General features: G+C 32.5%; 2 protein-coding genes and 1 non-coding gene across 4 annotated transcripts; all 3 read left to right on the top strand.

The window, feature by feature from the left end:
- The first annotated feature begins 40,161 nt into the window (after positions 1–40,161).
- LOC18043658 (DEAD-box ATP-dependent RNA helicase 5) lies at positions 40,162–49,618 on the top strand. Of its 2 annotated transcripts, none has more exons than XR_002905980.1 (7): positions 40,162–40,473; positions 41,037–41,693; positions 42,388–42,476; positions 43,072–43,171; positions 44,259–44,504; positions 48,646–48,891; positions 49,169–49,259. XR_002905980.1 is itself a non-coding variant. In XM_024185813.1 (7 exons), exons 1-7 carry the CDS (start codon positions 40,318–40,320, stop codon positions 49,467–49,469), a joined length of 1,722 nt encoding a protein of 573 aa, XP_024041581.1. In that variant the 5' UTR covers positions 40,162–40,317; the 3' UTR covers positions 49,470–49,618. The 2 variants fall into 2 exon arrangements, 1 of the variants encoding a protein (XP_024041581.1); XM_024185813.1 differs by having other exon boundaries at positions 48,646–48,818; positions 49,169–49,618.
- LOC112099411 lies at positions 43,618–43,764 on the top strand. The gene has a single exon (XR_002906215.1). It is a non-coding gene; the product is annotated as a small nucleolar RNA snoR135 (small nucleolar RNA).
- A 6,146-nt stretch (positions 49,619–55,764) lies between the features above and the next one.
- LOC18043656 (glucomannan 4-beta-mannosyltransferase 9) lies at positions 55,765–59,792 on the top strand. Its single transcript, XM_006436623.2, has 9 exons — positions 55,765–56,415; positions 56,517–56,615; positions 56,717–56,969; positions 58,083–58,193; positions 58,291–58,427; positions 58,666–58,779; positions 58,876–59,075; positions 59,158–59,349; positions 59,435–59,792. Exons 1-9 carry the CDS (start codon positions 56,104–56,106, stop codon positions 59,595–59,597), a joined length of 1,581 nt encoding a protein of 526 aa, XP_006436686.2. The 5' UTR covers positions 55,765–56,103; the 3' UTR covers positions 59,598–59,792.
- The last annotated feature ends 12,297 nt before the right edge of the window (positions 59,793–72,089 follow it).

Genomic DNA, 72,089 nt, shown 5'->3' with positions numbered 1-72,089 from the left:
TAGACCCAGTAGGAAGCGAATTCAACCAAGCTTTCACTTTGTCTTTTAATGAGAAAGGGAACATACAAAGCCTAATTGACTCATCATTAAAATTTTGAAAACGGAATGTAGAGCATATGTCAAGAAATTCCTTAATGTGCAAATATGGATCCTCTCTCTCTAACCCATGGAAAGATGGTAAAAGTTGAATGACTGAGGGCTTAAGCTCAAAGTGTGTTGTTGTAGTTTGTGGCAACACAATACAAGATGGTTGGTTAGCTGCAAGTGGTGAAAAGTATTCTCTAAGGGTTTTCTCTACTTGCACTGGTGGTAGTATTGACAATAATCTATTTGGGTCATCCATGACTTGAGAAGAACTAGCTTAACTACTATCAATTTTCGACTCTCTTTTAACCAAACGATTTGTTGAATCACGTTCCCAAACACTCATAAACTAACTAGACAAGGAAAGAAAGAAAAATAAAATAAAATAAACCAAAAAATGAGAATAAACGAAATTTAAAAATAAAAGAAATCAAACAACCAAACAATGAATTTAAAGACAAATAAAAGTTTTTTTAATTAAAAAATAAAAGACAACCTAAATTATAACTAGTGGAAGAATCAAATCAACCTAGATTAAACTGACTTTCTAGCACAATCCCCGGCAACGGCGCCAAAAACTTGTTGTGAAAATTTTAATATACTCGCAAGCGCACGAATCTAGAAATAGAATAATGGTAACCAGGTCGATCCCACATGGATTGTTATAAATTGAAAAGTCTAATTTAAATCCAAAATTAATATTAATCCTAACCTAGTTGACCAAATTGAGTTTTAAGAGAAATCAAACTAATTAAACTAAGGAAGCAATTAAAATAAAGGAGAATTCGATAAGATAAGAATTACCAAGGTTTCAGAATCCACCACTATGCAAATAGTAATTATCTAATTATTAATTAATCCCCAATTTTAGAGTGACAACTCGAAATCAATCTATGTCATCTCATAAATATAACAATTAAGCCCAAGTAATTAAATCTAATGTAGGTTCTTTTTCTACTTAATAGTATGACATCTAAGCATCCCATATAAACATATTGAATAACAAAGAGTCAAAATTTTCTTAAGCACTCTAAGTAAACAATTTAATGAAAGACATAAAATCAAAGATAATCATGTATAAACTTTATAGATCCAAGCATATATTTAATCGAATATTAATCCTAACAATCAATAATGCATGACAGAATTGATGAAAAGATTTTACTAACATCCAATTAATCATGTGAAATAAAAATCATAATCATCAAAGAACATATATAGGGAATTAAATAAATAAAAAGATAATTATTTCATTGAATAGAGTTTCATCATTAACCTCAGTATAAGAAAATTAGCTAGACATACTTGAATTGGGAGCAACAAAATAAATAAATTCAGCCATGGGAAGCCGAAATATTGCTGCTCTCGCTACTCTTCTTCTGTGCCGAATCCTTGCGTCTGCAGCTCTCTTTTTCCTCTCGCGGCTCCCCTTCTCCAAAAGCCAAAAGCTTACTTTTATAATCTTTGAAATGGGCCCCACCTCTTAAATCCTAAAGCCAAAAGGCTTGCCCTTTTATTTGCTTTAGCTCTCACACGTGATCACCAATTAAGCTTGCACTAGGATTCCTTTTTCCAATTGTAAAAGCCAAGTGTGGGCCCCTTTAAGTTGCTTTCCATGCATTATAATGCCATGCACGTCCAGGTCACTTGAATAATTGAAATTCTTTTTAAGTGCAAATTACTCTTGGTTTCATATGTTATAAACTTTTAATTGTGTCACGGCTTTGATTGATGCTTTCCCAAACTTGTTATTCTTTATGCACTTTTTATTTCCCAATCTCCAATTAATTCCCTATGCAATAAAATAATTCAATTAATTAAAAATAACTAATAATTATATAATTAAAGGTAAAATACGTATATAAATTATGCTCATCATCGATCATACCAACTTGATTATGAAGTAATTTTAGTTATCAACTAGACTGAGAGGTGATTCTTTTAACCTCGAGCAAATCTCCTCAACACGTGAGTTACTTACTTGTTACAACTGCTAGTATTATCATTTTGAAGGTCAGATTGAATGAAAGTTTTGCCCATGTCTTACAGCTATTTAAGAGGTTGTTATCAGCGGGAACTTTCTGGGTTTTGTAACAAACTCATAACCATACTTGAGCTGGCGGTTGGGGGTGAATTCTAGATGATTCTTTCTATGTATAAAAGCTCTCAAGCTTCGTTTTTAGGCTCATGTTGTTCAATTACATTTTGTTCAATCTTGTATTTTGAATATTCAAATAATAGTGAAATCTCTATTTGGTCTTCACAGTGGATGTAGACTACTCAAAGTCAAACCACTATAATTCCTTGTGTTCTTTCTTTGATTCTAATTGCTCTCTTGTGCTTAATTCTTGTTGGGTTTGTGACAGAAGCTAGACACTTTGACAAAATAATTAGATACTTAATTTAAGGATGTTAAGCTTGAGATTGGATCTTGGGGGTGACTCTTGAAGTCAGCACTTTGTTGGTTCAACCATAACAAATTGGTATCGGAGCTTCTTTATTAAGTTTTGCATTATTAAGACGTCAATTTCAAATTAAAAGTGGATAAGTTTACAAGGAAAATGACTTTTATCTCTGGAGGCTCAAGATGGTCCACTTTTAGTACATCAAGGACTGGCAGAGGCTCTTAGAGAATCATCTAGATCCAAGAAAAATAAGAAAAGTATTTGATGATAATCTACCTAATATTCATGATATATAGGGCACATAGTGCCATTATTTTGAGTCTTGGTGATAATGTTTTGAGAGAAGTTGGTGGAGAAAGAAAGCAGTTGGGTGTGTTAACATGAATATGTTAATAATATTGATTTTGATGATAACAAACTTTAAATGGTTTTTGATAAAAATGTTGGAGCTATTCCTTAATAAACGAAAAAGATTCATAAAAGATGGACTTTCATATTAGAAAAAGTTTCTTTGCAAAAACTGGTTTAAAATGTGATTCTGGAAATAAACGGTAAACCGTTTTCCTCTAAACGGTTAACCGATTAACATCCAGAGAGCAACATAATGCCTAAAGCTCTAACCGTTTATGAAAAACGGAAAACACAAAAGATGGGAAGGCCACTGGAACTTAACGGTAAACCGTTTATCTAAACGGTTAACCGATAACATCCAGAATCACTGATTAACAAAACTGGTTAAGGCTGAATTGTTTTGCAGGTTACTGGAGACAAACGGTTAACCGTTTATTACAAACGGTTAACCGATAACATCCAGAGAAGTCACTTCTTACAAATCCTTAACCGTTTAGTGTAAACGGATAACTGATGTTCATCTTGCAGATCCCTGGAAATTAACGACGAAAGATTAATCCTAAACAACAAACCATTTATTTGAAATTTGGCCCAACGGTAACTTTTGACCAGCGTAAATAGTTAACCGTTAATGGTTAACGGCGAACCGTTTTCGGACTGACAGTTTGTAACGGCTAATTTTTAAGCTCCAACTATAAATAAGCTCATTCAAATTCAAACAAGGTTGATCACAACACGACCATTGAGCTAATATTCGAGAATACAATCTTCATAGAGCTTAGAACACATTCTTGCTTCATCTATTCACATATTAAGCATCATTGTGTAATCTTATATATTGTGAGAGGCAAAATAGTTTGTAATCTTTTACTTTGAGTGATTGTAAGTGTTGGGATACACTTAGGTTAAGAGATTAGGGATAATCTCTTGTTGTAAAGGTTTATTGACACCTTGGAAGTCAAGTGTAAGCATTTGAAGCCTTGGAGGCTTGCTTAGTGGAATCCTCAAGCCCGGAAAGCTTTGAGGCGTGGACGTAGGCGAGGTTGGCCGAACCACGTAAAAAACTCTGTGTTTGAATCTCTCTTCCCTTATCTTTTTATATTGTGATCAACTTAATTGTTATTGCTTTGAATTTGGATTATATTTGCATTAAGTTTTTCTTTATAAATTGAATAATTTTTTTAGAATCCCAATTCATTCCCCCCCCCCCCTCTTGGGTTGCATACTTGTATTTCAGGGTGGTGGAAGAAACTTGAAGACACATAAACCAACAAATCATGACAAAGAGGCTTGAGACCAAGAAAAAAACTATATACTCTACAAATGGAGGAAGATCATCAATTTCAGATCATATTGATGCCTTTAACAAGATCATCCTAGATCTTAAAGACATAAATGTAAAATTGTTGATGAAGATAAAGTCATGATTATGTTGTGCTCTCTACCGAGCTCATATGAGCATCTGGTCGATACATTGATGTATGGAAGACAAACACTCGCAATGGCAAATGTAAAAGAGACTATGAATTCAAAGCAAGTCATACAAAAAGAAGTGAAAGAACCAGAGAGTCCGGTTGCAAGGAGAAGATTAGAAAAAAAAAAAAAAGTTCAACAAGTAAGAAAAAAAAGGTCTAAATCAAAGCCAAAGAACTTGAAATATTCCCAATGCCATAAAGGACAATTTAAGAAAGACTGCCCTGAGAGGAAATTCAAGAATAAAGATTGAAAAGGGTGAAGTTGTGATGTTGCTGTTTGATTAACTCTAGAAAGTATACATTCAATAAAGGTTAAAATTTTTATTTTTTCACTTATAGTGTTTATTAATGCACTCATAACCTATAAATTAGCTTAATACTTCCCTAATATAATTTTATGTTAAATTAAATTGCATTACGTTAATTTTACCTCATTTCTATATTATAGATATATTTCAAGAATAAAGGAGGAATTAAAACCAAATGCAGGAGACAAAGAGGTTGGATTGTATTAATTTAAAAAAATAATAATAAAATTTTAAAAAAAAATGTGGAGCCACTTTGCCAAAATCAGTAGTAGCAGCCACCTGCCACTTGCTTATCTTTTGCAATGTTAAAAAATAAAAAAATTAAATAATAATAAAATAAAAAGGAGGATGAGTCTTTCTTTTCCTATAAAAGGAAATGGGAGCGATGAGGCCAGGACACTAGAAACAAATAAGAAAAAAAAAAGTTAGGAAAGGAGAGGAGAATTAAAGGAAGGTGCGGGAGGTAGTATGCACTAGAGGGGTGAGAAACGGAAGACTTAGTTTCCAAAAAAAAATTTCTTTTCGTCTGTATTTAATTTTCTTATAATTTATTTTAGAAGTTTGAATTTTAATTCATGAATAAATGTTAGAGTGCAATTTATGCACTAGTTTTGCATTGTTTACTTCCCTTAATATCGATGTTTTGCACTTAATAATAGTGATTTACTTGTGTTTTACTTTTGTAGGTGCAATTATATTGATTGGTGATAAATTTGAGCTACAAGATGATTTTTAAGGATGATAGTTCTCTTGGAGAAATTATGAGCGTCAGAAAAACTTTGTTGATAAGGCGTGGGCGCGTGCTGTCAACTACGGACTTGCAGTTTTTAGTTTAACGTGTTTTGTATTTTTTTTTATTTTTGTAATTACGAATTTAATAGTTAGGAAAGGAGAGGAGAATTAAAGGAAGGTGCGGGAGGTAGTATGCACTAGAGGGGTGAGAAACGGAAGACTTAGTTTCTAAAAAATTTTTCTTTTCGTTTGTATTTAATTTTCTTATAATTTATTTTAGAAGTTTGAATTTTAATTCATGAATAAATTTGGTGTTATTTTTAATTTTAGTTATTTTAATTTTAATTATGTGTAATTTAATTTCAACAATTATTTTTATTTCAATTATAACCCTTAGTACAAAAAAATGATTTAATCAAATTCCATTTTAATTCTATAAATTAAATTAATCATCAGCCTTAGGAAAATGATAGTTGCCCTGGGTCAAACCCCGAAAACTCAAAACGCACCGTTTCAAAACTAAAGCCAAAAATGGCGCATTTTGCTTGCCAAATATTTCCCTTCACTTCTTCGTTTCTCGTCTTTCCCTTTCCCCTTTCATGTCTCCTTTTCTTTGACTGCTTAAGAAGAAACAACGAATTTGCTCACATCAAGCTCAAATCATCATCTTCTTCAAAGATGCCAAGATCATTTGCTTCTCTTTTCTCTCGCAAGAAATCGCAAACACTTGCCTTCAAAGATTACTACACAAACAGGTGCAACACTCTACAAAAAACCTCCTCCCTCTCTCTCATTCACAAATCTGTTTCTTCATCGCAAACCCTCCTCTACTCTCACGTCAACCTCCTCATTAGCCATTTTCTTTCCTATTACTACGCATTAGACAATGTGGCCACCCAAGAAAACTACTCGAGCTTCTCTTCCCGTCTTGGCGCAATAGTCTTGAAATCTCATTCCTCTTTCATGGCATGGAGTAATGTGTCCAAGAATTTAATGCCACGAATTAAGCAAATTGAAGGTGGGTTAAGGTTGATGGTGCCAGCATTGATTGGTAGAATCAAGACGGTGCAAAGTAAGGATAGCAGAGGATTGGGTGGCTTTTGAGGGAAAGAGTGATGAGGGATTCAAAGGGGTTATTGGGGAGGCAATGAAAGAGGAGATGGATGATATGGTGAAGAGTGTGATTGCTGAAATTTTTGGTGCCTTGAGTGTTCATTCAAGCGGCTTTGTTTCTTGAAGGCTTAGCCTAATTTCTTGTTGGCTTAAGTGACCGGGAAGTACTTGGCGAATTAAATTGATGCAAGATTCCGATTAGTTGATGGTTCTTGGGTTAATTTTAGTCCATTTCATTTGGTTGTCCTGGTATCTTTGATTGTTGACTAGGCGTTATCTTCTAGGCAGGGCACTAATAGGTTCATTATCTTGGCGTAATTGTTTGGAAAGGCTTGTGCGAACTTCTTCTATGTTCTTAAAGTAGATTTTCCTCTCAAATTGTAGAATCTGATATGCACGGAATTGGTATCTTGGTGAATGCGAAATCGATTTCAGTTTCCAAGACTTGTGTGAAATAAATGATACAGAGATGAGAAACACAGCAAACGGCATAGTTTTGATGCCGATTAAAACAAAAAATAAATAAATTCATGAAACAGCGTCGTTTGCATTAGTTTCGCGGTTTGACCCAGGGTAAACATCAGTGATGATAGCCTTAACTAATTTATTTTTATAGTTTTACTTAATTTAAATAGCATTTATTTAAATTTTATTTTTAGTTCTTAGATAATTTAAAAGAAATTACAAATTAAATATTTTCCCCGTGTATCGATTCTGAACTCACTGGATTGTATTATAACAAGAAACTTTTATACCTAAGAATAATTAATACTTTTAAGTCATATCAAGTTTTTGGTACTATTGCTGAAAAGGTGTATTTATTTAAGTTTTTGACGTTGTTGCCGGAAACAGGTTTATTTGTTATTTTCTTTTCTCATTTATTATTTTTTCTTTTTATTTCTCCTTTTTTCATCTCTTAGTTTAGATCTCATAATTTTATTTTATTTTATTTCGTAAAATTTTAGTTAGCCCTTCGTTTGCTTGAAATTTCGTTCTACGCATGGAACTTATTTTATTTGACGTTGTAAATGGTTCCAATCACAAAATAGCCAATAGTTAAGGCTACGAGTTCTGGGCGTGAGGGAAGAACCAATCACAGACTTGCGCTCTCGTACTTGGATTGTTAATTGCAGGTTTAGCTGAACCAAATTTCCAAGACAGTGAAATAAATAAATAGATAATAAAGAAAAGTCCCACACCAACTTATGAGGTACGAGCTTTCAGGCTTTGCCGTTTCAGGAGAATTCAACATTCCAAATCATATTGAATTTCAATTAAATAATGTTTATTTATTTTTTCAATTACAGCTGTGAATAGTGATCTCATTCCCAAAATTAAATTGTATTATACTAATTAATTAAATGTAATACAAATATCTTGAAATTTTATGAGGTCTCATAAAATATATTAACAATAATCATTAATATGTGTGCACACCTAACAGAATCCCACTGCATTAATTTGACAATTTTGGGATACCAATACGAGACGCTCATCTGTAATTAAAGGATAAAATTGTGGTGCAACTGTGGTACCGTACCATAGTTGCACCCAACTATTAGATTCCCACTTATTCAAGTGGACCCCACTCATTTGAGTGGATCTAACGGCTGGTGTAATTGTGGCACGGTACCACAGTTGTACTGTAGCCTGACCCGTAATTAAATAGCTCAAGTTCTCTTTGTCCCTCTTGTGTCATTCTCCTTACTCCTCTCCCTCGAAAATATACTAGATCTCTCCAACATCAAGATGGTTCGTTATTTCTTTTTGCCTTCTTGTTTCTTAATTTTTTTTTTTTTGTTACAAAAAATAACTACAACATCCTCTAGTTTGAAATTTCGTTGTTTTCATAAATGGTTACACTGACCTCTCTTTTGAATAGGGATGGCAAACAGCGGGCTTGAGCCGGGTTTTTTCAAGCCCAGATTCAGGTCCACTGTCAGTTAAGCGTGCGGGCCTGGGTCGGACTTGGACTTTATTTATTTATTTTAAATTTTTTAAATTATTATAAATTTAAAATAAATTAATGATCAACGAGTTATTACAATCATAGATAAATTAAAGAAAATGAATATTTCAGATTAAAATAATAAATAAATTAAATAAAAGCTCATAACTTTAATTATCTTTAATACTGAATTTTCTAATTTAAATGCTATCTTAATTAATTGACACAAAAGAGAGAATTTAGTATCATAATTTTAGCTTTTTTGAATCATAATTGATTTATAAGTTAAGAATTTAAGTTTTCTTTTTTATTTTTAAATTACTTTTCAATTTTAATTATATTATTCTAATTTATAAAATTATTTTTTAAAAAACATAGTGGGCCTGGGCTTTTTCCGAGCTTTTTTTTCTTGGGCCCTTGTCCAGGCACTCATGTGTGAGGGCCAGGCCTAAGCCCGCAGGCCTGGGCTGGGCTTTTTTGACACCCCTACTTTTGAACAAAATATTTGAGTGTATGTGATCATTTTTTAATAGAAAAAATAACCTATGTATTTATGAAAGGATCCGTATAACCTTTTTAAAAAATAAACAGAATTTAGTGATCTTTTTGTCATACTATAAGAACTCCGGCTTTTTTGGTTATTTTTATAATTAATAAAATTGTATTTTTTAATCATGTTTTCATGCAGCGAATCTATCAATGGCAGATTGGCTCCAATTTCTTCTACAAGAAAAATTCTACAACTTTTGCCGAAGACATGAAAGTCTCCAAACAAACATATATTGTTTGCATTGTCGCAACAATGTATGCAAAAAATATTGCTTGCCCCTTGACAAATTTCATAAACATCGACACTTGTAGGCATGGGCGGACCCAATTAAGACCCAGGAGGGGCTTCACCCCCTTCTGGATCATTAATTGTTTTTTAAATGTACCTCAAGCTCATTCTGAAAATGTTACATAAAAAAAATTGGATACATTTTTCATATATTAAAAGACTTGTAGTTCAATAGTAAGAGTGTTATTTGATGGTTTTAAAGTTTTGGTTCAAAGCTCACTAGCCACATTATTCTTTTTTTTTAATTATTTTGTGGGAACTACTTCGAAAAATGATATTTTCACGTAGTTAAAATAAATAATTTATTACCATTATTATTTAGAATTTAAAATAAAGTAATAAAATTTGAGTTTATAAGACTTAAAACGTATTCAAGTGAACATTAAAAATAAAACCCTAAGTTAAATAAAAATTTTTGAACTAAGCCCCCCTTAATTTTAGTTTCTGGGTCCGTCACTGCTTGCAAGTTTTTATAAATAAAAACTAATTTAAATTACATCATTCAATTTCTAAAACCATCTACATCTCTCTCTCTCTCTCTCTCTCTCTCTCTCTTTCCTCTTATCTCTATGATATTATTTTAATATTTTAGATATTTACAAAAGAAAATAAGGATGTTGCAAAGTTGAATGCAGACCTATCCAAGTAAGTCAAATCTTGAATTCATTTTTAATTTATTTCTTCATTCCTATATATATGTAAATAAATATCTTCTATGTTGCTAATGAATTATTATTAACTATTTATTTACTCACTTCCTCCGTATATATTTTAAATCTCTCTCACCAGACACACACAAAATGGAGCAAAAGTGTTATTTATACATCAAAGTCCACAGAAACAAGGGTGTAGCAAATCCACCCCAAACAAATGTAATGGCTGTTCAGAATGGCTGCAAGAAAATATTTTTTTTTTTGCTCACTGTACTGCAACGTTCATTCAATTACCTCCTTACTTCTTATATATACGCACAAAGTCCAAATTTGAACTATGATTAGAGTTGTACAGCACAATAAAATAAATCTACATAGCTATACAACTCTGGTAGTAGCTCAAGTCTATATTTTGTAGTCTAGAAGTTCACACTTGAGCATGACTCTATATAACTTTATTTAGGTCCGAGATCTTAGAGCTTTAATCCAATATTGTTTGCTCCTTAATCCAATGTTGGGCTCATATGTGAATATTTATGCCTTGCGACTGTCATATAAGGTTAAGTCCAATTAAAAGTGATCGAGTAAAGTGTTCAGTAATTTGGGTTTTAATGTATCTGATAGGGCGTGAGCCTTTAATATGTAGAGACTTAAGGAAAATTTCTATTTTTATGATGGCTGAAATAGGAATACCCAAAAACAATAGGAAAAGTTATCTATATAAGTGGTTATGATCTCTAGGTCACGCATATCGTTCTATTCTTTCTGATATCCCATCATTAGAGAGAGAGTAAAAAACAACTTATGGTGTGTTTACTTATTGGGAAAATGAATGGAAATCAAGGAATGAGAATGAATGATGTATTTACTTACTTAAATGAGAAGTGGGCCCCACCTAAAATTGAGAATAATTTCTAGAATTGTCATTCCCATAGGGGAAGGTGGGAATGAAATTCCATTCCCTAAAGTGATCATATTACCCTCACAAATCCTAAAATTTCCATTTTATCCTTTCTTGTATTATTATTATGATGATGATTATGACGACGGTAATTAGTATTAATTATAATGGATAATAATTATAATATTATTGCTATAATAATAATAATAATAATGATAATAATAATAATAATAATAATAACAACAACAATAATAACAATTATTAGAAATAATAATAAGTATTAATTGTAACAACAACAACAATAATAATTTCTAATTATTGTTGTTGTAATTATTATTATTATTACTACTACTACTTTTTTATTAATATTAATTATAATGATTAACAATTATAATAGTATTGCTATAATAACAACAACAACAACAACAACAACAGTAGTAATAAATTATTATTGTTGTTGCTATTAGGAATAATTATAAGTATTAATTACAATATAATAACAATAACAATAATAATTACTATTATTAATATAATGATTAAAAAAAATTATGATGATGATAATGATAATAATAATAATAATTATTATTATTATTATTATTATTGGTGACCTTGATATGGATCACTGTCTCCCGACATGGAAGATTCCGAATCAGAAGATTCGACAAGAAGGGGGGCTAATTTGGAAAAGATCTCTTCATCGAGGATTGATTGCAAAGCTGCATCTTAAGGCGCTTAAGCTGTTGGATGTATATGGAGACTGATACCATCTTAAGGCGCTTACCATTCATCCCAAAAGCTTAAGCTGTTAGGAGAAGGCGCTACTTTATACTTAAGCGCCACCAGGACCACCAGGTAACGTCTCCACGTTATGCCACGACATCGTGGCCCCATCTCGGCCCCACAAGCGCGGGGTAGGTGTATAGGAGTCACAACATTGGTGCGGGCCCCAGTAACAGTGACTGGGATATATATTAAGCCCAAGTATAGTGGGCTTTGAAGAGGTTTAAACAATGGGTGGCATTCGGGGTAAAAATTTGTGGTATTGGGCCAAAAGTATTCCACCAATGATGGAACCAGTTTGGAAGGCTTTGGACGGTTATTTTTGGGTTAAAGAAAAATAACCAAGAATGGGATTTTTTTGGATTTTGGATGAAAAAAGGTGTTATACCAGGCTTGTTGGTAATCCCAATAGGAATAAGTCCGACAATGAGGTAAACGTGTTTGAAAATTTAAAGGGAAAGTTTTAAAATTATGGAGTAGGTCACCCCATTGGTTTGGGCTCAAAACTTTTAAAATAGTAGCCGTGAAATAGGCTGGTTCTGAATAAGATTCACTGAGAAAGAAATATTTGAACTTAACTGAATCAGTGATTTCTAAATGCTTTGATAGTAGGACTGGGGTTTTGTTAAATCCCATGGTTTAAAAAACCAGCCCTTAGGGAAAAACTTTGAAATTGCTTGGAAAGGATCAGCATGGTAAAATCCATCTTCTAAAGAAAGAATATTTTGAAAATGGGTTTTATCAAACCAATCGGAGGTTTTCTTTGAAGGTGATGGTTGGGAAAGCACAATTTGGGAAGAAGAGCTTTCACCAGAGACAATCACATTTTGAGAAGAGGGTTTTGAGATTTCTTTGGAGATAGGGTTTTCTTTTTCTTCTTTTGAGAAAATCTTGCTTTGGGAAAGGTTTTGTAAGGCGAGCATAAGCTCAGGGGACTTTGTAATGGAACTCATCCATTGTTTTACTTGGTCATCAGAAGAAGTGGTTTTGTAATGGGCACCATGTTCTTCAACCATTTCTATCCAAGATTTAATAGGCATGGCTGAGGAAAGTAATTTGTCTTTAGAAGGGGTAGCTTGGGGTTCTTTAGAGGTTGCTCTAGATTTAGAATCTTTAAAAACAGCTTTACCTTTGTCTTTCTTCTTTGGCGGCATTATCTGTTTTGAAGAAATTCCCGAGTTAGAAAATCAGGAATAAAATTTGTATCACCTTTAATATATTCAATATCAAAATTAACTTAAAATGGCTTGCCATCGTGCAAAAATCTGTTTTGATGCAATATTTTGAACATCTTTTTTCAAAACATGTTTTGCAGCTTTGCAATCAATCCTAAGTGTTTTTAAATAATTGTTTAAAATCACTCTTTGGTCAACGGTTTTAGGAATCAATCCTCGATGAAGCCTAAGGTTCCACATCCATTGTCGGACTTATTGCCGGACTTATTCCTACTGGGATTACCAACAAGTCTGGTATAACACCTTTTTTATCCAAAATCCAAAAAAATCTCATTCTTGGTTATTTTTCTTTAACCCAAAAATAACTGTCCAAAGCCTTCCAAACTGGTTCCATCATTGGTGGAATACTTTTGGCCCAATACCACAAATTTTAACCCCGAATGCCACCCATTATTTAAACCTCTTCAAAGCCCACTATACTCCTTCTGATTCCGAGAAAAGGTTTCCCCCCTTTCTCTGTTTCTGTACAAATTTCTTCTATCCATGGGTATGGATGTGGAACCTTAGGCTTCATACCGAATTTCAAATATATTCACATTGGTTTAATCCAAGTAGGAATAAAACCTTTGACCAAAGAAGGCTTGGATACTTCTATCCTTGCTGTCCTTAGAGATGGGCGATTCATCTCTTTTGATGATTCTTTACTAAGTAGTATCGAATCTAGTCTATGTAAAGGTCCCATATCTTTTGATTGTTATCCAAATATAACAATTTCTCTTAAAGACAAAAATATTTTAAAGAGCATGATTTTACAAATCAAAACCCATAATTATCATATGATTAAGGGATCCATCCCAGTTGCATTAATTTTTAAAATTTCTTACAAAGCCATGATTTCTGCATTTAGCACACAGCATAAATACCAGTCGAAAAGAGATGAGACCCTTCTCTTGCAGACTAATTTGTCCAAAGCAAACACGGTCATTCCTAAACCAATCCAATGGAAAGATGTAAATCTTCCAGAGGAATAGATCCCTGAAGGAGCCGCTCCACCAGCGATTCCGAAATAACTTGAGCCCAATACAGAGTTACAAAATGTGACTCAATATTTCGATGGTAAAGTCAAACTGTCATTCAGGAGATCTACCTCATCCAGATTTTCTGATAAAGCATCGTGCTCAAGCAATCCTTCATTAGAAAGGAAATTTACAAAAATACCCTCTGTTATAAATCTCCCTTTTCAGTCCATAAAAAGTCAACCTAGGTTTTCTACTTCGAGATATACCTAGTACCTCCATTCGATCAGTTGATTACACCACTAGTGTTTCTCATCCGATCTACACTAGCAATCAACATGTACAAAGTCAGGAAGAGAATGAACCTTCTCCTCCAACTTCCCCTACGTTTTCTGCTGTTACAGAAAATGTCATTAATGTCATTGAAAAAGAATTTGAATTAGATAAAACTTCTCTGCATAATGATTTTTATTCTGATTTAAACAAAGAAAAAAGACTTTGGTTTTTCAAACACTTTTTAAACCAAAGAAAAGAAATCCAACAAACTTACTATGAATTTGTGAATTTTCATAAAATTCATATATTGTTTTTTGATTGGTTTGAGATATATTCTTCTGATAACAACATCTCTTATCCTTTTAAAGAGTCAAACCCTATTACTATTAGGAAGAAAGTTCCTGAATGGAAACTTCTTGATAGTGATAGAACTATAGAGTCTGAACACCCACCTCTTCGGAGTGTAACCGTTGATCACGGTGAACCTCCTGTCCAAATTCGAGCTTCACCTTACAAAATTCCAAAACCAAATGATTCTGAGGCAAATTTAAGTAGTATTATCCAACAGAATAATTTCTGTAATACTAACTTAAATACAATCGGAAAGCAGTTGACTAGGATAGAAAACCAAATCCAGAAGTCAACTATTACTATTTCTTCAATTTCTCCTACTCCAACAAAATCGGATTCTGACAAAAAGCTTAAGGAACCTATTTTCAAACCCTTTTAGGTTTTGAAAACTAGCCAAAAGTTTGTTCAAGAGTCAAAATCAGATTTTGCTAAAGCCATTAGAGAACAATTAGATAGGATAGAAGCTGCTTCTTCCTCATCTAGCAAAGTTCAGATAGCCCCTGATACTCCTCAATCTAGCAAGATTGGAGTATTAGAACAAGACCAAATGTCTATAGCCTCTTCTGATATAGAAGCCTTCAAAGAAGAACCTTCTACTCCTAAAGCCAACAAAATTCATTGGGAATTAGCCCTTCCCATTGTCAAGACTCCACCGGATCTAGCAATAGATAATAGACCAAGTGCATTAAATCAATCCCGATATAATGCATCTTTAGTCTATGAGTGGAATATTGACGGCATGTCCGAATACAATATCCTAGGATTGTTGCAACAAATGACTATGGCAGCCAATGGCTATAAAACCCAACCAGGAACTTCTGATCGTGCTATATCAGAAATCCTCATTGCCGGTTTTACTGGTCAATTAAAAGGTTGGTGGGATCATCTTCTCACTAATCAGCAACAATTAGACATTCTAAATTCCATTCAAGTCGATGAAAATGGAGTCCCTATTTTTGATGAGTTCAACAATCCAATTCAGGATGCTGTTGCTACTCTAATTTTAACCATTTCCCTCCATTTCATTGGTGACCCTTCACACCTTCGTGATAAAAACGCTGAGTTACTACATAATTTAAGATGTAGGAAACTTAGTGAATTTCAAAGTTACAAAACCTCATTTTTTACCAGACTATTTCTAAGGGATGATGCAAATCATATAACTTGGAAAGAAAAATTTCTCGCTGGATTACCTACTCTTCTAGGTGAAAAGGTAAGAAATTCCATTAAAGCCCTTTATGATAACCGTATTCCTTATGATGAGCTCACCTATGGTGAACTCGTCAGTTTTGTCAATAAAGAAGGATTAAAGATTTGTCAAGATTTGAAATTACAGAAACGACTTAAGTGGGAGCTTAAGAAGTCTAAACAAGAATTAGGCAGTTTCTGTAAACAATTCAATTATGACCCCTTTAAAACTTCTATCTCCAAAGATTGTAATGGCGAGTGTTCTACTAAACCCCGCAGGAGACATTACAAATCAAAAAATTTTAGGAAACCCTTCCGTAATTTTAGAGAACTTCCTTATAAGAAACCTTCGAGGCCTTATAAGAAACCCAAATTCTCTAAAAGAAAAGAGTTTAAAGCCAAACTAAAGACCCCTTTCAATTACAAAGAAGCTATATGTCATAAATGTGGCATGAAAGGTCATACTGCAAATTATTGCAGGATGAACAAAAAACTTCATGAACTTGACCTCGCTGAAGAGATCCTTTCCAAATTAGCCCCCCTTCTTGTCGAATCTTCTAATTCCGAATCTTCCATGTCGGGAGACAGTGATCCATATCAAGTTGATGAGCTCTTTGACTCAGATGACTCTGTATCTAGCAGTAGTGAATCTGAATCTGATTCATATTTAAAGAAAATCAATGTTTTGACTAAAGACCAAGAAACTTTTCTTGAACTTGTAAAGCATATTTCTGATCCAAATCTTCAAAAAGAATATCTTGATAAACTTTTGAAAACTTTGGATTTTAATAAAGCCGAGACTTCTAAAGTCCCAATTGTTAAAAAGAATTCTTATGATCTTACTCAAATTTTGGATAAAAAGAAAACAAAGAAGACGGTTCCTAATATCCAAGATCTTCAGAAAGAGATAAAAGAAATCAAATGTGAAATCAGAGATTTAAAAGAAAAACAAAAAAGTGATTCTGATACTATCCAACTTCTTTTACAAAAACAATTGCAGGATAATTCAGACAATGAATCTAATCCTGATGATGGTGATGACATTAAAGTAGAAAACATTGAGTCAGTACCCAATGATTTCGTATTTGTTTTAAAGCAAATCACCACAAGAAAGTATTTGGTTAAAGTCACTTTAATCTTTTCTGATGATTTTGCAATGGACGCCATTGCCCTTTTTGACACTGGCGCCGATTTAAATTGCATTAGAGAAGACATCATCCCCAAAAGATTTCATGAAAAAACAAGAGAAAGACTTTCTGCCGCTAATAATTCCAAACTGAATGTCAGTTCCAAGGTTGAAGCCTCAATCCATAATAATGGTTTTGATTTTAAAACATCTTTTGTCCTCACAAATGATATTCATCATGCCATCATTTTGGGAACTCCTTTTATAAATCTTATAACTCCATATACTGTCAATTATGATAGTATATCCTTCAAAGTAAAAAATAAGAAACTTGTTTTTCCTTTTATTGAAAAATCTAAAACAAGGAATTTAAACATTGTCAAAGCTTGTTCTGTTTACCAAAACAAAATTAATGCCATTCTTAAGTCCAAACATGATGATTTATTTTGTTTACAAAAAGATTTGAATTTCCAAAGAATTGGAAGTCAATTACAAAATGACTTTATACAAAGAAAAATCTCTGATTTCAAAAGCCTTATTGAAAAAGAAATATGTGCCGATTTACCATCTGCTTTTTGGAATCGAAAACAGCATTTAGTGGATTTGCCTTATGAAAGTTCTTTCGATGAGAAACAGATACCTACTAAAGCCCGTCCAATCCAAATGAATATGGAATTGGAACAACATTGTAAAAAAAATTAAATTGCAGAAATTTAAAGTACATGGAATTGAAATGGCTTTAAATTAAATTGTAAGTGCTTTAATGAAACTAAAAATGGAATGCTTACATTGATTGCTTTTCTTTGTAGAGAAGAAAGGGAAATTATGGGAAATTAATCTGAAGACAGGAGAAATTCCTCTTTGTCTTCGGATTCCAGATTCCTATTCCCAGAGAGAGAGAGAGAGAGAGTTTTAGAGAGAAGGAAGAGAAGTAGAGAGAGAAGCTCTGAAATGAGAAATGAAAAACCTGAGGAGTCTAAGTCTTCCTCTCGGTTTATATACAAAAATCTCTAAACTGTTCACTGTAGCGGGACTTTAAGTGCACAGTAACATCTGGAACTCTGCACTGTTCACTGTAGCGGGACTTTAAGTGCACAGTTATCTTTGGATCGTAGTTTTGAATAGTAGGCTCATTGTACAGATACGAAAATACAAACTGACATACAATACGGGTGAAGAGACATGTGCGCTCTCACTTGTGTCCAGGGGACCACCCGAAAAATAAAAAATACTCTTTTTCTTTTTTTCTTTTTTCTTTTTTTTTTTTAGTAAATAATCAAATAATCATTTACAATGCTTTACTGGAGAGAAAATGCCGAAACAATCATCTTCGTTTTCGTCTCCAAGGGAAATGAATGGCTCTTCGTCTTCATCATTATCTTCATCTTCAAAGGAGTCTGCAACTGAGGATTTTGATCTTGAGGTGAGGAGTTGTTCCATGGCTTTAAAATATTCATCTTCAGTTTTGGCGCTTGCCAATAGAGACTGGGCTTTGGATTTTTGGGTTAGGAAGGTCTGTTGGGCTTTAGAGGCTTCTAGGGTTGGTTGTAGGAGGTTTTTAGAGGAGAGCCAATCTTTGATCATGTTAACAGTCAATTTCGACTGTTCATCAAATTTTGACCACCATTTGACTTTGAAGGATGACTTGGGACTCATGGGTATGAAATCGGAGGTTCCACATCCAAACCCATGGTAGGAAGAAGTTTGTACAGAAACAGAGAAAGGGGGGAAATCTTTTCTCTGAGTCAGAAGGAGTATAATGGGTTTTAAAGAGGTTTAAACAATTTGTGGCATTTGGAGTTAGGATTTGAGGTATTGGTCCGAAGAAGTTCCACCAATGATGAAACCAATTAGGTAGGCTTTGGACGGTTATTTTTGGATTAAAGAAAAATAACCAAGAATGAGATTTTTTAGGGTTTTGGATAAAAAAAGGTGTTATACCATGCTTGTTGGTAATTCCAGTAGGAAAAAGTCCGACAATGTGGTAAACGGGTCTCAAAATTTAAAGGAAAGGTTTTAAAATTGTGGAGTAGATCACCCCACTAGTTTGGGCTCAAAACTTTTAAGATTGTGGCCGTGGAATAAGCCGGCTCAGAATGGGTTTTATCAAGAAAGAAATGCTTGAATTTAACGGATTCAGTTATTTCTAAGATGCTTTGGTAGTAAGACTGGGGTTTTGTCAAATCCCATGGTTTGAAAAACCAGCCTTTGGGAAAAAACTTTGAAATGCTTTGAAAAGGATCAGTATGGTAAAATCCATCTTCCATAGAAAGAATGTTTTGAAAATGGGTTTTATCAAACCAATCGGAGGTTTTCTTTGAAGGTGTTGGCTGGGAAAGCACAATTTGGGAAGATGAGCTTTCAGCAGACACAACAATATTTTGAGAAGAGGGTTTATCAATTTCTTTTTTAGGAGAAGTTTGGCTTTGAGAAAGGTTTTGTAGGGCGAGCATGAGCTCTGGAGATTTTGTAATGGAACTCATCCATTGCTTTACTTGGTCATCGGAAGAAATAGATTTGTATTGGGCTCCATGTTCTTCAACCATTTCTATCCAAGATTTAATGGGCATGGCAGAAGAAAGTAGTTTTTCTTTAGAAGGGGTTGACTGGGGTTCTTTAGAAGGTTCTTGAGAACCAGTAACTTTGAGAACTGCTTTACCCTTATCTTTCTTCTTTGGCGGCATTATCTGTTTTGAAGAAATTCTCTGGTTAGAAAATCAGGAACAGAATTTTTGTCACCTTTAATAAACTCAATATCAAAATCAAAAACAAAGAAGACGGTTCCTAATATCCAAGATCTTCAGAAAGAGATAAAAGAAATCAAATGTGAAATCAGAGATTTAAAAGAAAAACAAAAAAGTGATTCTGATACTATCCAACTTCTTTTACAAAAACAATTGCAGGATAATTCAGACAATGAATCTAATCCTGATGATGGTGATGACATTAAAGTAGAAAACATTGAGTCAGTACCCAATGATTTCCTATTTGTTTTAAAGCAAATCACCACAAGAAAGTATTTGGTTAAAGTCACTTTAATCTTTTCTGATGATTTTGCAATGGACGCCATTGCCCTTTTTGACACTGGCGCCGATTTAAATTGCATTAGAGAAGACATCGTCCCCAAAAGATTTCATGAAAAAACAAGAGAAAGACTTTCTGCCGCTAATAATTCCAAACTGAATGTCAGTTCCAAGGTTGAAGCCTCAATCCATAATAATGGTTTTGATTTTAAAACATCTTTTGTCCTCACAAATGATATTCATCATGCCATCATTTTGGGAACTCCTTTTATAAATCTTATAACTCCATATACTGTCAATTATGATAGTATATCCTTCAAAGTAAAAAACAAGAAACTTGTTTTTCCTTTTATTGAAAAATCTAAAACAAGGAATTTAAACATTGTCAAGCTTGTTCTGTTTACCAAAACAAAATTAATGCCATTCATAAGTCCAAACATGATGATTTATTTTGTTTACAAAAAGATTTGAATTTCCAAAGAATTGGAAGTCAATTACAAAATGACTTTATACAAAGAAAAATCTCCGATTTCAAAAGCCTTATTGAAAAAGAAATATGTGCCGATTTACCATCTGCTTTTTGGAACCGAAAACAGCATTTAGTGGATTTGCCTTATGAAAGTTCTTTTGATGAGAAACAGATACCTACTAAAGCCCGTCCAATCCAAATGAATATGGAATTGGAACAACATTGTAAAAATGAAATAATTGACCTTGAAACTAAAGGACTCATTGTAAAATCCAGATCACCTTGGTCTTGTGCTGCTTTTTACGTAAATAAAAATTCTGAAATTGAAAGAGGCGTACCTAGACTTGTGATAAACTACAAACCTTTGAATAAAGCTTTAAAATGGATTAGGTACCCAATACCTAATAAAAAAGATTTACTCCAAAAACTTTGTTCAGCTTTCATTTTTTCTAAATTTGATATGAAGTCTGGTTTTTGGCAAATACAAATTCACCCTAAAGATCGATATAAAACAGCTTTTACTGTTCCTTTTGGACAATACGAATGGACAGTAATGCCTTTTGGTTTGAAAAATGCACCCTCAGAATTTCAAAGAATCACCTAAACAGTAAAACACTTTCCTCCCCTTGGCTCTGATACCAGAAGGAAATAGGATCGAAGGATGGATGTGTTTTCGTAAAAATTGCCACCACACTTAAGGCGCTTACCACTCGCCCTAAAAGCTTAAGCTGTTAGGAGAAGGCGCTACTTTATACTTAAGCACCACCCGGACCAAACCAGGTAACGTCTCCACATTATGCCACGACATCGTGACCCCACATCGGCCTTACAGGAGTCACCACAAGGGTGCGGGCCCCAGTTCCAGTACTGGGATAATATATTAAGCCCATTCCTCCCCCCCGAGTTTCGAACCCTGGCTGGCTCTGATACCACTTAAGGCGCTTACCACTCGCCCTAAAAGCTTAAGCTGTTAGGAGAATGCGCTACTTTATACTTAAGCACCACCCGGACCAAACCAGGTAACGTCTCCACGTTATGCCACGACATCGTGACCCCACATCGGCCTTACAGGAGTCACCACAAGGGTGCGGGCCCCAGTTCCAGTACTGGGATAATATATTAAGCCCAAAACAGTAAAACACTTTCCTATTTCCTTCTGGTATCAGAGCCAAGGGGAGGAAAGTGTTTTACTGTTTAGAGTTTCGTGTTTAAAATCTTGTGTTTTATTTTGAAGTTTTGTTTTGTGGTGAATTTTTACTGGTTGTAAGTCCCGTTTTAGGATAAGGATTCCGCTGAGGGCTGTAAATCCATACCTGTAGCCATTTTGACCAAACCAAAAATAGACCATAAGGTCTTGACCATGGATCCTCCAATCTGTAGAACATCGTCCTTTTCTAGCTCTTCTTCCGGAAAGACTAGTGAGTCAAAGCATGTTGTGAGTTCAGAAGAATTCATTATTGAGAACTTTGATAAAGCAATTGATTGTTGGGAACTTCCAAAAATTTCCAAAGAAAAGATTTACAAAACAAAAATGCTTGATCTTTTAAAGCATGATTATATTATAAAAACTGAAGAACGTGATATAACTCTTTCAGAGCCTTTTGAAACAATTTATTTGTTTTCAGAAAAATCTTTAAAGAAATTAAAGGAAAAGAATTTCAAATATATTCATATTGGTTTAATCCAAGTAGGAATAAAACCTTTGACCAAAGAAGGCTTGGATACTTCTATCCTTGCTGTCCTTAGAGATGGGCGATTCATCTCTTTTGATGATTCTTTACTAAGTAGTATCGAATCTAGTCTATGTAAAGGTCCCATATCTTTTGATTGTTATCCAAATATAACAATTTCACTTAAAGACAAAAATATTTTAAAAAGCATGATTTTACAAATCAAAACCCATAATTATCATATGATTAAGGGATCCATCCATGTTGCATTAATTTTTAAAATTTCTTACAAAGCCATGATTTCTGCATTTAGCACACAGCATAAATACCAGTCGAAAAGAGATGAGACCCTTCTCTTGCAGACTGATTTGTCCAAAGCAAACACGGTCATTCCTAAACCAATCCAATGGAAAGATGTAAATCTTCCAGAGGAATGGATTCTTGAAGGAGCCGCTCCAACAGCGATTCCGAAACAACTTGAGCCTAATACAGAGTTGCAAAATGTGACTCAGTATTCCGATGGTAAAGTCAAACTGTCATTCAGAAGATCTACCTCATCCAGATTTTCTGATAAAGCATCGTTCTCAAGCATTCCTTCATTAGAAAGGAAATTTACAAAAATACCCTCTGTTATAAATCTCCCTTTTCAGTCCATAAAAAGTCAACCTAGGTTTTCTACTTCAGATATACCTAGTACCTCCATCCGATCAGTTGATTACACAACTAATGTTCCTCATCCGATCTACACTAGTAATCAACATGTACAAAGTCAGGAAGAGAATGAACCTTCTCCTCCAACTTCCCCTACGTTTTCTACTGTTACAGAAAATGTCATTAATGTCATTGAAAAGGAATTTGAATTAGATAAAACTTCTCTGCATAATGATTTTTATTCTGATTTAAACAAAGAAAAAAGACTTTGGTTTTTCAAACATTTTTTAAACCAAAGAAAAGAGATCCAACAAACTTACTATGAATTTGTGAATTTTCATAAAATTCATATATTGTTTTTTGATTGGTTTGAGATTTATTCTTCTGATAGCAACATCTCTTATCCTTTTAAAGAGTCAAACCCTATTACTATTAGGAAGAAAGTTCCTGAATGGAAACTTCTTGATAGTGATAGAACTATAGAGTCTGAACACCCACCTCTTCGGAGTGTAACCGTTGATCACGGTGAACCTCCTGTCCAAATTCGCGCTTCACCTTACAAAATTCCAAAACCAAATGATTCTGAGGCAAATTTAAGTAGTATTATCCAACAGAATAATTTCTCTAATACTAACTTAAATACAATCGAAAAACAGTTGACTAGGATAGAAAACCAAATCCAGAAGTCAACTATTACTGTTCCATCAACTTATCCTATTCCAACAAAATCGGATTCTGACAAAAAGCTTAAGGAACCTATTTTCAAACCCCTTCAGGTTTCGAAAACTAGCCAAAAGCTTGTTCAAGAGTCGAAATCAGATTTTGCTAAAGCCATAAGAGAACAACTAGATAGGATAGAAGCTGCTTCTTCCTCATCTAGCAAAGTTCAGATAGCCCCTGATACTCCTCAATCTAGCAAGATTGGAGTATTAGAACAAGACCAAATGTCTATAGCCTCTTCTGATATAGAAGCCTTCAAAGAAGAACCTTCTACTCCTAAAGCCAACAAAATTCATTGGGAATTAGCCCTTCCCACTGTCAAGACTCCACCGGATCTAGCAATAGATAATAGACCAAGTGCATTAAATCAATCCCGATATAATGCATCTTCAGTCTATGAGTGGAATATTGACGGCATGTCTGAATACAATATCCTAGGATTGTTGCAACAAATGACTATGGCAGCCAATGCCTATAAAACCCAAGCAGGAACTTCTGATCGTGCTATATCAGAAATCCTCATTGCCGGTTTTACTGGTCAATTAAAAGGTTGGTGGGATCATCTTCTCACTAATCAGCAACAATTAGACATTCTAAATTCCATTCAAGCCGATGAAAATGGAGTCCCTATTCTTGATGAGTTCAACAATCCAATTCAGGATGCTGTTGCTACTCTAATTTTAACCATTTCCCTCCATTTCATTGGTGACCCTTCACACCTTCGTGATAAAAACGCTGAGTTACTACATAATTTAAGATGTAGGAAACTTAGTGAATTTCAATGTTACAAAACCTCATTCTTTACCAGACTATTTCTAAGGGATGATGCAAATCATATAACTTGGAAAGAAAAATTTCTCGCTGGATTACCTACTCTTCTAGGTGAAAAGGTAAGAAATTCCATTAAAGCCCTTTATGATAACCGTATTCCTTATGATGAGCTCACCTATGGTGAACTCGTCAGTTTTGTCAATAAAGAAGGATTAAAGATTTGTCAAGATTTGAAATTACAGAAACGACTTAAGTGGGAGCTTAAGAAGTCTAAACAAGAATTAGGCAGTTTCTGTAAACAATTCAATTATGACCCCTTTAAAACTTCTATCTCCAAAGATTGTAATGGCGAGTGTTCTACTAAACCCCGCAGGAGACATTACAAATCAAAAAATTTTAGGAAACCCTTCCGTAATTTTAGAGAACTTCCTTATAAGAAACCTTCGAGGCCTTATAAGAAACCCAAATTCTCTAAAAGAAAAGAGTTTAGAGCCAAACCAAAGACCCCTTTCAATTACAAAGAAGCTATATGTCATAAATGTGGCATGAAAGGTCATACTGCAAATTATTGCAGGATGAACAAAAAGCTTCATGAACTTGACCTCGCTGAAGAGATCCTTTCCAAATTAGCCCCCCTTCTTGTCGAATCTTCTAATTCCGAATCTTCCATGTCGGGAGACAGTGATCCATATCAAGTTGATGAGCTCTTTGACTCAGATGACTCTGTATCTAGCAGTAGTGAATCTGAATCTGATTCATATTTAAAGAAAATCAATGTTTTGACTAAAGACCAAGAAACTTTTCTTGACTTGTAAAGCATATTTCTGATCCAAATCTTCAAAAAGAATATCTTGATAAACTTTTGAAAACTTTGGATTTTAATAAAGCCGAGACTTCTAAAGTCCCAATTGTTAAAAAGAATTCTTATGATCTTACTCAAATTTTGGATAAAAAGAAAACAAAGAAGACGGTTCCTAATATCCAAGATCTTCAGAAAGAGATAAAAGAAATCAAATGTGAAATCAGAGATTTAAAAGAAAAACAAAAAAGTGATTCTGATACTATCCAACTTCTTTTACAAAAACAATTGCAGGATAATTCAGACAATGAATCTAATCCTGATGATGGTGATGACATTAAAGTAGAAAACATTGAGTCAGTACCCAATGATTTCCTATTTGTTTTAAAGCAAATCACCACAAGAAAGTATTTGGTTAAAGTCACTTTAATCTTTTCTGATGATTTTGCAATGGACGCCATTGCCCTTTTTGACACTGGCGCCGATTTAAATTGCATTAGAGAAGACATCGTCCCCAAAAGATTTCATGAAAAAACAAGAGAAAGACTTTCTGCCGCTAATAATTCCAAACTGAATGTCAGTTCCAAGGTTGAAGCCTCAATCCATAATAATGGTTTTGATTTTAAAACATCTTTTGTCCTCACAAATGATATTCATCATGCCATCATTTTGGGAACTCCTTTTATAAATCTTATAACTCCATATACTGTCAATTATGATAGTATATCCTTCAAAGTAAAAAACAAGAAACTTGTTTTTCCTTTTATTGAAAAATCTAAAACAAGGAATTTAAACATTGTCAAAGCTTGTTCTGTTTACCAAAACAAAATTAATGCCATTCATAAGTCCAAACATGATGATTTATTTTGTTTACAAAAAGATTTGAATTTCCAAAGAATTGGAAGTCAATTACAAAATGACTTTATACAAAGAAAAATCTCCGATTTCAAAAGCCTTATTGAAAAAGAAATATGTGCCGATTTACCATCTGCTTTTTGGAACCGAAAACAGCATTTAGTGGATTTGCCTTATGAAAGTTCTTTTGATGAGAAACAGATACCTACTAAAGCCCGTCCAATCCAAATGAATATGGAATTGGAACAACATTGTAAAAATGAAATAATTGACCTTGAAACTAAAGGACTCATTGTAAAATCCAGATCACCTTGGTCTTGTGCTGCTTTTTACGTAAATAAAAATTCTGAAATTGAAAGAGGCGTACCTAGACTTGTGATAAACTACAAACCTTTGAATAAAGCTTTAAAATGGATTAGGTACCCAATACCTAATAAAAAAGATTTACTCCAAAAACTTTGTTCAGCTTTCATTTTTTCTAAATTTGATATGAAGTCTGGTTTTTGGCAAATACAAATTCACCCTAAAGATCGATATAAAACAGCTTTTACTGTTCCTTTTGGACAATACGAATGGACAGTAATGCCTTTTGGTTTGAAAAATGCACCCTCAGAATTTCAAAGAATCACCTAAACAGTAAAACACTTTCCTCCCCTTGGCTCTGATACCAGAAGGAAATAGGATCGAAGGATGGATGTGTTTTCGTAAAAATTGCCACCACACTTAAGGCGCTTACCACTCGCCCTAAAAGCTTAAGCTGTTAGGAGAAGGCGCTACTTTATACTTAAGCACCACCCGGACCAAACCAGGTAACGTCTCCACATTATGCCACGACATCGTGACCCCACATCGGCCTTACAGGAGTCACCACAAGGGTGCGGGCCCCAGTTCCAGTACTGGGATAATATATTAAGCCCATTCCTCCCCCCCGAGTTTCGAACCCTGGCTGGCTCTGATACCACTTAAGGCGCTTACCACTCGCCCTAAAAGCTTAAGCTGTTAGGAGAATGCGCTACTTTATACTTAAGCACCACCCGGACCAAACCAGGTAACGTCTCCACGTTATGCCACGACATCGTGACCCCACATCGGCCTTACAGGAGTCACCACAAGGGTGCGGGCCCCAGTTCCAGTACTGGGATAATATATTAAGCCCAAAACAGTAAAACACTTTCCTATTTCCTTCTGGTATCAGAGCCAAGGGGAGGAAAGTGTTTTACTGTTTAGAGTTTCGTGTTTAAAATCTTGTGTTTTATTTTGAAGTTTTGTTTTGTGGTGAATTTTTACTGGTTGTAAGTCCCGTTTTAGGATAAGGATTCCGCTGAGGGCTGTAAATCCATACCTGTAGCCATTTTGACCAAACCAAAAATAGACCATAAGGTCTTGACCATGGATCCTCCAATCTGTAGAACATCGTCCTTTTCTAGCTCTTCTTCCGGAAAGACTAGTGAGTCAAAGCATGTTGTGAGTTCAGAAGAATTCATTATTGAGAACTTTGATAAAGCAATTGATTGTTGGGAACTTCCAAAAATTTCCAAAGAAAAGATTTACAAAACAAAAATGCTTGATCTTTTAAAGCATGATTATATTATAAAAACTGAAGAACGTGATATAACTCTTTCAGAGCCTTTTGAAACAATTTATTTGTTTTCAGAAAAATCTTTAAAGAAATTAAAGGAAAAGAATTTCAAATATATTCATATTGGTTTAATCCAAGTAGGAATAAAACCTTTGACCAAAGAAGGCTTGGATACTTCTATCCTTGCTGTCCTTAGAGATGGGCGATTCATCTCTTTTGATGATTCTTTACTAAGTAGTATCGAATCTAGTCTATGTAAAGGTCCCATATCTTTTGATTGTTATCCAAATATAACAATTTCACTTAAAGACAAAAATATTTTAAAAAGCATGATTTTACAAATCAAAACCCATAATTATCATATGATTAAGGGATCCATCCATGTTGCATTAATTTTTAAAATTTCTTACAAAGCCATGATTTCTGCATTTAGCACACAGCATAAATACCAGTCGAAAAGAGATGAGACCCTTCTCTTGCAGACTGATTTGTCCAAAGCAAACACGGTCATTCCTAAACCAATCCAATGGAAAGATGTAAATCTTCCAGAGGAATGGATTCTTGAAGGAGCCGCTCCAACAGCGATTCCGAAACAACTTGAGCCTAATACAGAGTTGCAAAATGTGACTCAGTATTCCGATGGTAAAGTCAAACTGTCATTCAGAAGATCTACCTCATCCAGATTTTCTGATAAAGCATCGTTCTCAAGCATTCCTTCATTAGAAAGGAAATTTACAAAAATACCCTCTGTTATAAATCTCCCTTTTCAGTCCATAAAAAGTCAACCTAGGTTTTCTACTTCAGATATACCTAGTACCTCCATCCGATCAGTTGATTACACAACTAATGTTCCTCATCCGATCTACACTAGTAATCAACATGTACAAAGTCAGGAAGAGAATGAACCTTCTCCTCCAACTTCCCCTACGTTTTCTACTGTTACAGAAAATGTCATTAATGTCATTGAAAAGGAATTTGAATTAGATAAAACTTCTCTGCATAATGATTTTTATTCTGATTTAAACAAAGAAAAAAGACTTTGGTTTTTCAAACATTTTTTAAACCAAAGAAAAGAGATCCAACAAACTTACTATGAATTTGTGAATTTTCATAAAATTCATATATTGTTTTTTGATTGGTTTGAGATTTATTCTTCTGATAGCAACATCTCTTATCCTTTTAAAGAGTCAAACCCTATTACTATTAGGAAGAAAGTTCCTGAATGGAAACTTCTTGATAGTGATAGAACTATAGAGTCTGAACACCCACCTCTTCGGAGTGTAACCGTTGATCACGGTGAACCTCCTGTCCAAATTCGCGCTTCACCTTACAAAATTCCAAAACCAAATGATTCTGAGGCAAATTTAAGTAGTATTATCCAACAGAATAATTTCTCTAATACTAACTTAAATACAATCGAAAAACAGTTGACTAGGATAGAAAACCAAATCCAGAAGTCAACTATTACTGTTCCATCAACTTATCCTATTCCAACAAAATCGGATTCTGACAAAAAGCTTAAGGAACCTATTTTCAAACCCCTTCAGGTTTCGAAAACTAGCCAAAAGCTTGTTCAAGAGTCGAAATCAGATTTTGCTAAAGCCATAAGAGAACAACTAGATAGGATAGAAGCTGCTTCTTCCTCATCTAGCAAAGTTCAGATAGCCCCTGATACTCCTCAATCTAGCAAGATTGGAGTATTAGAACAAGACCAAATGTCTATAGCCTCTTCTGATATAGAAGCCTTCAAAGAAGAACCTTCTACTCCTAAAGCCAACAAAATTCATTGGGAATTAGCCCTTCCCACTGTCAAGACTCCACCGGATCTAGCAATAGATAATAGACCAAGTGCATTAAATCAATCCCGATATAATTCATCTTCAGTCTATGAGTGGAATATTGACGGCATGTCTGAATACAATATCCTAGGATTGTTGCAACAAATGACTATGGCAGCCAATGCCTATAAAACCCAAGCAGGAACTTCTGATCGTGCTATATCAGAAATCCTCATTGCCGGTTTTACTGGTCAATTAAAAGGTTGGTGGGATCATCTTCTCACTAATCAGCAACAATTAGACATTCTAAATTCCATTCAAGCCGATGAAAATGGAGTCCCTATTCTTGATGAGTTCAACAATCCAATTCAGGATGCTGTTGCTACTCTAATTTTAACCATTTCCCTCCATTTCATTGGTGACCCTTCACACCTTCGTGATAAAAACGCTGAGTTACTACATAATTTAAGATGTAGGAAACTTAGTGAATTTCAATGTTACAAAACCTCATTCTTTACCAGACTATTTCTAAGGGATGATGCAAATCATATAACTTGGAAAGAAAAATTTCTCGCTGGATTACCTACTCTTCTAGGTGAAAAGGTAAGAAATTCCATTAAAGCCCTTTATGATAACCGTATTCCTTATGATGAGCTCACCTATGGTGAACTCGTCAGTTTTGTCAATAAAGAAGGATTAAAGATTTGTCAAGATTTGAAATTACAGAAACGACTTAAGTGGGAGCTTAAGAAGTCTAAACAAGAATTAGGCAGTTTCTGTAAACAATTCAATTATGACCCCTTTAAAACTTCTATCTCCAAAGATTGTAATGGCGAGTGTTCTACTAAACCCCGCAGGAGACATTACAAATCAAAAAATTTTAGGAAACCCTTCCGTAATTTTAGAGAACTTCCTTATAAGAAACCTTCGAGGCCTTATAAGAAACCCAAATTCTCTAAAAGAAAAGAGTTTAGAGCCAAACCAAAGACCCCTTTCAATTACAAAGAAGCTATATGTCATAAATGTGGCATGAAAGGTCATACTGCAAATTATTGCAGGATGAACAAAAAGCTTCATGAACTTGACCTCGCTGAAGAGATCCTTTCCAAATTAGCCCCCCTTCTTGTCGAATCTTCTAATTCCGAATCTTCCATGTCGGGAGACAGTGATCCATATCAAGTTGATGAGCTCTTTGACTCAGATGACTCTGTATCTAGCAGTAGTGAATCTGAATCTGATTCATATTTAAAGAAAATCAATGTTTTGACTAAAGACCAAGAAACTTTTCTTGAACTTGTAAAGCATATTTCTGATCCAAATCTTCAAAAAGAATATCTTGATAAACTTTTGAAAACTTTGGATTTTAATAAAGCCGAGACTTCTAAAGTCCCAATTGTTAAAAAGAATTCTTATGATCTTACTCAAATTTTGGATAAAAAGAAAACAAAGAAGACGGTTCCTAATATCCAAGATCTTCAGAAAGAGATAAAAGAAATCAAATGTGAAATCAGAGATTTAAAAGAAAAACAAAAAAGTGATTCTGATACTATCCAACTTCTTTTACAAAAACAATTGCAGGATAATTCAGACAATGAATCTAATCCTGATGATGGTGATGACATTAAAGTAGAAAACATTGAGTCAGTACCCAATGATTTCCTATTTGTTTTAAAGCAAATCACCACAAGAAAGTATTTGGTTAAAGTCACTTTAATCTTTTCTGATGATTTTGCAATGGACGCCATTGCCCTTTTTGACACTGGCGCCGATTTAAATTACATTAGAGAAGACATCGTCCCCAAAAGATTTCATGAAAAAACAAGAGAAAGACTTTCTGCCGCTAATAATTCCAAACTGAATGTCAGTTCCAAGGTTGAAGCCTCAATCCATAATAATGGTTTTGATTTTAAAACATCTTTTGTCCTCACAAATGATATTCATCATGACATCATTTTGGGAACTCCTTTTATAAATCTTATAACTCCATATACTGTCAATTATGATAGTATATCCTTCAAAGTAAAAAACAAGAAACTTGTTTTTCCTTTTATTGAAAAACCTAAAACAAGGAATTTAAACATTGTCAAAGCTTGTTCTGTTTACCAAAACAAAATTAATGCCATTCATAAGTCCAAACATGATGATTTATTTTGTTTACAAAAAGATTTGAATTTCCAAAGAATTGGAAGTCAATTACAAAATGACTTTATACAAAGAAAAATCTCCGATTTCAAAAGCCTTATTGAAAAAGAAATATGTGCCGATTTACCATCTGCTTTTTGGAACCGAAAACAGCATTTAGTGGATTTGCCTTATGAAAGTTCTTTTGATGAGAAACAGATACCTACTAAAGCCCGTCCAATCCAAATGAATATGGAATTGGAACAACATTGTAAAAATGAAATAATTGACCTTGAAACTAAAGGACTCATTGTAAAATCCAGATCACCTTGGTCTTGTGCTGCTTTTTACGTAAATAAAAATTCTGAAATTGAAAGAGGCGTACCTAGACTTGTGATAAACTACAAACCTTTGAATAAAGCTTTAAAATGGATTAGGTACCCAATACCTAATAAAAAAGATTTACTCCAAAAACTTTGTTCAGCTTTCATTTTTTCTAAATTTGATATGAAGTCTGGTTTTTGGCAAATACAAATTCACCCTAAAGATCGATATAAAACAGCTTTTACTGTTCCTTTTGGACAATACGAATGGACAGTAATGCCTTTTGGTTTGAAAAATGCACCCTCAGAATTTCAAAGAATCATGAACGATATTTATAATCCCTATTCTGAGTTTTGCATCGTTTCTATTGATGATGTGTTGATTTTTTCTCAAAGTATTGCCACCACACTTAAGGCGCTTACCACTCGCCCTAAAAGCTTAAGCTGTTAGGAGAAGGCGCTACTTTATACTTAAGCACCACCCCAAACAAAAGTCCGGTTCCTTGGTCATCATATTTCCAAAGGAACTATCACTCCAATAGAGAGGTCACTTTTGTTTGCAGATAAATTCCCAGACAAAATTCTGGACAATACCCAATTACAAAGATTTCTTGGTAGTTTAAATTATGTTCTCGATTTTTGCCCCAATATCAATAGGATGTCTAAACCTTTGCATGATAGGTTGAAAAAGAATCATGTTGCATGGTCAGAAGAACATACCAAAGTTGTTAGATTAATAAAACAGTCTGTGAAAAATATTCCATGCTTATTTCTTGCAAATCCTGCATTACCTAAAATTGTTGAAACTGATGCATCTGATATAGGTTATGGAGATATATTAAAACAAAAGGAAAATGACAAAGAACAGATAGTACAACATGTTTCTGCACATTGGAATGATTGCCAGAAAAATTATTCTACTATCAAAAAAGAAATTCTTTCTATTGTTTTATGCATATCTAAATTCCAAAGTGATTTACTAAATCAAAAATTTTTACTTAGAATTGATTGCAAAGCTGCAAAACATGTTTTAGAAAAAGATGTTCAAAACATTGCATCAAAACAGATTTTTGCACGATGGCAAGCTATTTTAAGTGTTTTTCATTTTGATATTGAGTTTATTAAATGTGACAAAAATTCTGTTCCTGATTTTCTAACCAGAGAATTTCTTCAAAATAGATAATGCCGCCAAAGAAGAAAGATAAAGGTAAAGCAGTTCTCAAAGTTACTGGTTCTCAAGAACCTTCTAAAGAACCCCAGTTAACCCCTTCTAAAGAAAAACTACTTTCTTCTGCCATGCCCATTAAATCTTGGATAGAAATGGTTGAAGAACATGGAGCCCAATACAAATCTATTTCTTCTGATGACCAAGTAAAGCAATGGATGAGTTCCATTACAAAATCTCCAGAGCTCATGCTCGCCCTACAAAACCTTTCTCAAAGCCAAACTTCTCCTAAAAAAGAAATTGATAAACCATCTTCTCAAAATATTGTTGTGTCTGCTGAAAGCTCATCTTCCTAAATTGTGCTTTCCCAGCCAACACCTTCAAAGAAAACCTCCGATTGGTTTGATAAAACCCATTTTCAAAACATTCTTTCTATGGAAGATGGATTTTACCATACTGATCCTTTTCAAAGCATTTCAAAGTTTTTTCCCAAAGGCTGGTTTTTCAAACCATGGGATTTGACAAAACCCCAGTCTTACTACCAAAGCATCTTAGAAATAACTGAATCCGTTAAATTCAAGCATTTCTTTCTTGATAAAACCCATTCTGAGTCGGCTTATTCCACGACCACAATCTTAAAAGTTTTGAGCCCAAACCAGTGGGGTGATCTACTCCACAATTTTAAAACCTTTCCTTTAAATTTTGAGACCCGTTTACCACATTGTCGGACTTTTTCCTCCTGGGATTACCAACAAGCCTGGTATAACACCTTTTTTATCCAAAACCCTAAAAAATCTCATTCTTGGTTATTTTTCTTTAATCCAAAAATAACCGTCCAAAGCCTACCTAATTGGTTTCATCATTGGTGGAACTTCTTCGGACCAATACCTCAAATCCTAACTCCAAATGCCACAAATTGTTTAAACCTCTTTAAAACCTATTATACTCCTTCTGACTCAGAGAAAAGATTTCCCCCCTTTCTCTGTTTCTGTACAAACTTCTTCCTACCATGGGTCTGGATGTGGAACCTCCGATTTCATACCCATGAGTCCCAAGTCATCCTTCAAAGAACCTTCAAAGTCAAATGGTGGTCAAAATTTGATGAACAGTCGAAATTGACTGTTAACATGATCAAAGATTGGCTCTCCTCTAAAAACCTCCTACAACTAACCCTAGAAGCCTCTAAAGCACATGTCTTTAAAAGTGGGCTTAATATATTATCCCAGTACTGGAACTGGGGCCCGCACCCTTGTGGTGACTCCTGTAAGGCCGATGTGGGGTCACGATGTCGTGGCATAATGTGGAGACGTTACTTGGTTTGGTCCGGGTGGTGCTTAAGTATAAAGTAGCGCTTTCTCCTAACAGCTTAAGCTTTTAGGGCGAGTGGTAAGCGCCTTAAGTGGTATCAGAGCCAGCCAGGGTTCGAAACTCGGGGGGGAGGAATGGGCTTAATATATTATCCCAGTACTGGAACTGGGGCCCGCACCCTTGTGGTGACTCCTGTAAGGCCGATGTGGGGTCACGATGTCGTGGCATAACGTGGAGACGTTACCTGGTTTGGTCCGGGTGGTACAAAAAAGGCTGGATTAGCCCTTTCTAGTTCAAAAATTTCTTTATTCCAAACAAAAGTCCGGTTCCTTGGTCATCATATTTCCAAAGGAACTATCACTCCAATAGAGAGGTCACTTTTGTTTGCAGATAAATTTCCAGACAAAATTCTGGACAAAACCCAATTACAAAGATTTCTTGGTAGTTTAAATTATGTTCTCGATTTCTGCCCCAATTACAAAGAATGGGATAATAATAATAATAATAATAATAATAATTATTATTATTATTATTATTATTATTATTATTATTATTATTATTATTATTATTATTATGACAATAATAAACTAAGGTCAGTTTAGTAACTTGTAACTATCTATTCCGATTTCAAGAAAAAGTAAACACATAAATGGCAATACAATTCATTACGATTCCAATTCTCACAACTAAAATAAACAATTTATTCTTATTCTCATTCCTCATTCTGATTCCAACTCATTCCGATTCCACTCCATTCTAATTCTAGTCCATTCTGATTACTGATTAGTAAACACACTATTAAAAGATTCTTTAGGAGAACGTGTTGATCTGAAAGACAACACATGACTATAGAAAGCAATCAAGCATTATGGATTCATGTAGGTTTCCGCATATTTTGTTATTGATTCGTGGTGATACAACATGAATGTTCCTAGATTGTAGGTGATGGTTTTCACGAAAGGATTTATTATTCTAACAAGTGGTATCAGAGTCTCTTCATGTTGAATCATTGAGAATCGAATTTATTTTGGATTACTAACTAATTTTTTTTTTTTTTTGTTCTTGAATCTAATAATTCTGATATTATTGAATTTGAGAACAAATCTGTAGTTGTTTTTTAGTACTACCAATTATTAAGAAATCCATAATTTAAGAAAGGTCTTTTGGAAATATGGATAAAGAATGATTAATGCCAGCAGCAGCAATAGCCATCACCAGCATTCGAGCAAGATGTGGCCCAAACCAAGTCGTGGCCTGCAAATTAAGTAAAAGCGGCTTATCATCAAGAACTATAAAAAAAAAATAGTGGTCGTTTTCTGGCCAGGAAAGGCACGGCCATCAAGACGCATCAACAACTTGCGTGAGAGCAGAGGAATGAAAAATGAAAAAAAAAAAATAGGGTTTCAAGATTTGCAGCTAATTCAAGATCCAATTCGGGTTAACCCAAACCAGTCCAGCCCTGAACCGGTCAATGGTTGATGTTGACTTTGACTTTGACTTTGACTTTCACCTGAACTTTTTGGTAATTTTTTATGCAATTTTAAATTCAAATTTTGGTATGTTTATATATATTTTGAGATGAATTAATTGAAGCAACATATCACCAAAGTGACCTCTCTTGTGGAAATTAATTTGTTGTGAAATATAAACTACTTTCTGTATGTAATTTCTGTAAATATCAATCAAGTCTAAAGGAATGTCCATATTTAACAGAATTACATATGCACCTGTAGCAATAAACGCGTGATAATTATTCAATTTTACATGTGAATAATAAATCAACCCAAAGGCAAATTTATTGTTTGACATGTTTTATTATTAGTGTTTGATTACTACACTAAAATATTACTTACAAGTTAATATTTTTTGTCCAAAGATGAAATATTAATAGAGTGTCAGGTATCTTGAGATATGGCTTACCTTTATTTAAATTTATTTTTGCTTTGAGACTTATATGGCTTCATTTAATAGTTCTCGCAGTCATTAATCTCGATCTTGCGTTAAAGTTTGATTTACCCTCACCTCTTACAAATGAAAGTACCTCTAATGACAAAAGAGAAATAGGAAGGTGGGAGAGATCCAATCGCATGTGTATCATGATCATGAAGAATACCATTTCAGAAGCACCTAGGGGCTCAATGTCTAAAAAGGCAATTACAACTAAGGAGTTCATTCCATAAAATAAACTGAAGTTTTTCAAGAACGAAAATGCTAAAATTGGTACGCTCTTGACAAGCATAATTTCAATGAGGTATATGGGTAAAGGTGATATCAGTGGAGATGTCTCATCTTTCTTATAAAGTGAGAGCACTTAAGCTTGAACTCTTTGAGGATTTGCTAGTGCATCTGGTTTAATATCCTTATCAACCCATTTTAACTAGTTTAAGGTGAGCTATAACTATCAAAAAGAGATTTAGTCTCTGAATGAGCTCATATCATATTGTGCTCAAGAAGAGAATATGATGAAGAAAAATAAGGCAAAAAGCACTCATTTGGCCTCCACATCTAAGGGTATGGTTAAGGGCAAAGAAAGGAACAACAATAAGGAAGCTGCATATATAACACCTCAAAAGAAATAACAAAAGAAACTAAGTAATCCAAAAGGTACTGGTTATTTCTCCTATGGAGCTAAAAGACTAAGAAGAAACATTACTATAATTATCACGCATGGCGTGCTAAGAAATGTATGCTTCTTAATTTGGTTTATTTTGAGGTTAATTTAAATTTAGTACCTAAACACACATACTTGATAGATTCTAGTGCAACCACTCACATAATTGTGTTTATACAGGATTGCCTAAGTTCCTAAAAACCAAGTGATGGTGAAGTTGAAGTTGAAACAATTGGAAGATTTAAATTAATATTAAAGATTGGATTTAATTTGGATCTTGACGAAACATATATTGTTTCGTCCCTTAGTTGACTTCTATTTCTGTTTTAGACAAATTTGGTTTTTCTTGTTCATTTGGGAATGAAAAATTTTGTTTCTTTCATAATTCAAAATTGATTGGATCTGATTCTTTACTAGGCTATTATAATGTTTATTTAATTGATATAATTACTTCATTTAATGAATTCTTACATGAGGAATAACGAGAAAATTAACCAATGAGAATTCAGCTACGCTATGGCATAGAGATTAGGTCATATCTCCAGATAGAGAATAAAGAAACCTGTGTCAGACAAAATTCTCGACCCCTTAAATTTTACAAATTTTGATGTTTGTGTTAACTGTATAAAAGGGTAACAAACCAATAAAGGGATATTTGAAGCCAACAAGACTTTAAACATCTTAAAACTCATACATACATATATTTATAAGTTATTCCCTGTTGTTTCTTAGAATAGTCAACAATATTTTATGATATTCATAGGCGATTTTTCTTGATATGGCTATATATATTTCCTCTATGAAAAGTCACAATCCTTGGAAATGTTCAAAAATTTTTAAGAATAAAGTTGAGAATCAACTCGGCAAATGAATCAAAAGCATCAAATCTGACTGTACTACTGAATAACATCGTAAATATGACCATTCAGGTGAACAATGTTCAGGATTGATCTTTGAATTCCTAGAGAAATGTAGTATCATCCCACATCATATTATGTGGGGTTTGCCCACTATAAAAGGTATCGTTGAAAGACGAAACAAGATGCTTAAAGACAGTGAAGAGTATGATTTGTTATTTACCTTACCAAAATCACTTTGAGAGCTGCGCTTACGACTACAGCGTATATCGTTAACAGGGTTCTAGTTAAAGTGATTGCCAAAATCCCTTACAAACTTTGAATAGGCAAAACATTTAGTTTAAAAAATGGATCGATGCCATTAATAAGGAGATAAAGTCCATGAAGGAGAATGACGTATGGGATCTTATCCCATTACTAGAAAGTGCAAAACCTATTAGCTGCAAATGGATATATAAGACCAAATGGAGAGGTACAAAGTAAATCTTGTCGCAAAAGGTTTTATACAAAAAGAAGACATTAACTATAAAGAGACTATCTCTCAAGTTTTTTCGAAAAACTCTTTCAGGATTATAATAGCATTAATGGCGTATTTTAATCTTAAGTTACATCAAATGAATGTGAAAACAATGTTTCTCAATGATGACATTGATGAGACGATCTATATAGGGCAACTAAAAAACTTTGTGTCAGAAGACCCAAAGAATGTAATTTGCAAACTTAAGAAATTCATCAATAGGCTCAAGCAAGCATCTTGATAATTGTATTTTAAGTTTCATCAAGTGATCATATCATTCGATTTTGAGATAAATTTGGTCGATAATTGTATATACCTTAAGTTTTGTGAGAGTAAGTATATCTTTCTAGTTTTATATGTCAATGACATTTTGCTTACCAATAATGATATAAGCTTATTGCATGATACCAAAAGATTTCTAGCTAAAACTTTTGAAATGAAAGATCTTAGTGATGCCTCTTTTATATTAAACATACAAATACACCAGGATCGCTCTCGGGGTATTCTTGGATTATCACAAAAGAGCTATATCGAAAAGATTCTCAAGAGATATGGCATGCCAGATTGCAAACCAATGATACCCCTGTTGCTAAATGAGACAGGTTTAGTCTCAATCAGTGCCCTATGAATGATTTTAAGAAAAAGGAAATAAAGAAGATTCCATATGCCTTTGTAGTAAGAAGTCTAATATATGTTCAAATTTGTATCCGACAGGATATTGCATATGTTACTGGGATGTTGGGCAGGTATTTAAGTAATCCAGGAGTAGACCATTGGAAAGCAGTCAAATGAGTCTTACGGTACTTATAGAGGACAAAAGACTACATGCTCACGTATCAAAGGTCAAATCAGCTTAAGATCGTTGGGTATACTAACTTCAATTTTACTAGATGCCAGGATAGTATGAAATCCACCTCATGTTAAATCTATCTAGTATCTAGGGATGTTGTCTTCTAGAAGAGTGTTAAACAGTCTCTTATAACTTATTCTATGATGACAACAGAGTTCACAACATATTAAATGGCGTTGATAGACTACTCAACTTATTTTGTGACAAATCAACAATATTGTATTACAATAACAACAGGAGCTCGACGAAGTCGTAGTATATAAACATTAAGTTTGTAGTTGTTAAAGAAAGAGTTTACAGTGGACAGTTGTCTATAGAGCACATTGACATAAACTCCATGATTGCGGATTTGCTTGCTAAAGGATTGCCACCTAAGATGTTTTATGAGCACACTACTTGCATGAGTGTTGTGTCATTAAAGAATATTTAATTTTAGTAGGAGTTTGCGATTTTAAATGCTCTTATAATGTGAATGCTTTTTAGTTATTTCAATTCATGGATATTTAAAGTTATTTTCTGCATAAATAAAGTTTTTGATTTATTCACAGTCTGATTTTAGTGTAGTTTGATCTCACTAAGATTTAAGGTAGACCATTTGAAAATAAGCATGTTAAGGTTACATTGCATAATACTTTCATGCTACGCATACACATCATGATTAATATCATTCTGTTGTATTAGCATAAAGACCATTGATGGGTCAAGATACAATAGTTATAGTGAAAGCTGCTTTGATTCTATGTTTCTATAATTGATGGATCAGATTGATTATAAATACATTTCGGTAATGACAGTAAAGTTAAGCTCATATGGTTATTTTTTGTAAAGAATAATTATAAGGTTACATAAATAGCTCAAGTGGTTTGTAGTATTTCCTTTTTTTCCCTTTGTACTTTCATTAAATAAATTTTTAAAAAAAATAAAATTACTAGCTGCCCTACCTAGATGGTTTTGGCATTAAGTAAATAATATCACCAAAGAAAGATGTACTTGAAGAGAATGGGCAATTAAGACAAATTTGCAAAGGATTAAAAAAACAGAGCACCAAACTATTATAGTTAGAATAAATTTGATAAATTTGAAAAAACACACACCAAAGCTAGAAAAGAAGATAGCATTAACAAAATTATAGTTAGAATTAGTATATGTAATAAATTGGTGCAAAATTATTTTTAAAATTCCTAAAAAAGAAAAGTATTTCCAATAATGTGTATTTTAACATTACGTAGCCCTTGGTTTACGACCAAACCATATGAAACTCAACACAATGGGCCAAGCACAATTCACAAGCCCAGTAGTCCATTAATAAAATTTTTAAATGGCTAAAATACCCTCAACAAATTCTCCAAAATGCTCCTTTTGCCACTCATCCCTCTCCTCTCAAATAGGTTCATAACACGAGTCGCCGTCTTCACTTCTCTTCAGTTGAACCCCAACCAAGTTTCCATTTTTTTCCTATGTAAATATTATACAGTAGCTACACGCAGATTTTACACAACAATCTTGGTCTTTTTTTTTTTGTGTGTTGAGATGACGAAAGGTGACGATGCAGTGATGAGAAGAAGGAACAAGGCAAAAATAAAGAAACTGAATAACAAAAACACTTCTTCTAATGTTTCTGCTCGTGTCGCCGCCGTTATCGCCGCCAAGAAACGTCGCAAGTCCGGAAAACGTCGCCAGTGTCAGGTGCTGTACTTTTCTTTTTGCTTTTATATATATATATATATAAAGAGATATATAGAGCAATGCTAGTTCATAGAACCCATTTTGATTCTTGTCCTTTTTTGTTGTTTTTATGATTGTTTTTCCGTTTTCAGAGAATCTAGTAAATGGATTTTTAGCAAAATAGCTTCAGCTTCAAGAAAATGCTTATCTTGTATGAAGAAATATGTTTTTGGAGCAAGACGAAGGCGTTGTGTCTTGGATTATTGCTGAGTGCTGATTGTGGAATTTATTTTGTTTTTAATTTTTTGTGAAACTTGGATTGCTTTACTTTTTATTTATCTATTTTACTTAAAATGCTTTAGAAAGAGACTAGTAGTGTATGCTCTCAAACTTGATAGTAATTTAGTATACATATTGAAGCTGCCACTTTGTAGTTTGTAGTTTGCTGATTGAATGCTACACTGCTTGCTCTGCTAACTGATTTTTCATCTGCATTTTTGTTACTTGAGTTTGGGAAATGTGTGTTGCATGATGAAATTTCTCAATTAATATTATGTATATATGACATTATCGTTTTGTTTCAGGGGATGTGTTTTAGCCTACCCACACTGGATGATCCTTTCAATGATAGATATGATAAACGTGAAACTGAAACAAAGGCAACCAAGAAGAGAAACTCTTTGCAATTGGATAAGAATAAGAATGCATTTGTTAAGGGTAAGAGTGCTGTGTCCAAGAAAGAAACTAAAAGGGACAATAATGAAAAGCCAGGTCATCTAGAACAGACAAAAGAGAAGGCTATAAATTTGAAGAATAGTCAGGACAAATCTTTGTTGTTTATTGATGGTGTAGAGAAGAGAACTGGTAACGTAGAAAGGGCAGAGGTTCATTTGAATGGCAAGAGTTGTGCTAATGGTCATCATGGACAAGCCTGTGAAAAATTGGATTGTCCGTCCAAGTTTCTTATATTGTGCTTGAATGCCATAGAGAATGCAATGCGTCATGACGGTGTTGAGCAGGATAATCCTTTGTTTGTCAATTCTTGGGGAATTGAATTTTGGAAATGTTATTCATCTGCAAAGGATATATTGGAGACAAGTGGATCTTCTTCTACCATAGTGCAAATTGCATGGATAGTTGCTACTGCTGCTGATAGTATTGCAAGAAAGGAGAAAGAAGGTTTTTCATTCACTGGCCCTTTCCTTCTGTTTCTTGTATCATCTCAAGAAAAAGCTGCTAAGGTTTGTATGCTACTTTCTTGTTAGCATTTTTGTCCTTATTTGTTTATTCCAGTTAAGCTACCCAATATTTCATGTTAGTATTGGTTTTCTTTTCTTTTTTGAACTTATAATGAGAGACCCATTTGAAAGAAAAGAAATAAAAGGAAGGCATGTGGTTTTCCTTTCTTCCTTTTGTCACTACATGGAAATAAATTAACACTATTATTTATCTATCCAATTTTTTCATTTGTAAAATTGGATAGATAAATAATAGTGTTAATTGATTTCCATGTAGTGACAAACTCTCGTCGTTGAAGGCCTAATGTATTTATTTCAAATGATATAATAAAAGAAAGGCCTGTGGTTTCTCATTCTTCCTTTTTTCCATCTGAAAAATTGGATAGATAAATAAATAGTGTTAATTTATTTCCATGTAGTGACAAACTCTCGTCGTGGAAGTCCTAATGTATTTATTTCAAATGATTTAATAAAAGAAAGGCCTGTGGTTTTGCATTCTTCCTTTTTTCCATCTGAAAAATTGGATAGATAAATAAATATATTGGTTTTAGCATCCTTGTTGTGACAGATTTTCATTGGCAGAGTTGTAATATATTTATTAATCGATTAAAAAAGGATTTTTGTATTTATGCTTTGACAGAGTCAGATTTATTATGCTATCTATTTGAATTAGTAATTTTCCTTCAATTTTTCGCAGGTACGCTCGGTGTGCAAGCCTTTGAAGGCCTTTGGAATACATACAGTGAGTCTTCACCCTGGTGCTGCTATAGATCATCAGATTACTGGGTAACTATGTGAACTAAAACTTTTTGTAGTAAGAGTTTGATGTTAGGAGCATAGTCTTGATGGTGGACAATTGCCTATTCTTCACGTCATTTGCTGCTGTGTATCTATCCTCTGGGCATTCTTCTATCTTATACTACTGAATATGACTACTGATGGAATTAATAGCAACTTAAGACTATTCTAGTGATGTCATTTGATGCTGTCCTGGAAATAATAGACCATAATGTTTTGCCTTTTTATCAGTGCTTGCTAGGAGAAAAGGGAATGTTATTTGATCTTCTTTTACTTCTTATGCATAGCAATGGCATCATCTCTTTCTGCATGTGTGTGCATGAAGAGGCATATAGGCATATGTGGGAATGCATATGTGTGTACCTTATTTTCTTTTTCATTGCTCTTTGTCATGTATATGTATGCATATGTTGTTACTAATCCACCTTCATACTGTTATTATCATAATACAAGTCTTGTCCCTTGATAAATAAATAAATGATGGTACACTGTCACAGCACATGCTTTCTACAGCTTGAAACTATTTGGATTTAAGTTTTGTTTTCTTTTTCCCATTTTCTATTGAAAAGATTCCTTGTTGTAGTTTGAGGAGTTGTGAGCCTGAGTTTCTTGTTTCCACGCCTGAGAGGCTTCTTAAGCTCGTTTCCTTGAAGGCCATCGATGTATCAGGGGTCTCTTTGCTGGTACATTCTTCATATCTATATCTTTTTTTGGAAAATTAAATACCTGTTAGTTAATAGTTTATTAGTTAATGGTTTGTCTATGTTCACTATTTGTCCTCATAATCATGACAATGTTGAAGTAAACAATCATGAATAACAGGATAACTAAACGCATATTGTCATCTATCATTTGGACATTATTCATAAGATTTTGCTTTTCTGTTTGTGGAAAGTGGATCTTCGGTTGATGTTGTCTCTTAATGTCTCTTCTACAATACTTTTCTTGCATTCCAAGTTAAATAATCCTTTATTATAGAAAATTAAAATTTCTTCTTGTCTTTATCAGTGTCAGATTCTATAATATGCTGGAAGCTGTGAATATTAATATTTCTTCTCTTTGACATGCATATATGCACAGCAATCCTGATTTTTGTTGTCTACATCTGACATTTATATGCTCCAAAAGCTTGGCAGGAATTGTGTGTATCGACATTGTGCTACATTCTATGCACTCTGTTTCGAAAGTGTTCCCTGCTAAATTAATCTAGGGAAGATGGGCAGTTGTCTTTCAATTTCCACGATTGAAATTGTCAACAATCATCTTCCCAATATCACAGATGTACCGTGAACATTACTTATTAAGGAACAGATCAGCGAGTCTTGTCACTGACTTTGGTTGGACTTTGTTGTGGTTGACTGTTTGGAATCACTTTTTCTTTGTAAATTGGTATCAGTGGTGCTGTTTTGTCACCGTTGGTTGTGTTTGTGTTATGTAAGAGCAGTCACTAGCTATATTTTGTCGTTTTCATAAAAAATGGAGTAATTCAAAGTCACCACGATGAAACTTATCCAGGAAGTTTAATTCCTGTATTTCTTGTGTGGCATTATTTTGAATGCATGAAATATTTCCCATGCGTGTGTTTTCTTAATATAATGGGTTCATGGTCGTTTTAAGTGAATACAGCAAATATTGATTTGTCAAATTTGTTGTTCTTGTTCTGTTGAGTTGCTTATTGGAAGTCCATAATTTAATGGCCATGAATATTGCTTGTTGCACGCGCTTTTATTTGCTGTCTCTTTCTTATTTGCTGTTTTGACACTTGAATAGGTTGTTGACCGACTAGACTCTCTTAGTAAGGGTGATACTTTGAGTTTGATAAGGCAGTCTATTTCTGGAAAACCCCATACTGTGGTTTTCAATGATTGCCTCACTTATACCTCTGTTCCAGCAGTGCAAAATCTTCTGCTTGGATCAATCAATAGGTTGTCTCTTAATCAGTCTGTTGCCAGTCAAAGTGCATGCATCATCCAATCTGTTAATGTTTGTGCATCTGACGAAGAAAAAATATTGAAGGTATGTACATTGTTATGTATAACACATTTTTACTGCAGTTACTAATTTAATTATAGTGCCTAAAGCAATTTTATTCAGCGCTCTTCACTTTTTGATTCATTTATTGGTAATCTAAAATATTGCACTGTATCGTTCCCGCCATCTGCTTTAACCTTTTTCCAGTATACCATTCATTAATTCGGAAGGTTCTCTCTGTTACTTTCTTGATACAAAGATCTGTATTCATATATATGCTAACAATATACAAAATGCATTAGTTGTTTGATTTGCAAAGGCGACCTTTTAGGTTTTGAATTCCACCCCCCCCCCCCCACCCGGGTTTGGGAGGGTGGGTATTAGTCCATCCTAATTTTAAACTATTCTTTTATTATTGAGTAAAACAAACACACATGGACAAGGCAAGAACAAAAGTTCACTTTAGTGGCTTACAATAGGATAAAAAAAATTCATCACCCAGTGATATCCTGCAAGAGAAATAGGGCTTTTCACCTCACTATAAAGAATCCAACCATGAGACACAGAATTTAAAGAAGGAACTCCAAAGAAAAGCAGTCTCCTAAGTTACACTCTCAAAATTACACACATTATTTCTTAAAATTACAACATATTGCCTTTATATTGATAACTTGGAACATCCCTTCTAACTTAGGATAAGATTTCTATTATTTTAGAATTCAAATCAAACTTGAATTGTATGTCTTAGTTGTAAATAGGTGGAAGAGAACAAAGCAAAACACAATTTGATTTCAAAGTCGGTTTCAAAAGTAAATTTGAGCAGTCAATATTTATTTAATTATATCTTGATGTAAAAAATTTCAAGTCAAACATTACAAAATTCATTGAACTCTTAACTAAACTTCAAGTCGAACACCGTAAAATTCATTGAATTCTTAATTCAAGTTACAACTAAGACCTTTAATTCAAGTTAGATTTGAGTTCTAAAATGATGTAGATCTACGCTTGAAGGGATGTTCCAAGTTATCTATATAAAGGTAATGGTTGTAACTTTAGGAAATAATATATGTGATTTTGAGATGTAAATTAATAAAGTGCTCGTTAGTTTCTTTCGCTTTTGTTCTTATATTGTGGTTAACTTTAATAAATGAAGTTTATCTTTATTCCGATGTCAAATTTAATATCAGAGCTTTAGATTTTGTAATCTATGATTAATCAATGATGCCTTATCTCATTTATTATTGGAAACAATTATAAAGATGATGTTTGGTGTGATGTTGTACCAATGGATGCTTGTCTTTTATTTTTTAGTCGTCCTTCGCAATACAATCGAGAAGTGACTCATAATAGCCGCAAAAACACCTACTCTTTCATCAAAGATGGTGTGAAAAGTTATATTAATTCCTTTAAAGTTGAAAATTGCTCTCAAAGAAGAATGACATAATTTACTTATTTTTGTTCAAGGTGAAGAGGAGTTGAAGAAAGATGCCTTGAAAAATTTAGAATCGAGGACAAGTCTTTCTCAACCAGGGGAGATTCACATAGGAGTGTTTGAAGAGACAAGCACAACCTAAGATTATAACTCTACTTGTTTGAATTAACGTATTTTTTTAGAGATTTTGTCAACAAAGGTCACTATCGCTTGGGAATAAATGCTTCCCTAGCACCTTGCCGGAGAAAAACGAAGCCTTAGAAATTGAAAATTCATCCCTCCTAGCGGATAAGGGCTTAAACCTATTCATCTATCTTATCCCTCGCTATACTGTTCTCGGAAAAGGTTTAGCTGTCAAAAATTTTGCCCAAGGTAGTAAATTCTTAATACAGTAGCATCAATGCATTAAAGTTAATACCCAATGATATCCTACAAGAGATATGGAGCTTTCTAACTCACCACTCTTAAGAAACCCACCCAAGAGATAGAGTTAAAAGAAAGAACTACAAGAGCACTTTCTAAGTTATACTCTTAAAATCACACATTATTTCTTAAAGTTACAACCTATTACCTTTATATTAATAATTTGGAACATCTTGTGTAGGTTGGATAATATTTTTATTATTGTAGGACCCAAATCAAATTTGAATTGAAGGTCTTAGTTGTAAATAGATGGAAGAGAACAAAACAAAATATGATTTGACTTCGAAGTTGATTTCAACAGCAAATCTGACAGTTAGCACTTATTTAATCATATTTTGATGTATAGAACTCTAAATCAAACACCATAAAATTCATTGAACTCGACTCTTAGTGATATGCAACTTATGTATTGATTCAGGCAAGTTGATGCCAGTTTATTTAAAACATTTGACCCTATGCAGAATTCCTGACAACTGTAATCTTTGTTAACAAAATCTTGAATATCTTTAAGAAAAGAAGTCAGAATTTGGTTCCACAAAATTCTTCAAAGACTAGGCATTTATCTTTCTAACAGTATATGATACATAATTTAGTTACCTCTAGAAAAATATAGTTAATTTGAAAAAGTGGAGTCATAGTTGGCAACAGCAGAAAAAGTAGCTTACTGACATTGGCATAGCAAAGACTATCCTTTGCTTTCCTCTTATCTGTTGATTCCCAACTCTCCAATCAAAATCGTTTTCATGGGATCTCTTGCAGTCAAAGTGTTATTCCTATAGCCTCTTCTCGTTCATCCGCACCCTTCACTACTGAAAGTTGATCTTATCATTCTTTTGATCTGCTTATTCTTGGGTTGTGCTTGTCTTTTGGACTAAATCCGAAAACATTGTTGTGTCAATCTCCTTTGGTCAAGAAAAATTCGTCCTCGAGTCTAAATTTTCTGAGGCATCTTCTTCAAATTTTTTTCAGTTTGAACAAAAGTGAGCAGATTATGTCATTCTTCTTTGCACACCATGCTTAATTAAAGAGTAAGTGTTTTTGTAGTTATTGTGAGTCACCCTTCGATTGTATTGCGAGGATGGCCAAGAAGTAAATGATAAGCATCCATTGACAGAAAATCACACCAAACTTTATCCTTATAGTTGTTGCCAATAGTAAATGAAATAAGGCGTTGTTGATTAATCATAGATTGTGAAACCTAAAGCTTTGATACCAAATATGACACTGGGCTAAAGATAAACTATATTTATTGAAGTTAACCATAATACAAGAACAAAAACGAAAAAACTCTAACAAGAGCACTCTTTTAATTTACATCTCAAAATCACATAAATTATTTCCTAAAGTTATAATCATTACCTTTATATAAATAACTTGGAACATCCCTTCAAGCTTAGGATTAGATCTATATCATTTTAGAACTCATATCTAAATTGAATTGAAGGTCTTAGTTGTAACTTGAATCATGAGTTCAATGAGTTTTACGGTATTTGATTTGAAGTTTAGTCAAGAGTTTAGTGAATTTTACGCATTTGATTTGGAGTTTTCCGCATCAAGATATAATTAAATGAATGTTGACTGCTCAAATGTACTGTTGAAACCGACTTTAAAATCAAATTGTCTTTTGCTTTGTTTTCTTCCACCTATTTACAGCTAAGACCTTCAGTCCAAGTTTGATTGGAGTTCTAAATAAGAGAATTCTTATCCTATTTTAGAAGCAATGTTCTAAGTTATCAATATAGAGGTAATAGGTTGTAATTTTATCAAATAGTGTGTGTGATTTTAAGATTATAACTTAGAAAAATGCTCTTGTTTCGAGTTCTTTTATTCAATTCTGCATCTCTTGGGTGCATTTGTTAGATTGGTGGGTTGAGAAGCCATGTATCTCTTGTAAGATATCATTGGGTGTTAAACTTTAATGCATTAATGCCCTTAAATTCAAAACTTTCGGCTTTGTGCAAAATTTGTGACACCAATGACCTTTGTTGACAAAATCTCTAGAAAAAATACAGTTAATTCAAACAATTGGAGTTATAATCTTGGATTGTGCATGTCTCTTGGACTCAATTTGAAAACACTCCTGTGTCAATCTCCGTTGGTTGAGAAAGACTCATCCTCAAGTCTAAATTTTTTGGGACATCATTCTTGAACTCCTTTTCGTCTTGAACAAAAGTGAGTAAATTACGTCCTTCTTCTTTAGGAGCGAGAATCGTTGTTATAGTTTTTCCTTCCCTAGTTTATTTTATTTGATCAATTTGCTATGTAATTGGCTGGTGTAATTTCCTTCGACTTTCATTTTCCTTAATACCTGTTCTTAATGATTATTTTCAGGGCATCCAAGTTTTGGATCATGCTTATGGTGATCATTTCCATTCTGAGCCTCTAAAGGTCCTATATATTGTTGGTAAAGACAGCAAGTTTCAAAACCTCGTTTCCACTCTTAAATGCAAGGGTTATTCCATCTCAACTGGCTCAAATTGTATTGTTTCACACATTAAGAACAGGTGAATCTCCACCCTGTCGGATATAAACTACTGGTTTTAATCATACTATTTTACAGTATGTTGATTGAAATAGGTAGTAGTACAGCTGCTAGGTTTCTGCTTGTTATGTTTGCCCTTTGCTATTCCGCCAAAGATGCCTTTGCTTTATGACTAACAGTATATATAATTGGTCCAACTGAAGTTTGGTTTGGTTGGTTTGAAAGAAATAAGAAAAATAAGATTATATGCGGTTGATTTTCTGCTTGAGTTGTTTAGTAAATGATTGCAAAGTGGAAAAAGGGGGGGTTATTGTAAATGATGGCACATATGACGCAACTGATCTTCGTTTTAAATTTTGTATTTCTTGTCAGTGTGGAAGCTGATGGCAGAAAGAGACCTGCAGTCTCAATGATTGATAAGGATCACATAAGTACGGCTGAGTTAGAGGAGTACGAAGTTGTAATAGTCCCGGATTTCATTATATCAATGAAGAATTATGTTGAAATCCTGACAAGCATGGCCCGTCACACTGTCAGTGGCATATTGCATAGCTTCTTCACAAAAGATGATGCTGCACACGCAGGACAAATGATTGAAATCCTTGAACAATGTGGGCAGGTTGTGCCTGATGCTCTAAGAGACTTGTATCATACATCACCCATGTTGGAATGATGAAGTTTTGATATGCTTTTGTTGATTGTAAGTTTCCTTTTTTTTTTATTGTTTGTGTTTTACTTCTAGCTCCCTGATTCTCTTTGCCAGAAAACATGTTTTGCTGAGATTTGAATGAGTAGCATCACCACGAAATTCCGGTGAGCAAAGGATTAGAGTCTTGAATTTAAAGAAATTCATATTCAAAACCGGAATGTACCTCACATGAAGTCGTCAACTAATAAGATGGACCAGAAAGTGGTGGCTATAATTGATTTCTTTCTTGTAGGAAGGTAATTCTCATGTAAATGCTTCTTTTTTATGAAGCTACTCGGCTTTATCAACAAATTTAGCTTTTAAGTATCATGATTGCATTAATAATATTCATCGTACAAAGCGTCTTAAGAGTAAGAAAGGACAAGAAAATTCAATCATTTATATTTCTTTTTTCTTTTTCCCTGAAATTGTTACAATCTAGATACATTACAATACGAAATCTATTATTTAGAATTTCAGATTATATATATATATATATAGAGAGAGAGAGAGAGAGAGAGAGAGAGAGAGAGGCGGGTAAAAATCTACCCTCTAATTTGAGAGATAGAGGTTGAAACTAGCCAAACTCAGAGTCGTAAATACCTTTGAGCTATATAAGCCAATGGCAAACATTTTCATCCTTAATTTTTATAAAATAGATGTTGAAATTGAAATTAAATAATGATCACTTGACAGTTTCAAACTTTCAATAAATAGGTAAGTTCAATACCAAGAATATATGGGTGTGTATATATTACCAAGAGTCATTCATGATAAATAAAGGATATATTCCATTTCTTACCAATTATCACGCATTGTAATTTGAATATACACACACACACATGCATATGTTTATATATACTCTCTCTCACACACACACACACGTGTTGACCTCAAAAGTCATCATGTTTAACTTTTCTTCTTTTAATTCATTAAAAACCATCATATCAAAGAGACGATAAAATGTGATTAATGTTTAAAAATTTCAAGTTTTAGTACTAACTTGAGCAGAATAAAATGCTGGGGTGCATCTTTCTTCAAAATTTAAAAAGGAATCTCGGATCCATCTCAAACAAAATTTTTACAACTCTCTCTAGCATCGTTGTAACGAGAATGCAAAATTTATAATTTCTTGCTTTATTGCAAGAGGCTAAACCAATCTAACAAGGTTAAAACAATGCAAAAAAATATGGTTTAAAAACTAAAAAATTGGGTCAATGCAATAGGCTTCGAACTCAACCAAAAAAAGAAAAAATTACGATTATGTTTGGTGTACTCTTAAGATTTTGTAGAGCAAGACTTGCGGATGTAACCTAATATCTTGCTGAATGCTGTGGGACAATTATGGTTGGTTACTGAGGATAATAGTCGGTTGCTGGTATTGTATTCTATACACACACGCACACCAAATTATATACAAAAATGAAATGCCATCAACCATAATGGCTAATATGAAATGACATTCAATATATAAAACAAATTGAAAGAAATGAAAGTTGAGATTTGATTGATATATATATATATATTCTTGGTCCAATTCGCATGATGATTCCTTTACTTCTCGTACTTCTTGTTTGTTGATTAGGAATTGGACACCACAACTCTCTATCCCATCTAACACTCTAGCTTTCTAAACTTACCCCTCAAGGTTGACCAAACATTTCTCTTTCTAATAATATCAATAATGATGATGACGATCTAAGTTGGTATTGCAATGACCCTACTAGTTAAGGGACACTAAAAAATGTGCTTAGTTTTTTACTCCGTTTTAGTTTAATTGTTTGGCAGTTGTGCTGGTAAAGTTAAGTTGTGAAAGTGTTTAATAAACATTTACAATTTGCTTTTGGTAACACTTCTGAATATTTCTTACAACTGATTAATTGAGATAATGTAATTTTTTTTTTTTTTTTGGGCGACAATTGTGGATTGGGGCTTTTGAAGTTTAAACTAGTACACTTTAATACTAAACAAAACGCTAGTCAATAGCCTTATGGATTATTAGTTGCCCAATGTAACAAACCGGGCGCCACTAATTAATAATGAGGAACTTTATTGCTTTTATTTCCACTTGATTTGTTTCGTAAACAATTTGATTTTTCATGATATAATCTTCCATGCAAGTTCTCTGGCTATAGCTGCTTTTCAAATGATTCTTTTGCTTTTTCCAATTGTTATATTGGTCTATATGCAGTTACAAATTCATGATTATGCATGCAACTTCTATTATTATAATATAAAAACAGTCTTTAAAATTTTCATTGGTAGGATTATCAAACTAAGCATCCGATGCCCATTTCAAATTTTCAATGGCCATCAAAACAACCTTTTGCATCACTTTAATATAATTTTCCTGTCTTTCATGACTTTATCAATAATTTGGTTAATTATTCTCTAAATTAATTATTTTTATTTGCCACTCAACATGAGTTCGAGCCCCCACAATACATTGTAGGGATATAATTTCCTTTCTTAATTTGAGTGAAGACAATATTTTCTCCTGTAAAATGTAAATAGAATAGTAATCTTATAAAATATGAGTTGTAATCTGAACAATAATCTCATGTAATTCTAAAAAAAGAAAATGATCTTTATTCAAGTTATGGACTCCATATATAATTTGATTCTAATTAACCTAGAAGAGACATATTCAAAATGTGGGGTTTTTTTTTCTTTCTTTCTTTTTTTTAATTAATTTTTGATTGGCCATGTTTCTGTCTGCGACACAACATATGTTTCTTGTGGGCTATTTTTTTTGGTCAAATTAATGTTAATTTGATTATATTTCATTATGTAGGGTTCAATTCCTGTAGCTACCATTGGAAAGTAAGGTATTCTTTATATTCTTAACTCAATTTTCTATTTTGTTATGATGTTTGAATGGTTGGGCTGTGTCAATCTTGATAGGTGATCTGGCTAATTCTACCTAATCAAAGTGCCACGTCATCATTTGAAAGCCTAAAATTATATAAATATAAAATTGACCAAGATTTTAGCATATAATATATCGAAACACTTCTTGCATGACGATCAGAATTCAGAAGTAAAGTACTCAATTTCTTGAAATGGTTTCATTCTTGACTACAAATTTTATAATATTTTACTCAAAAGGAAACAGGCAGATTAACAAATTCTGAAAAGCAAAGCATTTAAAAGTATATTCTGTTAGAGGCTATTGCAAAGTGTTTGACATATTCCAATTACACACCGACACATGCAAAAAATGAGCTGAAAAATATACTTTTTTTTTCCTCTTTTAGTGAAATTAATTATTCATTCTCTTGCATGAATGACTTAATCAATAAGACGCTTTTACAAGTCATACGAGGGAAATTGCTTATCCAACTACCATTTTCTCATTTTTCTTCGGCTTACAATACATTATCTTTCAATCAAAGTCACCAACTAAACTCACAGGCACTTTCCTTTCTTTTGTTTTTGTATAATGTTTTTAAGTTTTATTTCGAAAATTTTTATTTAGTGATAAAACTGTCTCAAATACTATTGTTGAATCAGAACGTTTTACCATAAATTTTGGGTCAATTAATTATTAATACAATATGCCAAATCCTCATCTGCTCGCTTGCGTCAATTAATTTATGCTTCAATTCTTATTGATTCGTAGGCTTCTGTTTCGATCATACTCCGTATTCTAAGCTTCTATCTTGATTCGTTTTTTATTTACATGACCCTAAAATTGGATTAATTAATATTTCACAAGGGCTGGTCTCAGATTTAACAGTTTCTCTAACAACTCATTTTTTTATGAAGATTTCATTTTCCTAAGAAAGAAAAGGAAACACAACTTCTATTCTGTCTTTGGTGGTGCTGTAGGCTAGCTAAGCTTTATTATTGTTGTAATTTGAGCTAAAAGAGAATCAAATCATTATGCATTTATTCTACGAAGAGTAATAATGAAATTGACATTTAAGCGTTTTATTTTCTTGAAAGTAATTTTTGACGAAAATTAGTAGCAGCATTTTGTATTACAAAGGTGTCTTGTCCATTTCTAGTATGTCCATTAATTATTGACACAATGACACCCCGTATCAAGCAAACATTATTATGAGAATCACTTGTTCAGAGAACTAATCATTCAATGTACTGTAAAGCACTTGAAATGTAGCTTTTATAAATAGATTACTAGATTGACACATTTATGCAATTTGAAAATTTATAAAACTAATTTCTTAGTAAAATAATTTTAGAATTATACAATACAATATACTAAAATTTATGATAAAAAAATTTACCAAAACCTCATATATAGATCAAATTTATTATAACATAGTTTTGATATGTCTGAATTTAAAATAGATTAGCTCAAAATTTAAAAGAATATCAATCCCTACAATATACACTCAAGAAGACTCGAAACCATAAATGAACGAGAACTGAGGTGATTAACTCTAAACCATTTAGTGGTCCTAATTTTGTAAATAGTTTGGGAGTTGACATATATCTTCTATAAGTTAAAAAGGGAGATTGCCAATTTTTCCCCTACTATAATCAATATATACAATTTGTCTCCCTACTATTTTTATAATAGCCAATAACCCCCTTAATAACATAAGTTTACAATATTACTCATATTTGCAAATACACTTTTATTCATATTTATTATAGATTAAACAAATCATATGAATGTAAATTAAAATAAAAAATTAAGTATTAAAAATAAGAAATGGATGTTTTGATGTGAAAAAATTAATAATAAAATATTTTTCTTGTACTTTTTTTTATGTTATAAGCATTTTCTTATAATAAAATTATAAGAAAATTATTATAAAAGGATAAAAAATTATTATAAGAAAACTTGAATGATAAATAAAAAATTATTAAAAAATAAATAATAAAATATTTTTCTTGTACTCTTTACATTTAATTTTAAAATATTTTAAAATATTTATTATAAGAAAATGTTTACATAGTAAAAAGTAAAAAATTATTATTATTAATTTTTTACATCAAAACATATATTTCTTATTTTTAATACTTAATTTTTTATTTAGTTTCTATTCATATGATTTATTTAATTTATAATAAATATAAATAAAAGTGTGTTTCAAAATATGGATAATATTATAAACTTATGCTCTCATGAGGGTTATTGACTATTATAAAAACAATAGGGAGAATAAGTGGTATATATTGATTATAGTAGGAAGAAATTTGCAATCTTCCTAAGTTAAAATACCATCATATATACATAAAATTTAGGTTTAATTAAATTAAGGTTATGAAAGTCGCCATGTATACTTTCTTGTGATATAAGATTTGTCATTTCTCTCACACTTTGGTCATGAAAAAAATTGCTTGACGTGATTATCAACTTATGTTCCTTTTAAATCATGCATAATTGCTAAATTATTGTCTATTTGTCTAGTGATTTTTCTGCTGGACACACTGGCAATGTCATATCAGTAGCCCATCAAATTGTACAAAATTAGTTGTAATCATATCAATTGCAATTAGGAGAATCCAATAGCTTTGCTATTCATCCATTAATAACCATTAATCACACAATGCAAAGCATATGTATTTAAAAGAAAAAGAGAGAGAGAGAGAGAGAGAGAAATCAATCACACCTTGAGGACTGTTAATAATTTTACGGAAAAAAGAATCATTATATAAAAAAATATAAATATTTCCGATAACAGTCCAAATTAAAAAGCTCCTTTAGCTGGAAAAATACTCAATTTCCCAGAGAAGTATGTTGAGGTCAAGTCCGCTAGAAACATAATTAGCAAAGTTAGCAAAGTCTACTTTAACATTATTAATTAAGCTTATAACCATAATTAAGATCCGTACCACTGCAGTAATTATTTTTCCACTTCACATGCATCAGTGTGTGTATGTGTAAGCTAATAACTGACCGACTTTCAGGTTAAAGTAATTGACATGTGAATTGATAATAAATTAATTCTTGATAAATCTTTTCATAAAGAAAGCACCCTTCAAAAAGCATAATATATGAAAAAAATTTATTCATACTTACAAAACCCATTAATTTTATTGTCGGCTTTTAGACCATTTAAAGAAAACTGAAAGTGACAGCTAAACTTGTTTTAATTTTTAATTTTTATTGTTTTTCTTTTAAATCCAATGCTAGCTAGCTGCTTGATTCTGACTGTTACTTGCCGATCGTAAGTCCTTTTCAATTTGACCAATTATAAAAATTTTGCTTCTTTCACTTATATATTTGTGTCCTCCAAGCTTAATTAATTGCATAGCTCCAAACCTTGGCTTGGCCTCTCTCTTTTCTTCTGAGAATCCCCAAGAAATTAAAAATTAAAAACCCAGTTGGGTGTGTCTCTCTGTGTAATGATTTGAGTGCACAAACTGACGCACACTTGTTTATTTTTCTTGGATTCAACTTCTTTGCTTAGTGATGATATAAAGTGTGGTGTCTCACTGTCTAGTGATCAATTCACTGCAAAAATTCCAGCTCTTGTATCACACACATTGCCTAAACGTAACTCACAAGCAAAAATCACAGCAATTGAAACTCTCTTTCATTTTGTGTGTTCTTTTCGCAAACGCACATCAAAAAGATTTTTTTCTTTCTTTATAAAGACCAAAACAATTCTTTAAACCTCGGCACTCACAAGCCACAACTACAATGGACGCAGCTTCAGCGGCCACCATCATTTTTCCTGACAGGATTTCGGGCCAAATGGGATTGATGTGGCAGCAAACGAAGGCGCCATTGATCGTGCCATTGTTGAAACTGTTAGTGTACTTGTGCTTGGCCTTGTCAATAATGCTCTTCGTTGAAAGAGTTTACATGGGGATTGTCATTGTCTTGCTGAAATTATTTGGCCGAAAACCCGAAAAAAGATACAAATGGGAGGCTATTAAGGATGATGTTGAACTTGGTAACTCAGCTTATCCTATGGTCTTGGTACAAATTCCAATGTACAATGAAAAAGAGGTAAAAAAATGTTTTTCTTTTCTTTCAATTCATGGCATCTAATCTTGTTTTGTATCGATATAATGATATGTTTACTGTTCCATTGTGATCATTATCTTCAGGTTTATCAGCTATCTATTGGAGCTGCATGTGGGCTCTCATGGCCGTCTGATCGGATTACAATTCAAGTTCTTGATGACTCAACAGACCCAACAATTAAGGTTAACTTTATAATTTGCCAATTCACATGCATGGACAATTAACAATCCGTGTGTGTGTGTGTGTGTCATTTTTTGGACTAATTAAATTAAATTAAGTGCAGGATTTGGTGGAGCTAGAGTGCCAAAGATGGGCAAGCAAAGGCATAAACATAAAGTATGAGATAAGAGATAATAGAAATGGATACAAAGCTGGGGCTCTAAAAGAAGGCATGAAGCATAGCTATGTTAAGCAATGCGACTACGTTGCAATTTTTGATGCTGACTTTCAGCCTGAACCTGACTTTCTTTGGCGCACCATTCCATTTCTCGTACACAACCCAGATATTGCTCTTGTCCAAGCTCGCTGGAAATTTGGTAAATTAATTAATTTTAATCTTATTCACTAATTAATTAACCTTAATTGATTTTTTGGTTTTGGGGTCTTTAGTTAGTTACTTAACCACCATGCTAAACTTGAATGTCGGCCTGTCGGTGATCATTTTATAAGAAGCATGTGTCCAAATTTGCTTTGCTTTTTCTTTTTTCTTTTTCTTTTACAATTTGATTTATTTTTTATTTTTATATTAAAACTGAATGATATCATTGATTGAAGAATATTGTAGAGGTGGTGGTTGTACTTGTATTTTTGTTCTTGATATTTATTTGAACAAATAATACGAGTCACACATCACGCCACGTATTTGTTACTAGTTATCAATCCCCACAAGTAAACTGAGATTTTCTCTTAATCTAGTATGTTTAACCATGTGATTAGAGCAATTTGAGGTCTTTATAACATGGATCAAAGAATCATAGTAGAAGAAGCAGAAGCCGGTGCCAGCTTTTTTAATCATTAAAAAAATCAGGAAAAGTTTTGGCCAAGTGTTTCACTTTTTGTTTAGATTTGGGGGCATGACATTGAAGCTACCATAGCTGGCAGTTCAATTTTTTTATTGGTTCAAAGTCATGGTGAATAGGCTACCGGTAAAATAAAGTGGTACTTTTTGTGATTTGTCTTTAGAACGAAAGATTTCATTGGTTCAAACCACCGATCCTTATTAAATATGATTTTCTTTTAAGGGGAAACAACAGTCAGATAATTAAGATATTAAACTCTATGTGATGTGATGCATTAACCAAGAATAAATTGAGTGTCACACGTTTAGGAAAACTAATCAGTCGTTTTCAAATAATTGGATCTTTGGTCGGCCTTTTCGTTTTGATTTCTTGAGTTATTTTATGGAGAACTAATTAATTAAATATATGTTGATAAAACGGTTAATGTACCATAGATGTTACACGTGACCTAATATCAAAGTTAAGGTCTCGTAACTTTGTAATATATTTATTTCCGTTTCTAGTTTCATTGGACTTAATTTATGACAAAATTGGAGTTTTGAAACATTTAAGATCAATTTGAAACAATAGACAAATTATTGGGTCAGCATTTGGTTAGTGATGATGGGTATTTTTTGGATGGCACTGCAGTTAATGCAGATGAATGCTTAATGACAAGGATGCAAGAGATGTCACTAGATTACCATTTCACTGTGGAACAAGAAGTTGGCTCTTCAACCTATGCCTTCTTTGGTTTCAATGGTGAAACCACAACCCTGTGACTATTTTACAAATAATGCAATATTTTATTTATGTAAATAATTTTTGTAACTTAAAAGCTGGATTAAATGCGTTACAGGGACAGCTGGTGTATGGAGAATTTCAGCACTCAATGAGGCTGGAGGGTGGAAGGACAGAACCACTGTGGAGGACATGGATTTAGCAGTTAGAGCCAGTCTCAAAGGCTGGAAATTTGTTTATGTTGGTGACCTCAAGGTATATTGTTTCTATTGATTATTTAAAAGATTATTTGAAAGATCTTATGACATGATATGTGTACATTTATGTAGTTTACCGTTAATATTTAATTATATATATATATATATATATATATATATATATATATATATATATATTTTAATAATTACCAATCACCACTTTATAAAAAGATTAGCACAATGCTCTAATCAGTGTGGAATCTAAATTCCTTTTGAAATGTTTGTATAATTGATAGGTGAAAAATGAATTGCCAAGTACGTTCAAGGCCTATAGATATCAACAGCACAGATGGTCTTGTGGCCCTGCCAATCTCTTCAAGAAAATGGTAGGAGAAATCATGAGAACAAAGGTATGATTAATGCTTAATATGCTTAAGCTCTGGTTAGTTTCCGTATTTTCCCTTGTAACCATTTTGTCTGATCTTGTTGTTTCTTTCTTCTTGCAGAAAGTCACTCTGTGGAAGAAGTTGTATGTGATTTACAGTTTCTTTTTCGTCCGGAAAGTTGTTGCACATATTGTCACATTTGTATTCTACTGCGTCCTTTTGCCGGCAACTGTTTTGTTTCCTGAAGTTGAAGTTCCCAAATGGGGAGCTGTCTATATTCCTTCCATCATCACTCTCCTTAATGCAGTTGGCACTCCAAGGTCTATTTCACTTCTTGTTGCTCATATTGTCACATTTGTGGTTTAATTATTTTATGAGTTTCTAACAATACTTTTCTTGCAGATCACTCCACCTATTGGTTTTCTGGATCCTATTTGAAAACGTCATGTCGTTGCATCGAACCAAGGCCACATTCATCGGCTTGCTGGAGGCCGGAAGAGTTAATGAATGGGTTGTCACGGAGAAATTGGGAGATGTCAAGTCAAAACTAGGCGGAAAAACTCTCAAGAAACCTCGTATTAGGATTGGAGAAAGGTATGTTTTAGTTCAAAGCAGCCGTTTAATTGTACGAGAGAGGTTCAGGGTTCAAATCCCGCTCACATTATTTGATAGTGAACAGGGTGCATGTGCTAGAGCTTGGTGTTGGGGCTTACCTCTTCCTTTGTGGCTGCTATGATGTTGCTTTCGGAAAGAATCATTATTTCATATACCTGTTTCTTCAATCCATTGCCTTCTTCGTCGCCGGAGTTGGTTATGTTGGCACATTTGTTCCCAATTCTTAGCAGAATTTTATGGGAAGATTAATCATCTCCAGAATGCATTGTTGCCACATCTCTGTTTCTTCAACAGATGATGTGTGATTTAATTCATTTGAAGCTTCATTTGTTCAGATTGTTGCATTTTTAGACTACTAAACAAAAGGTTGGTTTATTCTTTTATAGTGAATTTGAGCAATGGTTATAAATTTTTACATGTATAGATATGGAAAAAAGAAATTTGAAGGGAAAGTGAAGTACAAAATTTTCTCTGATAGCAGCGAAGGGGTTTTCAATTGAGTAGATAATTAATGTGAACATTATTGGATTGTTTGTAAAATAATGGGTTGAGGTTTTTGTCATGAGAAAATAAAGCTGGTGACAAGGATTTTAAAATTAATATCATTGAGATCATTTCAATATTTTGTTAATTCTGTATTGATATTACTCGATTTTTTTTTAAATCTTTCATTTGTAATTTTATGGTAATATTTTCTTTTATTTGAAAAAAATAAAGGAGCTCAAAAAGCATCTTTTTTTTTTCTAAAGTCAAATCATCCCAAGCAATCATAGAAGGTAAATTTACAAAAATAGCTTTAAAGCTTTTCTATTTTTTAAATTTAGCCCCCCAAATTTTTTCATATCATAAATAGTCAAAAAAAAATGTTGCACTAAATTACCTCCACATTTCCACACTCCAAACTCTCTCTATCAACACTCTAAACTTTTGCTCTTGAACGGCAAATAACGACCGACAAACGGTGACAACAACAGCAATGGGGATGGTAAACTAAAATCCAACTGAATCCACCATAATCTATCTGAATTAGAAACAAATCCAAGAAATTGAAAGAGCCAAAACCCTAGGTTAGCAAACCTCAGCTTTTTTTAATGATTTGAATTTGATTGGGATTCTAGATGATTATAGGTTGTTAGAGTGATATAATGAAACAAAATTTACCTAAAATGATGAGTTATAACTATTGCACATTAGGTGTTTGATGAAATTCCTCTTAAATAGTTTATGTTTAGTTTTTGTATAATCAAGGTGTGACAAGGGGTTAGTTTAAAAAAAAAAGGTGTGACAAGGGGTTTGTTGAGTTGCGTACATTGTTTTTCGTATACTAAGTGTGATGGAGAGTAAATTTGGTGATCGATGAAAGAACGGAACACGCGGCTATCGCATGTAGCACACGCACACGTTGCACACAGCGCCCCTGCACTGGTGCCTATTGCGTGCGTGCAAAAGGGTGTGACAGGCACCCTGTCGCACCATGTTTTGGGCAATAGGCACCCAATCGCACTAAATGACAATCCTTTTTGTGTTGTTGTTAATGTTGCGGATTTATTGACATGTAATTGTGTATTATAACAATTTAATTATGTAACTTGTATCAAATAAATGGCGAAACCAAAAATATCAAAGTATAATCCATATGAACCGACGAATTAATTAGCATGACGAAGGTACCTTATGGCGATCACTTTCTTCCCTGGGCGTATAACAAGTATGTGTAAATTAGATATAGTTGTAAAAGTCATCCAAGAAAAATTAACAAAACGACAGCTGAAACTGTTCAAGATGAAATATTTGGGCATTTCATGGAGTGCCAAAACTTTCCATTCAGTGGCATAATTGTACGTAAGGTGTTGCTTAGGCAAGTAGCCCATGGAGAAAGAAACGAAAAAAATCAGTTATGGCAAGTGGCCCATAGAGAAAGCAACAAGAAAGATCAGTTATGGTTTCAAATTAGTGAGAATTTGATATGCTTATCAGTTAGAGAGTGGTGCCCAGTTACAAGACTTTGTTATGGTAAAGATGTCGTACTAAAAAAGCAAAAAACGGTGCACATTATTCTATACCTTTTATGTAACACCCCAATCCAAACTCCGAGGGCAAACCTGATCACAACTCACGTATGAATTTAAATAACTCTTTACAACCAATAACAATTCAAGCATCAAGTATATTAGACAGCGGAATAATTTAAGAATTTGGCCAAACCATCTACCATCGTTAATTCAAGTCCTTCTCACTCATCATGAATTAATCCTGACTTTTGGAAACTGAATCACAATAAACTATAATGAGTATAAAACTTAATAAACAAACTAGTTTTTCTTATACCAAAATACATTCACACTTATATATAATGCAAATGGATGATATGCCATTATCTTTTCAAAATATAGTGAAACAATTTCATCAAAACCTTTTTTTTTTTTGTTGCTTTCAAACTTTCACATTTTCTTTCAACAAAATATATCCTGCAATGTGGCACTTTATAGTATGTGTGGCACTTTGTACTATGTGTGGTACTTCGCAGCACATCGACCCTCGAGAGATGGTCCCTCATGCAAAATCTCATAAATCATAAATTCCACTTGTTAAAATCCACTTCTCATTCATAGAAAACTTAATGCATTTTCGCGCTTATGCTAATGAAATTTCACACGTACATATGCCGACGTACATAATCACACTCAACACATAATAATACATCACATAAGCATATGGACAGAGACATATAAATCAATATCCGTACATATCAAAAATAGTCTTTTTCACACAAGTCAAACATATATATTGTTTATTGTGATTCATTTAAAAGTCTAGTTTACTTACCTCTTACCATCCACACTTAACAAAAGCGTATTGACATCATCAACCTAAAAATCATCAATAAAATTCTTATAAGATATAATTGAGTTATGATCATAAACTCCAATATTCTCAAGTATCCCATTTTAAATAGCTCCTAAACTAAACCTTAAATGCCCTCAATATTCGTTCCTCAAAACCAAATAGTCCATCTTCTTTGATTTTTAATAAGTTATTACCTTATTGGAAAAATCTCAAATTTTATAAAGCATATGCTGACTTGAAAATTCATTAGTAAAAATGTCATAGCTTAATTCCTTCAAAAACTAAACTATTGAAAATAACTTACGTTTCAAACATCATCAATTCTGTTAAACAGTTTTCTGTTCTGGACATGCTTACTTTAAAAATACAAAACAATTTATTGTTTCAGTATAAAATCATGAAAATTTCCAGAATCACACTAGACATATATAAAAATCCCTAGTCCAAATTTCATAATTTTTTTAATAAGTCTAGTTATGGTAAAAATAATTTCGTAATCAATGTTCTTCACTGAAATCAGAAATTTTCAAGTTTTCATACTTGATTTCAAAAAAATAGTAATTAATTGAAATCTTATTTGATCAGCTTGGAAAAATTTTCAAAACATTCTGGAAGATATCTAGTTTAGTGGTGGACCTACATGTGGGCTAGACTGGGCTGTAGCCCGGTCTAGTCCAGACAAAATCGTTTATACCCCTTAATGTTTCATCAATTTATAAAATAATAGAGTTTTAATTTTATTTACATATATGTCCCTAACTCAATTATCCTTATATTTTCATCAATTTAGTATAACAATAGAGTTTTTATTTAATATTCAAATATGTCCCTAACCCAATTACCCTTATGTTTTCATCAATTTTATATAACAATAGAGTTTTTATTTTGTTTACAAATACGTCCCTTATTCACTTATATTATTTTCAATTGAAATTAGTGACTTATTCTATAAAATGATTAAATCATATATTTATTGAATAGATTGAAAACATTAGGGAGCAAAAATTTTATTACTGCTTTAATTTATTTTAAAAAACTTCTAATTGAAAAAAAAATGTCAATGTAATAGAACATCGTCACTAGTAGTAAAAGTACTTATAGAAACAACATGTAGTAACAATTATCAATATTTTTATAAAATTTTTATGTGAATTTTCAGATTTTATTTATTAGTTATATTAACTAAGATAGAAAATAAAATTTGAGTATTTTAAGGAGGTTTTGATAGAATAATCATCAATATCTAGTTCTTTAAAGAGAGATAGAGCGCTGACAAAGAAACAACTACACCCAAATACATTTTTACTGAATTGAGTTTAGTTTATTATTGAAACTTTTGACTAATAATACATTTACAATTTGAAAGGATGAATAAATTTTATGTTTAATTTATTAAGTTTGGTAATTTAGTACTTCACTTTAAATATAAAAGTTTTACTTGCAATTTTTAATTGATTGTAATTACATGTATTGATCTATTTTAATTTAAAATTCTTAATTGATTTTTTAATCCTTATATAATTATATATTATTATAGGCTGCAATGTCAGATTCTATCATTGAAAAGTAGTGTTTTCATATTCAAGTTGTCTTTTGTTTTTTACTTTTTTTAATTATTTTTGTTTATAGTCCATATTTAGAGAGATAAGATTTTTGGTGTTCTTCCTTATTTAATGTACTTATTTTTATATATAATTTTTTATATTCGCTTCAAAATAAAAATTTTAATTTAGCCTGGGGTAATATTAAGTTCTGGATCCGCCCCTGGTCTAGTTTAACATGTCCAAAATCAAGAATTAAAATCAATTTGTACAAATTATTATGATTTTCAAAATAACACACTGTCAGCATATTTTCTATAAAATTTTAGGTTTCTATTTCTGTTGCAAATATCTAATCATGCTTCTCCATAACAGATTAATGAAAACCAAGAATTAAAACTTACCTCCAATCTTCTCTCAACTTGATTTTTTTCCCTCTCTATCTTTTTTTTTTAATCATAGCCGATCTCTCTTTCTCTCTCTTATAATGGGAAAGACATCTTATTTTTTTTATACTAGGGTAAAACGATCACGAAAAAATTAAAAAGACTTATATACCCTCAGGAGAATTGGGGTATTACATTCTACCTTCAAACTCAGATCTTGCTATATATCTATATATATATAAACATATTTTATATAAAATTTAATAATTTTCCATTATCCACATGTCCTAATTATATCTTGTTACTTTAGTGGAATATTAATAATCATACTAACAAATTACTACTTATACATTATTAAAATACAAAAAGAATTGTATAAAAATAATTAAAGTTAAAGTGAATTTTTAGATATTTTGCTCTTTTACCGTACGAGAGTAAAATAGTCATATTACTTTATTTTAAGGCAACCTTATAGATCAAACATAATTAAAAAAAACATAGTCTTAAACAAATAAATGAATATCAAATAAATTACCACTCACACGTCATTAAAATAGAAATTTCATAAAAATAATTAAAGTTAAAGTAAATTTTTTAGATATTTTATTACTTTTACATGAGGGAGAAGTAGTCATATTAATTTATATTAAAGCAACTTTATTGATCAAATACTCAAAAAAATAATATGGATTTAATTGATTAATTTTTTAATTTCTTCTTAATTTGAACTTTAAAAAATAATGTGAACTTGTTTTAATAATTTTTTGAAAATGGGATGGGTTTATAAAAATTTTGTAGAGTGGAAATATCGCCACCCTTAATTTAATAGGATAAAATGATAAATACTCTTCTAATCCTTATAATTAAAGCTAATTAATTATTCAATCAGTGCATTTGTTTTCAGAAACTTTTTAATCAATACACACTTGTCGTTACATTCATGATAGCTATTAAATCTAATTAGGGATGACAATTCTTCTGTTGTAGGATCCCATCTCATTTGGGACAAGATTAGAATATATTTTTGTCCAAAAAAAATAAAGAAACATGAATGACATTTTTTTTGTCCCATTTACATATGTGGGATAGGATTGGGATTGGCAAATCCCGTCCCATCTCATCTCATTCCATTTCATTGTCAACCCTAGTTATTGGTTTGATTTATTATCATATTATTGAATTATTGGATATTTAACATAGCTAAAGTTGGTTACTCTCCAAATCTATAGTTTTTAAAGCGTAAGTCTTAATATTAATGAGCAATGGAAGCAAACAAATAGATAAAAAAATTTAGCATGAAATTATATTTGAACATGCATGTAGTCAAAATGAAACTATTATTTGATTATTCTATTTTATATTTATTCAAAAAAATTGCTATATTGAATTATGATGATCTTTAAAAAAAGTCAAAATTTATTTATTTATATTTGAGTTTATTTAGGATAATGAGATGGGACAAGATATTTAACGGGACGGAACTCGGATAAATTTTTATCTTAAAAAAATAAAAGGAAGGAAATGAGAATTTTTTTTATCCTACTTTTATATATAAGACTAGACTGAGATTGACAAATCTCGTCATATTTCATCACATTACCAACCCTAAATCTAACTAATCCTTAAGTAAAGAATAAAAATTTTATTTAATAAAACGTAAAATTTAAACAAACCTGACATGCAACAGTTAAACATATATTCAGAAATCAAAACGTAGATTGTGTGAAATTTCGCACCAGAATTTGTGCAAATTGTTTGTCCCTTCATCGCTATCATTGTCGCTTACAGGTTCACGCAAACAAATATTAATTTAATTGGATAAATATTCTTTCAATCTTTATAGTTAAGCTAATTACTCAATTAGTCACTGTATTTTCAAAACTTTTATAATTAAATCACTCTTGTCGTTATGTCTCTAGCTGTTGGATCTAATTAATTTTCGACGGAAAAATTAAGGAATGGATGCGACAACAGACGTGTCTTTAGAGAATTCTTATGCACCCTATTTTTTGTGTCATTAAACAAGATGGTGACTAACTGGTCGTCGATAATGAATTTGACTTTACCCCTCCCCTTTGGTGCACCGTAGATGGGCCTCATGAGAAAGGGCCCTTTCGAATGTTACGGCCCAGAAAAGGCATTAATTTCCCATAGCGTTATGGGGGCTCCAACTGATGGTTCTCCCCACCTCTTTCTTTGAAGCGGAAAGGCATAGATTCTTCGAAACCTCTTGATTAAAGTGAATACGCCTTGATCCCAAGACTAGCTGCGGATTGGGTTCTTCCTTTTATCCGGACTAACACTAATTGTGTGATTTTGACTCAACTACTCCCCCTGTCACAATAGAAATCGAGAATGGAGGTTACTTTACTACCTTTCTCCGTGAACAATATTTCTTTCCTTGCCTCCAGAGAGTAGCCTTATTATTAATCTCCCTTCAGTGAGTGAACCACCCGCGGGGGGTGGCGCGGAAGTGTGCTATAATAAGTTGTGAAACAATTATAATTTTATCTAATATAACATAAAATTTAAATGATTTCGACAAAAAAAACGTGTTTATAATTTAAATGATTTCGACAAAAAACGTGTTTATGGCCCATCTTTGACAATGACATTCCATTGTAATGGCGCAGACGTGATGCACATTAAGCCTATCAAGGCCAGAGACAAGTTTTGATAAGAAAATGCCACGCGTGGGTCATACAAAGCTGAAATCGGATTATTTCTTCGGTTCAATCTATTGCAAGTTCGTTTTCTCTGTTAAATCTATCAAATATTCTCTTGACCTATTACTCAATCATGCTTCTTTATAAGAAGAAAATCTTTTAATTTTCAAAAAGGGATGAATTAAAAGTTAAAAAAAACATACGCTCATGCATTATATTTTGTCTTGTAATGTAGTGAAATGTGTGTATTTTTTTTGTGTTGTTGTTAATGTTGTGGATTTATTGACATGTAATGTAACAATTTAATTATGTAACTTATATTAGATAAATGGCGAAATTGAAAATAAAAAATTATAATCCACCCAGACCGACGAATGAACCGGGCATGATGAAGGTACCTTATGGTGATCACTTCTCCAGACGTATCACAATTATGTGTAAATTAGATACGGTTGTAAAAGTTATTTGGGAAAAATTAACAAAACGACAGTTGAAACTATTAAAGGATGAAATATTTGGGCATTTCATGAAGTGCTGAAACTTTCAATTCAATATTATAATTGTGCATAACATGTTTCTTAGGCAAGTGGCCAATAGAAAAAGTAACAAAAAAGATCAGTTGTGGTTTCAAATGAGTGAGGATTTGATACGCTTATCAGTTAGAGAGTGGTGCCGAGTTACAAGACTTTACTATGGTAAAGATGTCATACTGAAAAAGTAAAAAACAGTGAACATAATTCTATACCTTCTACATTCAAAGTCGGAATATATATATATATATATATATATTGTTTGGGAATTTAGTTTTATATTTTATAATCTAACATATTTTATATAAAATTTAATAATTTTCCATACTCCACATGTCCTAATTATATCTTGTTAGTTTAGTGGAATATTAATAATCATATTAACAAATTACTACTTATACATTATTAAAATACAAAAAAAATTGTATAAAAAATAATTAAAGTTAAAGTAAATTTTTAGATACTTTGGCACTTTTACCTCATGAGGGTAAAATAGTCATATCACTTTATGTTAAAGCAACCTTATTGATCAAACATAATCTTAAATAAATAAATGAATATCAAATAAATTACCACTTACACGTCATTAAAATAGAAAAAATTGCATAAAAAATTATTAAAGTAAATTTTTTTGCATAAAAAATTTATTGATCAAATATAATAAAAAAAATAGTCTCAACAAATGAATATGGATTTAATTGATTAATTTTTGAATTCCTTCTTGATTTGAACTTTAAAAAATAATGTGAACTTGTTTTAATAATTTTTAAAAAATGGGATGGGTTATAAAAATTTTGTAGAGTGGAAATATCATCACCCTTAATTTTATAGGATAAATACTCTTCTAACCCTTATAATTGAAGCTAATTAATTATTCAATTAGTGTATTTGTTTTCAGAAATTTTTTAATCAATACACTCTTGTCGTTACATTGGTGATAGCTATTGAATCTAACTAGGGATGTCAATTCTTCTATTGGGATGGGATCTTGCAGGGGACGAGATTGAAATATATTTTTATCCCAAAAAAAATAAAGGGGAGGGAATTAGATCTTTTTTGTCCCATTTACATATGTGGGACATGATTGAAATTGGCAAATCCCGTCCCACCTCATCCCGTTGCCAACCCTAGTTATTGGTTTGGTTTATTATTATATTATTAAATTATTAGATTTTTAACATGGCTGAAGTTGATTACTGTCCAAATCTATAGTTTTTAAAGTGTAAGTCTTAATGTTAATGTGCAATTGAAGCAAACAAACAGATAAAAAGTTTTGAGTCTGAAATTATATTCGAACATGCATGTAGTCAAAATGAAATTATTATTTGATTATTCTACTTTATATTTATTCAAGATTTTTGCTATATTGAATTATGATGATTTTTAAAAGAAAAAAATCAAAATTTATTTATTTACATTTGGGACTATTTAGGATAATGAGATGGGACGAGATATTTAACAGGACGAGAGTAATTTTTGTCTTCAAAAAAATAAAGGGACGGAAATAAGATTTTTCTTATTCCATTTTCATAAATGGGACTGAACTGGGATTGACAAATCCCTTCATATTCCATCCCATTACCCACCCTAAATTTAACTAATTTTTAAGGAAAGAGTAATAATTTTATTTAATGAAACATAAAATTTAAACAAACCTGGCATGCAACAGTTAAACACATATTTAGAAATCAGAACGTACATTGTGTGAAATTTCACACCAGAATTTATGCAAATTGTTTGTCCCTTCGCAGCTATCATTGTCGCTTACAAGTTCACGTAAACAAATATTAATTTAATTAGATAAATGTTCTTTCGATCCTTATAGTTAAGCTAATTACTCAATTAATCACTGTATTTTCAAAAAATTTACAATTAAATCACTCTTGTTGTTATGTCTCTAGCTGTTGGATCTAATTAACTTTCAACGGAAACATTAAGGAATGAGTGCGGGGTTCAACTATGGTGCAATTGTGGTAGCATCCCATAATTGTTTTCAACCATTTGATCTAAGTATGGTGAGTACAAATGGCTAGATCCGATGGCGTGCAACTGTGATATGGTACCACAGTTGCACCATAGCTAAGTCCATGGTTGCGACAACAGACTTGTTTTTAGAGAATTCTTATGCACCTTTTTTTTTTTTGGTCATTAAACAAGATGGTGACAAACTGCTCGTCTATAATGAACTTGACTTTACCCCTTCCCGTTGGTGCACCGTAGATGGGCCTTTTGAGAAAGGGTCCTTTTGAATGGAGCGGCCGAGAAAAGGCATTAATTTCCCAAAGCTTTGTGGGGGCTCCAATCCCCACTCTCTCTTTGAAGCGGAAAGACAAAGATTCTTCGAAACCTCTTAGTTAAAGTGAAAACGCCTTGATCCCAAAACTAGCTGCTGATTGGATTCTTCCCTTTACCCGGACTAACTCTAATGGAGTTACTTCATTACCTTTCTTGGTGAAGAATATTTCTTTCCTTGCCGCCGGAGAGTAGCCTTATTATTAGTGCCTGTTTGGTATGGCTTATTTAAGAGCCATAAGTGCTTATTTAATCGTATAAGCATTTTTTAAAAATTTTTATGGTGTTTGGTTATTTTTTTAGTAGAGTTTTTTTAGCTTAAATAAGCTAATTTACCTCTACTAGTAAAAGCCCAAAATTTGAGCTTTTGGGAGTAGAGGTTATAGAGTTTTTCTAAAAATCAATAATATAAAAAATATCACATAGTTTAATGGTTCAAAAGTACTTTTTTTATTGACAATCAAACACCCAATGACTTTTTGTGCAAAAGCTCTATTGGTATAAGCTCTACTGCTATAAGCTCTACTGTTATAAGCTCTATTTAATAAGCTGTACCAAACGGAGCCTTAATCTCCCTTTAGTGAGTGAACGCCCGGTGGGGGGGGGGGGGTGATATATAAAAAATTGTGAAAGAATCATAGTTTTATCTAATATAACATAAAATTTAAATGATTTCAAGCCATAGATGAAAAATATATGATGAAATCATTTATATATAACAAGAACATTTTGAGTAATTTAATTTTAAAAATATATGAAATAAGGGACTTTTTTTTTTACTTAATGACTTAATTTACTTAATTTTAATCGGTTAAATCATTAAGTCCGTTTATTTTTTAACTTAATAAAAATTTTTAATCATTAAATTATTAAGCCAATTTTTTTTCTTTTCCTCTAAAAAGTCTAAATAATATCATTAAAAGATATTCTCCAAAATATCCCTATTTTATTAATTAATTTTCATCGTTACCTAAATAAACTTTAATAATTAGCATTATTACCCATCTCTATAACTTTTAATAATATAATGGTGGACTATTATTATTTTCATCTTTTTATTTTCTTCAAATTAGCATTACTTATCTTCATAATTTTTTACGAATATTTTTACACAAAAACATCATAAACTACAATAAAATTGATTAACATATACTAATTATAATATAAAGGGTTGTATTCAATATTTGAACATACTTTATATTATGATAATATATTATCTTATCCAAGTTCTTTGAGATATTTTTTATTTGTTTAACAGTTATAATTTGTACAAACACAAATGTAAAAGTAACTTAATATTTATTTCTAACAAAGCTGACAAAAAAAATCTAAACATATTATTCAAATTCAGACATTCAGTTTCCAGAATTCAGACCAATTCAGGTCTATTTTAATTTTGCACAAAAAAAAAGTGTGATGATACAGCCACAAATTCTTGTACAAACTAATGTGGCATTAATTCATTGGTTGAATGAAAATATAAAATAATATAAATAAATTATGTGAGTCAAGATATATTTAATTTAACTAATGAATTAGCACTACATCAATTTGTACAAAATAAATTTGTACAAGAGTTTGTGGTTATATCATTACTAAAAAAAAAACCATCTAACTGAATAACTAGATCAAACTGTATTTACCCCAATTCAATATTTTGTAAAATTTTGAAAGCCAGATACATCTATTACGTTTTCTTATAATATATATTTTTAAAAAATATTTCAATTATTTACAAATGTTCGAAAAGCTGTTGTAAAGATGGATGATGCTAACGACTTTCTTGGACTGTGAACATATCCAAGTAAGCCAGCATATTTTAGCAAGCTTCAATTCGTAGCTTGTTTGTCACTCTTTATTATATTCTAACTATTTACAACAATTTTTGAATGCTCGTAGTTCAACTAATAAAACTATATGAAGCAACAAAAATAAATGCATAGATACAATTCGTGATTCAGAACCATACTTCATATTATCTTTTATTAATTATTTGCGTTTCATGGTTAATATTAAGTTTTTTTTATTCTATTCCAAAAGGTTTGTCGAGTAATTTTTAAATAATTTTATTTAATTAACCATCTAAATTTAAATCTTAACCCAAGAGTTATGGGGGCTAAAAATTAATTAACGTTTAATTTCGCCCACCCCATTTTTTTAGAAAATTCATTCGCCTAATTGTTAGATAAAAATTTCCATTTACCTACGTAATCGAATTTGTGAATGAAATGAGTTTGGGAAATTTACACCAATAACTATAAAATTTTATGCTTTTTCCATCTTAACCCCCCAAATTAATTTCTATCAACATTAGCAAAAAAAAAACCTTTCAGACCAAAATACCCCTCTCATGTCTCTCCCCCAATAATCTCTCTTTCACTCATCGCTCCCAAACCGAAGAAACAGCCATAGTCGGCGGCAATATCAGCCCTCGTGGGCGGCGGCTCCATCCATCAT

This window comes from Citrus clementina, unplaced genomic scaffold (assembly GCF_000493195.1).
Source record: "Citrus clementina cultivar Clemenules unplaced genomic scaffold, Citrus_clementina_v1.0 scaffold_4, whole genome shotgun sequence".
Taxonomy (NCBI): domain Eukaryota; kingdom Viridiplantae; phylum Streptophyta; class Magnoliopsida; order Sapindales; family Rutaceae; genus Citrus; species Citrus x clementina.
This window is presented reverse-complemented; position numbering and strand designations above follow the sequence as displayed.

What these genes read in the sequence shown, in the direction of transcription:
- LOC18043658 (XM_024185813.1), top strand. Translation starts at nt 40,318, where the DNA reads ATGACGAAAGGTGACGATGCAGTGATGAGAAGAAGGAACAAGGCAAAA. An exon ending in GAAAACGTCGCCAGTGTCAG is followed by an intron (nt 40,474 to 41,036) that starts GTGCTGTACTTT and finishes GTTTTGTTTCAG; the next exon opens with GGGATGTGTTTTAGCCTACC. An exon ending in GTTTCACACATTAAGAACAG is followed by an intron (nt 48,819 to 49,168) that starts GTGAATCTCCAC and finishes ATTTCTTGTCAG; the next exon opens with TGTGGAAGCTGATGGCAGAA.
- LOC18043656 (XM_006436623.2), top strand. Translation starts at nt 56,104, where the DNA reads ATGGACGCAGCTTCAGCGGCCACCATCATTTTTCCTGACAGGATTTCG. An exon ending in GAGAAATCATGAGAACAAAG is followed by an intron (nt 58,780 to 58,875) that starts GTATGATTAATG and finishes TTCTTCTTGCAG; the next exon opens with AAAGTCACTCTGTGGAAGAA. An exon ending in AATGCAGTTGGCACTCCAAG is followed by an intron (nt 59,076 to 59,157) that starts GTCTATTTCACT and finishes CTTTTCTTGCAG; the next exon opens with ATCACTCCACCTATTGGTTT.